Source organism: Eurosta solidaginis, unplaced genomic scaffold (genome assembly GCF_040869045.1).
Source record: "Eurosta solidaginis isolate ZX-2024a unplaced genomic scaffold, ASM4086904v1 ctg00001727.1, whole genome shotgun sequence".
NCBI classification, from domain to species: Eukaryota; Metazoa; Arthropoda; class Insecta; order Diptera; family Tephritidae; genus Eurosta; species Eurosta solidaginis.
In genome coordinates this window covers 13,449-77,999 of record NW_027137253.1, presented here as the reverse complement: position 1 = coordinate 77,999, position 64,551 = coordinate 13,449, and the positions used below count along the sequence as shown (strand labels likewise).

The following is a 64,551-nucleotide window of genomic DNA, read 5'->3' as shown; positions in this document are numbered from 1 at the left end:
GTGGTGTCAAAAAGGCAAGTGGTGAGAAAAAAGTGAAAAAAGCTGTTGCCACTAAGAAAACCGCCGAAAAAAAGAAAAGTGAGAAATCTAAGGCTAAAGACGCAAAAAAGACTGGCGCCGTTAAAGCCAAGCCAACCAAGTCGAAATCTGCCACCGCTAAGTCAAAGGCAACAAAAGCAAAAGCAACTGCTACCAAACCAAAAAAGGCTGCGACTAAAAAGCCAGCTGCAAAAAAGGCATCAGCTAAAAAATAAATATGCTGCGTTTTTTGTGATAATTTACAAGGACACAACATTCATTAAATGTTGAATTATCAATAAGCCCTTTTCAGGGCTACAAAATATACAAACAAAAAGATCAAAAATGTACGCAATACGTCTGACTACAGCGTTGCTTCGCCATAATAATTAACCGCTCTAGTGTCTGACACTGTAAGTCAGCCCTACCATGCTGACCAATTTTAAAATTGATATCTCTTTGTTAATTTATATTTTGTGGCCTTGAAAAGGGCCTTTTTGTTAACATTTTTTGATGTTTCAATTGCAAAACAAAATTAAAAATTTTCATCGACTTAGAAAAATTCATATCTCTTTGTTAATTTATATTTTGTGGCCCTGAAAAGGGCCTTTTTGTTAACATTTTTCACTTTTATACATATTTTCCTCAGTCGCACAAATTACTTGGAGCTTGTGTATTTGGTAACAGCCTTAGTACCCTCACTCACGGCATGCTTAGCCAATTCACCAGGCAACAATAGGCGTACGGCAGTTTGAATTTCGCGACTAGTAATTGTTGAACGTTTATTGTAATGAGCTAAACGTGATGCTTCAGCAGCAATACGTTCAAAAATGTCATTAACAAAACTGTTCATGATACTCATTGCTTTCGACGATATACCAGTATCAGGATGTACTTGTTTCAACACTTTATAAATGTAGATGGCATAACTTTCCTTCCTCTTACGCTTCTTCTTCTTGTCGTTTTTAGTAATATTCTTCTGAGCCTTACCGGCCTTCTTAGCTGCTTTACCACTAGTTTTAGGAGGCATATTTAATTTTCACAAAATCACTTCACTATCACTCACACTTTTTAATAATTTTCTAAGTGTCAAAATGCGCAGCTTTAAGTGTATTTTTTCCGACAAACCATTCAACCTGTTCGTAACGATTCGCTAAATATTGCCGGCATTAATTTGAAAACATGCGATTGGGGTTGCTCAATGTACAAACGAAAAAGTATATAAGCGCAGCACAAATTGCGTTTAGGAAATAAAGTGCCCAAGCTATTCAGCTAGTGTGTGTATTTGTGAAAAAGTGTATTAAGTGAAATATATAACAACAATGTCTGGCCGTGGTAAAGGTGGTAAAGTAAAGGGAAAGGCAAAGTCACGTTCAAACCGTGCTGGTCTTCAATTCCCTGTCGGTCGTATTCATCGTTTGTTACGTAAAGGCAATTATGCTGAACGTGTTGGTGCCGGTGCTCCAGTATATTTAGCTGCTGTTATGGAATATTTGGCAGCTGAAGTTCTTGAATTGGCTGGTAATGCTGCACGTGATAATAAAAAAACTAGAATTATTCCACGTCATTTACAATTGGCTATTCGTAACGATGAAGAATTGAATAAACTATTGTCTGGAGTTACCATAGCTCAAGGTGGTGTTTTACCAAATATTCAAGCTGTACTTTTGCCAAAGAAGACCGAAAAGAAAGCATAAGTGATGTAATCGCCGATTTACATATATTCTTAGACGCCAAATTTAAAACCGTCCTTTTCAGGACGACAAAATATATATACAAAGAGATTAATTATATTGTCATATATATGTATTTATCTATTTTAAAACCTATTAAAACACTTTTTGAAAGAAAAATTTAAAAGGTCATAAGTACACTTTTGGAAAATTTATTTTTTTAACGAAATCTGCGTTAACAACTACTTCAATTAATAAAATAGTGTTTGAAAATATTCATAAAAAAGTTGACTTACATCATTTTCCAGAAGAAAAAAAACTGAGCAACATTAAAAAAGTACAGCATGCAAGCTACTACATATTGTATGTATATATGTACATATGTATGTTTGTATGAGCATCTCGACAAAGGCGCAAAAAGTTGTGGCGTGTATTCATACGTACCAAAGGTACAAACACACAACCGTGCATACATACTAATGTATGTGTTTAGCAAATAAATGTGTATATACTCGTGAGTAGGTATACACACCATATTAAGGGTAAAACTACAGCTGCTACTATCAAAATACGAATTTTCATTAACAGTTGCTTCAGTTATTTTTGATCTTTTTTGTTTAAAAAAATTTGTGGTCCTGAAAAGGACCGTTTATAATATTTATTAAAATATGGAATTAAGCACGTTCACCACGTATACGTCTAGCCAATTGAATATCTTTTGGCATAATTGTGACACGTTTTGCATGAATGGCACACAAATTTGTATCTTCGAACAAACCAACTAAATATGCTTCACTTGCTTCTTGTAATGCCATAACAGCTGAACTCTGGAAACGTAAATCAGTTTTAAAATCTTGAGCAATTTCACGCACCAAACGTTGGAATGGCAATTTACGAATCAACAGTTCGGTACTCTTCTGATAACGACGAATTTCACGCAAAGCGACTGTACCTGGGCGATAACGATGTGGCTTCTTCACTCCACCAGTTGCCGGCGCACTTTTGCGAGCAGCTTTAGTGGCCAATTGTTTACGTGGCGCTTTACCACCAGTCGATTTACGGGCTGTTTGCTTTGTACGAGCCATTTCTCACTTTTATTTTTCACAATTCAAAATAAACACTGATCACTGAACACTTCACTTAATAAACCTAATTTTTATAAATGTGGAAATACATATAATAAAATACACAAAAACGTTTCATTTGTCCATTTTTTTTAGGGTTGCAATATTGTGCGAGTTAAAATGAGATAGAAATATTTATGCCACATAATGGTAGCTCACTCAATGTTGTGGATTTTTGTATAAATAGCAGCTACGTTCGGTAACCAAGCTATTAGTTGTGAAGTGAAGTGATCAAGTGAAATGTTCTTGTGAAAGCTAAAAAAAGTGCTAAATAGAAAAAATGACTGGTCGTGGCAAAGGTGGAAAAGGATTAGGTAAAGGTGGCGCCAAACGTCATCGCAAAGTTTTACGTGATAACATCCAAGGTATCACAAAGCCAGCTATTCGACGTTTAGCACGTCGTGGTGGCGTAAAACGTATATCTGGTTTAATATATGAAGAAACTCGTGGTGTTTTAAAAGTATTTTTGGAAAATGTTATCCGTGATGCAGTCACTTATACTGAACATGCTAAAAGGAAAACAGTTACGGCTATGGATGTTGTATATGCATTGAAGAGGCAGGGTCGTACATTGTATGGTTTCGGCGGTTAAATTCATTTTTACGGACATATTAACACAAAATAAATATACATTCAAACAAACGGTCCTTTTCAGGACCACAATATTTTTTAACAAAGATTTCAAAATTCCTCTAATACAATACATAACAGAAAGATATGTTATTAAGATGTACATGCATATGTAGTATGTATGAATGTTCGTTTAAACTAAGTAGCATACGTATGTATGCATAATGAAAACTCATGCAAATGAATATACCCCGACACAAGCCAAGCGATATAAATATGTCTATAATAGCAGGCTTATTTTCAAAAATGGCATAAGTTCATTTTTGTAAAAAATAAACTTAATCTGATTTTAGTAGCAAGAGTATCTGAATACACTAAACTATAAAGTATATAACAAAATTTACTTAAATCGACTTATATCATTTAAAAAAAAAGGACAAATTCACAGCTGCGAGTATACACATTAAAGTAGCCATACTTATACCAATTTAGGCAAACAAATTTTGCCAACGACCATACCACGCTGAATACATCGGTTCTCGTCCGATCACCGAAATTAAGCAGCGTCGGGCGCGGTTAGTACTTAGATGGGGGACCGCTTGGGAACACCGCGTGTTGTTGGCATATCCAAATTTTTCTTTTATTTTATGTATATATATGTACATAAATATTTTTTTTATTAAATTGCATTTAATTGAATAAATACTTGGAATACAATTTAATATTTCTATAGATTCAATGGAAAAATTTCATACGCGCGCATACATTTACGTGCATAATAATATTAGTTATAATTTTTTACCATATCAATTATTGATTTAAAGCTTATAAGCATTCATCATATAAATACAAAATGAATCTGCATAGTACAAATTCACACTCATCCACCTATTATAGTACTTAAAATGGACGCTGATGTCCGATTATGTTCAGATATGTATATTATAATCATATTGATAATTAATAAGCATTCAATGAGAATTTTTTTTATTTATTTTTGAATGTCATGAAATTTCATTTAATTATACATATAAGTTGTAGACGTCCAATATCAATAATCAATTCAGACTAAAATTCCAAACTTTAGATGCCTTTAAGTGAAGCCATATAGGGTTACTCTAGTGTTGCAATAGAAATATTTAAAAAATTTTTTAAAATAAAATAATGTTGTTAAAACTCAACGAAGATAAGTTTTTTGATTTCTAATTTAACATATTTTATATATCCGAATTAAAATTTTGATTAGTACAAATATATTTTAAGAAATTTCACTTAATTGAGAAAAAATTCGATTTTATCAGTGCAAACTTTTGATTAAAATGCCTGACACTCCGAAAATATGAAATTCATCAATTTAAATGAATTCGTATATTAAACTAACACATTTCAGTTATCTATTTTTACATGAATATTTGCAATAACTTTAATATGTGAATTTTAATTAATTTATTAAGATGAAAAGTTTATCAAATGTAAATGGTACGTAGCACTGAAATGAAAACATTTGTCATCCATCTTTTCGCTGCGCTTCTCAAATTTTAAACAGAGTATCGCATTCTATGCGCTTGTATAAAAAAGTATAAATAGTGAGTTTGTGCTTTGTGTGCTTAAATTGATAAATATTTTCAAGTGTTAATAAAAGTTTAAATAAAATAATTAAGTGAAAATGTCTGACACAATCGCTGTTGCAAATGTTAGCTCACCAGTAGCTGCTTCTGCTGCTGTTGCTGAGAAGAAAGTTGCTGCTAAAAAAGCAACTAAACCCAAAAAACCATGGGTTGCTCCCACTCATCCACCAACTCAACAAATGGTAGATGCATCGATTAAGAATTTGAAGGAACGTGGTGGCTCATCACTTTTGGCAATTAAGAAATATATTAGTGCAACATATAAATGTGACGCCCAAAAATTGACACCATTTATTAAGCGCTATTTGAAATCGGCTGTTACTAGTGGAAAATTGATTCAAACCAAAGGAAAGGGGGCATCTGGTTCATTTAAATTATCAGCTGCAGCCACTAAATCAGGTGATGGTAAGTCAAAATCGGTTGATAAATCAAAAGCCAAAAAAGATAGTGCAACATTAAAGAAAAAATCGTCGAGTGGTGTCAAAAAGGCAAGTGGTGAGAAAAAAGCTGTTGCCACTAAGAAAACCGCCGAAAAAAAGAAAAGTGAGAAATCTAAGGCTAAAGACGCAAAAAAGACTGGCGCCGTTAAAGCCAAGCCAACCAAGTCGAAATCTGCCACCGCTAAGTCAAAGGCAACAAAAGCAAAAGCAACTGCTACCAAACCAAAAAAGGCTGCGACTAAAAAGCCAGCTGCAAAAAAGGCATCAGCTAAAAAATAAATATGCTGCGTTTTTTGTGATAATTTACAAGGACACAACATTCATTAAATGTTGAATTATCAATAAGCCCTTTTCAGGGCTACAAAATATACAAACAAAAAGATCAAAAATGTACGCAATACGTCTGTGTACAGCGTTGCTTCGCCATAATAATTAACCGCTCTAGTGTCTGACACTGTAAGTCAGCCCTACCATGCTGACCAATTTTAAAATTGATGTTTCAATTGCAAAACAAAATTAAAAATTTTCATCGACTTAGAAAAATTCATATCTCTTTGTTAATTTATATTTTGTGACCCTGAAAAGCGCCTTTTTGTTAACATTTTTTGATGTTTCAATTGCAAAACAAAATTAAAAATTTTCATCGACTTAGAAAAATTCATATCTCTTTGTTAATTTATATTTTGTGGCCCTGAAAAGGGCCTTTTTGTTAACATTTTTCACTTTTATACATATTTTCCTCAGTCGCACAAATTACTTGGAGCTTGTGTATTTGGTAACAGCCTTAGTACCCTCACTCACGGCATGCTTAGCCAATTCACCAGGCAACAATAGGCGTACGGCAGTTTGAATTTCGCGACTAGTAATTGTTGAACGTTTATTGTAATGAGCTAAACGTGATGCTTCAGCAGCAATACGTTCAAAAATGTCATTAACAAAACTGTTCATGATACTCATTGCTTTCGACGATATACCAGTATCAGGATGTACTTGTTTCAACACTTTATAAATGTAGATGGCATAACTTTCCTTCCTCTTACGCTTCTTCTTCTTGTCGTTTTTAGTAATATTCTTCTGAGCCTTACCGGCCTTCTTAGCTGCTTTACCACTAGTTTTAGGAGGCATATTTAATTTTCACAAAATCACTTCACTATCACTCACACTTTTTAATAATTTTCCAAGTGTCAAAATGCGCACCTTTAAGTGTATTTTTTCCGACAAACCATTCAACCTGTTCGTAACGATTCGCTAAATATTGCCGGCATTAATTTGAAAACATGCGATTGGGGTTGCTCAATGTACAAACGAAAAAGTATATAAGCGCAGCACAAATTGCGTTTAGGAAATAAAGTGCCCAAGCTATTCAGCTAGTGTGTGTATTTGTGAAAAAGTGTATTAAGTGAAATATATAACAACAATGTCTGGCCGTGGTAAAGGTGGTAAAGTAAAGGGAAAGGCAAAGTCACGTTCAAACCGTGCTGGTCTTCAATTCCCTGTCGGTCGTATTCATCGTTTGTTACGTAAAGGCAATTATGCTGAACGTGTTGGTGCCGGTGCTCCAGTATATTTAGCTGCTGTTATGGAATATTTGGCAGCTGAAGTTCTTGAATTGGCTGGTAATGCTGCACGTGATAATAAAAAAACTAGAATTATTCCACGTCATTTACAATTGGCTATTCGTAACGATGAAGAATTGAATAAACTATTGTCTGGAGTTACCATAGCTCAAGGTGGTGTTTTACCAAATATTCAAGCTGTACTTTTGCCAAAGAAGACCGAAAAGAAAGCATAAGTGATGTAATCGCCGATTTACATATATTCTTAGACGCCAAATTTAAAACCGTCCTTTTCAGGACGACAAAATATATATACAAAGAGATTAATTATATTGTCATATATATGTATTTATCTATTTTAAAACCTATTAAAACACTTTTTGAAAGAAAAATTTAAAAGGTCATAAGTACACTTTTGGAAAATTTATTTTTTTAACGAAATCTGCGTTAACAACTACTTCAATTAATAAAATAGTGTTTGAAAATATTCATAAAAAAGTTGACTTACATCATTTTCCAGAAGAAAAAAAACTGAGCAACATTAAAAAAGTACAGCATGCAAGCTACTACATATTGTATGTATATATGTACATATGTATGTTTGTATGAGCATCTCGACAAAGGCGCAAAAAGTTGTGGCGTGTATTCATACGTACCAAAGGTACAAACACACAACCGTGCATACATACTAATGTATGTGTTTAGCAAATAAATGTGTATATACTCGTGAGTAGGTATACACACCATATTAAGGGTAAAACTACAGTTGCTACTATCAAAATACGAATTTTCATTTTATTATTTTAACAATTAACAGTTGCTTCAGTTATTTTTGATCTTTTTTGTTTAAAAAAATTTGTGGTCCTGAAAAGGACCGTTTATAATATTTATTAAAATATGGAATTAAGCACGTTCACCACGTATACGTCTAGCCAATTGAATATCTTTTGGCATAATTGTGACACGTTTTGCATGAATGGCACACAAATTTGTATCTTCGAACAAACCAACTAAATATGCTTCACTTGCTTCTTGTAATGCCATAACAGCTGAACTCTGGAAACGTAAATCAGTTTTAAAATCTTGAGCAATTTCACGCACTAAACGTTGGAATGGCAATTTACGAATCAACAGTTCGGTACTCTTCTGATAACGACGAATTTCACGCAAAGCGACTGTACCTGGGCGATAACGATGTGGCTTCTTCACTCCACCAGTTGCCGGCGCACTTTTGCGAGCAGCTTTAGTGGCCAATTGTTTACGTGGCGCTTTACCACCAGTCGATTTACGGGCTGTTTGCTTTGTACGAGCCATTTCCCACTTTTATTTTTCACAATTCAAAATAAACACTGATCACTGAACACTTCACTTAATAAACCTAATTTTTATAAATGTGGAAATACATATAATAAAATACACAAAAACGTTTCATTTGTCCATTTTTTTTAGGGTTGCAATATTGTGCGAGTTAAAATGAGATAGAAATATTTATGCCACATAATGGTAGCTCACTCAATGTTGTGGATTTTTGTATAAATAGCAGCTACGTTCGGTAACCAAGCTATTAGTTGTGAAGTGAAGTGATCAAGTGAAGTGTTCTTGTGAAAGCTAAAAAAAGTGCTAAATAGAAAAAATGACTGGTCGTGGCAAAGGTGGAAAAGGATTAGGTAAAGGTGGCGCCAAACGTCATCGCAAAGTTTTACGTGATAACATCCAAGGTATCACAAAGCCAGCTATTCGACGTTTAGCACGTCGTGGTGGCGTAAAACGTATATCTGGTTTAATATATGAAGAAACTCGTGGTGTTTTAAAAGTATTTTTGGAAAATGTTATCCGTGATGCAGTCACTTATACTGAACATGCTAAAAGGAAAACAGTTACGGCTATGGATGTTGTATATGCATTGAAGAGGCAGGGTCGTACATTGTATGGTTTCGGCGGTTAAATTCATTTTTACGGATATATTAACACAAAATAAATATACATTCAAACAAACGGTCCTTTTCAGGACCACAATATTTTTTAACAAAGATTTCAAAATTTCTCTAATACAATACATAACAGAAAGATATGTTATTAAGATGTACATGCATATGTAGTATGTATGAATGTTCGTTTAAACTAAGTAGCATACGTATGTATGCATAATGAAAACTCATGCAAATGAATATACCCCGACACAAGCCAAGCGATATAAATATGTCTATAATAGCAGGCTTATTTTCAAAAATGGCATAAGTTCATTTTTGTAAAAAATAAACTTAATCTGATTTTAGTAGCAAGAGTATCTGAATACACTAAACTATAAAGTATATAACAAAATTTACTTAAATCGACTTATATCATTTAAAAAAAAAGGACAAATTCACAGCTGCGAGTATACACATTAAAGTAGCCATACTTATACCAATTTAGGCAAACAAATTTTGCCAACGACCATACCACGCTGAATACATCGGTTCTCGTCCGATCACCGAAATTAAGCAGCGTCGGGCGCGGTTAGTACTTAGATGGGGGACCGCTTGGGAACACCGCGTGTTGTTGGCATATCCAACTTTTTCTTTTATTTTATGTATATATATGTACATAAATATTTTTTTTATTAAATTGCATTTAATTGAATAAATACTTGGAATACAATTTAATATTTCTATAGATTCAATGGAAAAATTTCATACGCGCGCATACATTTACGTGCATAATAATATTAGTTATAATTTTTTACCATATCAATTATTGATTTAAAGCTTATAAGCATTCATCATATAAATACAAAATGAATCTGCATAGTACAAATTCACACTCATCCACCTATTATAGTACTTAAAATGGACGCTGATGTCCGATTATGTTCAGATATGTATATTATAATCATATTGATAATTAATAAGCATTCAATGAGAATTTTTTTTATTTATTTTTGAATGTCATGAAATTTCATTTAATTATACATATAAGTTGTAGACGTCCAATATCAATAATCAATTCAGACTAAAATTCCAAACTTTAGATGCCTTTAAGTGAAGCCATATAGGGTTACTCTAGTGTTGCAATAGAAATATTTAAAAAATTTTTTAAAATAAAATAATGTTGTTAAAACTCAACGAAGATAAGTTTTTTGATTTCTAATTTAACATATTTTATATATCCGAATTAAAATTTTGATTAGTACAAATATATTTTAAGAAATTTCACTTAATTGGGAAAAAATTCGATTTTATCAGTGCAAACTTTTGATTAAAATGCCTGACACTCCGAAAATATGAAATTCATCAATTTAAATGAATTCGTATATTAAACTAACACATTTCAGTTATCTATTTTTACATGAATATTTGCAATAACTTTAATATGTGAATTTTAATTAATTTATTAAGATGAAAAGTTTATCAAATGTAAATGGTACGTAGCACTGAAATGAAAACATTTGTCATCCATCTTTTCGCTGCGCTTCTCAAATTTTAAACAGAGTATCGCATTCTATGCGCTTGTATAAAAAAGTATAAATAGTGAGTTTGTGCTTTGTGTGCTTAAATTGATAAATATTTTCAAGTGTTAATAAAAGTTTAAATAAAATAATTAAGTGAAAATGTCTGACACAATCGCTGTTGCAAATGTTAGCTCACCAGTAGCTGCTTCTGCTGCTGTTGCTGAGAAGAAAGTTGCTGCTAAAAAAGCAACTAAACCCAAAAAACCATCGGTTGCTCCCACTCATCCACCAACTCGACAAATGGTAGATGCATCGATTAAGAATTTGAAGGAACGTGGTGGCTCATCACTTTTGGCAATTAAGAAATATATTAGTGCAACATATAAATGTGACGCCCAAAAATTGGCACCATTTATTAAGCGCTATTTGAAATCGGCTGTTACTAGTGGAAAATTGATTCAAACCAAAGGAAAGGGGGCATCTGGTTCATTTAAATTATCAGCTGCAGCCACTAAATCAGGTGATGGTAAGTCAAAATCGGTTGATAAATCAAAAGCCAAAAAAGATAGTGCAACATTAAAGAAAAAATCGTCGAGTGGTGTCAAAAAGGCAAGTGGTGAGAAAAAAGTGAAAAAAGCTGTTGCCACTAAGAAAACCGCCGAAAAAAAGAAAAGTGAGAAATCTAAGGCTAAAGACGCAAAAAAGACTGGCGCCGTTAAAGCCAAGCCAACCAAGTCGAAATCTGCCACCGCTAAGTCAAAGGCAACAAAAGCAAAAGCAACTGCTACCAAACCAAAAAAGGCTGCGACTAAAAAGCCAGCTGCAAAAAAGGCATCAGCTAAAAAATAAATATGCTGCGTTTTTTGTGATAATTTACAAGGACACAACATTCATTAAATGTTGAATTATCAATAAGCCCTTTTCAGGGCTACAAAATATACAAACAAAAAGATCAAAAATGTACGCAATACGTCTGACTACAGCGTTGCTTCGCCATAATAATTAACCGCTCTAGTGTCTGACACTGTAAGTCAGCCCTACCATGCTGACCAATTTTAAAATTGATGTTTCAATTGCAAAACAAAATTAAAAATTTTCATCGACTTAGAAAAATTCATATCTCTTTGTTAATTTATATTTTGTGGCCCTGAAAAGGGCCTTTTTGTTAACATTTTTCACTTTTATACATATTTTCCTCAGTCGCACAAATTACTTGGAACTTGTGTATTTGGTAACAGCCTTAGTACCCTCACTCACGGCATGCTTAGCCAATTCACCAGGCAACAATAGGCGTACGGCAGTTTGAATTTCGCGACTAGTAATTGTTGAACGTTTATTGTAATGAGCTAAACGTGGTGCTTCAGCAGCAATACGTTCAAAAATGTCATTAACAAAACTGTTCATGATACTCATTGCTTTCGACGATATACCAGTATCAGGATGTACTTGTTTCAACACTTTATAAATGTAGATGGCATAACTTTCCTTCCTCTTACGCTTCTTCTTCTTGTCGTTTTTAGTAATATTCTTCTGAGCCTTACCGGGCTTCTTAGCTGCTTTACCACTAGTTTTAGGAGGCATATTTAATTTTCACAAAATCACTTCACTATCACTCACACTTTTTAATAATTTTCCAAGTGTCAAAATGCGCACCTTTAAGTGTATTTTTTCCGACAAACCATTCAACCTGTTCGTAACGATTCGCTAAATATTGCCGGCATTAATTTGAAAACATGCGATTGGGGTTGCTCAATGTACAAACGAAAAAGTATATAAGCGCAGCACAAATTGCGTTTAGGAAATAAAGTGCCCAAGCTATTCAGCTAGTGTGTGTATTTGTGAAAAAGTGTATTAAGTGAAATATATAACAACAATGTCTGGCCGTGGTAAAGGTGGTAAAGTAAAGGGAAAGGCAAAGTCACGTTCAAACCGTGCTGGTCTTCAATTCCCTGTCAGTCGTATTCATCGTTTGTTACGTAAAGGCAATTATGCTGAACGTGTTGGTGCCGGTGCTCCAGTATATTTAGCTGCTGTTATGGAATATTTGGCAGCTGAAGTTCTTGAATTGGCTGGTAATGCTGCACGTGATAATAAAAAAACTAGAATTATTCCACGTCATTTACAATTGGCTATTCGTAACGATGAAGAATTGAATAAACTATTGTCTGGAGTTACCATAGCTCAAGGTGGTGTTTTACCAAATATTCAAGCTGTACTTTTGCCAAAGAAGACCGAAAAGAAAGCATAAGTGATGTAATCGCCGATTTACATATATTCTTAGACGCCAAATTTAAAACCGTCCTTTTCAGGACGACAAAATATATATACAAAGAGATTAATTATATTGTCATATATATGTATTTATCTATTTTAAAACCTATTAAAACACTTTTTGAAAGAAAAATTTAAAAGGTCATAAGTACACTTTTGGAAAATTTATTTTTTTAACGAAATCTGCGTTAACAACTACTTCAATTAATAAAATAGTGTTTGAAAATATTCATAAAAAAGTTGACTTACATCATTTTCCAGAAGAAAAAAAACTGAGCAACATTAAAAAAGTACAGCATGCAAGCTACTACATATTGTATGTATATATGTACATATGTATGTTTGTATGAGCATCTCGACAAAGGCGCAAAAAGTTGTGGCGTGTATTCATACGTACCAAAGGTACAAACACACAACCGTGCATACATACTAATGTATGTGTTTAGCAAATAAATGTGTATATACTCGTGAGTAGGTATACACACCATATTAAGGGTAAAACTACAGCTGCTACTATCAAAATACGAATTTTCATTAACAGTTGCTTCAGTTATTTTTGATCTTTTTTGTTTAAAAAAATTTGTGGTCCTGAAAAGGACCGTTTATAATATTTATTAAAATATGGAATTAAGCACGTTCACCACGTATACGTCTAGCCAATTGAATATCTTTTGGCATAATTGTGACACGTTTTGCATGAATGGCACACAAATTTGTATCTTCGAACAAACCAACTAAATATGCTTCACTTGCTTCTTGTAATGCCATAACAGCTGAACTCTGGAAACGTAAATCAGTTTTAAAATCTTGAGCTATTTCACGCACTAAACGTTGGAATGGCAATTTACGAATCAACAGTTCGGTACTCTTCTGATAACGACGAATTTCACGCAAAGCGACTGTACCTGGGCGATAACGATGTGGCTTCTTCACTCCACCAGTTGCCGGCGCACTTTTGCGAGCAGCTTTAGTGGCCAATTGTTTACGTGGCGCTTTACCACCAGTCGATTTACGGGCTGTTTGCTTTGTACGAGCCATTTCCCACTTTTATTTTTCACAATTCAAAATAAACACTGATCACTGAACACTTCACTTAATAAACCTAATTTTTATAAATGTGGAAATACATATAATAAAATACACAAAAACGTTTCATTTGTCCATTTTTTTTAGGGTTGCAATATTGTGCGAGTTAAAATGAGATAGAAATATTTATGCCACATAATGGTAGCTCACTCAATGTTGTGGATTTTTGTATAAATAGCAGCTACGTTCGGTAACCAAGCTATTAGTTGTGAAGTGAAGTGATCAAGTGAAGTGTTCTTGTGAAAGCTAAAAAAAGTGCTAAATAGAAAAAATGACTGGTCGTGGCAAAGGTGGAAAAGGATTAGGTAAAGGTGGCGCCAAACGTCATCGCAAAGTTTTACGTGATAACATCCAAGGTATCACAAAGCCAGCTATTCGACGTTTAGCACGTCGTGGTGGCGTAAAACGTATATCTGGTTTAATATATGAAGAAACTCGTGGTGTTTTAAAAGTATTTTTGGAAAATGTTATCCGTGATGCAGTCACTTATACTGAACATGCTAAAAGGAAAACAGTTACGGCTATGGATGTTGTATATGCATTGAAGAGGCAGGGTCGTACATTGTATGGTTTCGGCGGTTAAATTCATTTTTACGGATATATTAACACAAAATAAATATACATTCAAACAAACGGTCCTTTTCAGGACCACGATATTTTTTAACAAAGATTTCAAAATTTCTCTAATACAATACATAACAGAAAGATATGTTATTAAGATGTACATGCATATGTAGTATGTATGAATGTTCGTTTAAACTAAGTAGCATACGTATGTATGCATAATGAAAACTCATGCAAATGAATATACCCCGACACAAGCCAAGCGATATAAATATGTCTATAATAGCAGGCTTATTTTCAAAAATGGCATAAGTTCATTTTTGTAAAAAATAAACTTAATCTGATTTTAGTAGCAAGAGTATCTGAATACACTAAACTATAAAGTATATAACAAAATTTACTTAAATCGACTTATATCATTTAAAAAAAAAGGACAAATTCACAGCTGCGAGTATACACATTAAAGTAGCCATACTTATACCAATTTAGGCAAACAAATTTTGCCAACGACCATACCACGCTGAATACATCGGTTCTCGTCCGATCACCGAAATTAAGCAGCGTCGGGCGCGGTTAGTACTTAGATGGGGGACCGCTTGGGAACACCGCGTGTTGTTGGCATATCCAACTTTTTCTTTTATTTTATGTATATATATGTACATAAATATTTTTTTTATTAAATTGCATTTAATTGAATAAATACTTGGAATACAATTTAATATTTCTATAGATTCAATGGAAAAATTTCATACGCGCGCATACATTTACGTGCATAATAATATTAGTTATAATTTTTTACCATATCAATTATTGATTTAAAGCTTATAAGCATTCATCATATAAATACAAAATGAATCTGCATAGTACAAATTCACACTCATCCACCTATTATAGTACTTAAAATGGACGCTGATGTCCGATTATGTTCAGATATGTATATTATAATCATATTGATAATTAATAAGCATTCAATGAGAATTTTTTTTATTTATTTTTGAATGTCATGAAATTTCATTTAATTATACATATAAGTTGTAGACGTCCAATATCAATAATCAATTCAGACTAAAATTCCAAACTTTAGATGCCTTTAAGTGAAGCCATATAGGGTTACTCTAGTGTTGCAATAGAAATATTTAAAAAATTTTTTAAAATAAAATAATGTTGTTAAAACTCAACGAAGATAAGTTTTTTGATTTCTAATTTAACATATTTTATATATCCGAATTAAAATTTTGATTAGTACAAATATATTTTAAGAAATTTCACTTAATTGGGAAAAAATTCGATTTTATCAGTGCAAACTTTTGATTAAAATGCCTGACACTCCGAAAATATGAAATTCATCAATTTAAATGAATTCGTATATTAAACTAACACATTTCAGTTATCTATTTTTACATGAATATTTGCAATAACTTTAATATGTGAATTTTAATTAATTTATTAAGATGAAAAGTTTATCAAATGTAAATGGTACGTAGCACTGAAATGAAAACATTTGTCATCCATCTTTTCGCTGCGCTTCTCAAATTTTAAACAGAGTATCGCATTCTATGCGCTTGTATAAAAAAGTATAAATAGTGAGTTTGTGCTTTGTGTGCTTAAATTGATAAATATTTTCAAGTGTTAATAAAAGTTTAAATAAAATAATTAAGTGAAAATGTCTGACACAATCGCTGTTGCAAATGTTAGCTCACCAGTAGCTGCTTCTGCTGCTGTTGCTGAGAAGAAAGTTGCTGCTAAAAAAGCAACTAAACCCAAAAAACCATCGGTTGCTCCCACTCATCCACCAACTCGACAAATGGTAGATGCATCGATTAAGAATTTGAAGGAACGTGGTGGCTCATCACTTTTGGCAATTAAGAAATATATTAGTGCAACATATAAATGTGACGCCCAAAAATTGGCACCATTTATTAAGCGCTATTTGAAATCGGCTGTTACTAGTGGAAAATTGATTCAAACCAAAGGAAAGGGGGCATCTGGTTCATTTAAATTATCAGCTGCAGCCACTAAATCAGGTGATGGTAAGTCAAAATCGGTTGATAAATCAAAAGCCAAAAAAGATAGTGCAACATTAAAGAAAAAATCGTCGAGTGGTGTCAAAAAGGCAAGTGGTGAGAAAAAAGTGAAAAAAGCTGTTGCCACTAAGAAAACCGCCGAAAAAAAGAAAAGTGAGAAATCTAAGGCTAAAGACGCAAAAAAGACTGGCGCCGTTAAAGCCAAGCCAACCAAGTCGAAATCTGCCACCGCTAAGTCAAAGGCAACAAAAGCAAAAGCAACTGCTACCAAACCAAAAAAGGCTGCGACTAAAAAGCCAGCTGCAAAAAAGGCATCAGCTAAAAAATAAATATGCTGCGTTTTTTGTGATAATTTACAAGGACACAACATTCATTAAATGTTGAATTATCAATAAGCCCTTTTCAGGGCTACAAAATATACAAACAAAAAGATCAAAAATGTACGCAATACGTCTGACTACAGCGTTGCTTCGCCATAATAATTAACCGCTCTAGTGTCTGACACTGTAAGTCAGCCCTACCATGCTGACCAATTTTAAAATTGATGTTTCAATTGCAAAACAAAATTAAAAATTTTCATCGACTTAGAAAAATTCATATCTCTTTGTTAATTTATATTTTGTGACCCTGAAAAGCGCCTTTTTGTTAACATTTTTTGATGTTTCAATTGCAAAACAAAATTAAAAATTTTCATCGACTTAGAAAAATTCATATCTCTTTGTTAATTTATATTTTGTGGCCCTGAAAAGGGCCTTTTTGTTAACATTTTTCACTTTTATACATATTTTCCTCAGTCGCACAAATTACTTGGAACTTGTGTATTTGGTAACAGCCTTAGTACCCTCACTCACGGCATGCTTAGCCAATTCACCAGGCAACAATAGGCGTACGGCAGTTTGAATTTCGCGACTAGTAATTGTTGAACGTTTATTGTAATGAGCTAAACGTGGTGCTTCAGCAGCAATACGTTCAAAAATGTCATTAACAAAACTGTTCATGATACTCATTGCTTTCGACGATATACCAGTATCAGGATGTACTTGTTTCAACACTTTATAAATGTAGATGGCATAACTTTCCTTCCTCTTACGCTTCTTCTTCTTGTCGTTTTTAGTAATATTCTTCTGAGCCTTACCGGGCTTCTTAGCTGCTTTACCACTAGTTTTAGGAGGCATATTTAATTTTCACAAAATCACTTCACTATCACTCACACTTTTTAATAATTTTCCAAGTGTCAAAATGCGCACCTTTAAGTGTATTTTTTCCGACAAACCATTCAACCTGTTCGTAACGATTCGCTAAATATTGCCGGCATTAATTTGAAAACATGCGATTGGGGTTGCTCAATGTACAAACGAAAAAGTATATAAGCGCAGCACAAATTGCGTTTAGGAAATAAAGTGCCCAAGCTATTCAGCTAGTGTGTGTATTTGTGAAAAAGTGTATTAAGTGAAATATATAACAACAATGTCTGGCCGTGGTAAAGGTGGTAAAGTAAAGGGAAAGGCAAAGTCACGTTCAAACCGTGCTGGTCTTCAATTCCCTGTCAGTCGTATTCATCGTTTGTTACGTAAAGGCAATTATGCTGAACGTGTTGGTGCCGGTGCTCCAGTATATTTAGCTGCTGTTATGGAATATTTGGCAGCTGAAGTTCTTGAATTGGCTGGTAATGCTGCACGTGATAATAAAAAAACTAGAATTATTCCACGTCATTTACAATTGGCTATTCGTAACGATGAAGAATTGAATAAACTATTGTCTGGAGTTACCATAGCTCAAGGTGGTGTTTTACCAAATATTCAAGCTGTACTTTTGCCAAAGAAGACCGAAAAGAAAGCATAAGTGATGTAATCGCCGATTTACATATATTCTTAGACGCCAAATTTAAAACCGTCCTTTTCAGGACGACAAAATATATATACAAAGAGATTAATTATATTGTCATATATATGTATTTATCTATTTTAAAACCTATTAAAACACTTTTTGAAAGAAAAATTTAAAAGGTCATAAGTACACTTTTGGAAAATTTATTTTTTTAACGAAATCTGCGTTAACAACTACTTCAATTAATAAAATAGTGTTTGAAAATATTCATAAAAAAGTTGACTTACATCATTTTCCAGAAGAAAAAAAACTGAGCAACATTAAAAAAGTACAGCATGCAAGCTACTACATATTGTATGTATATATGTACATATGTATGTTTGTATGAGCATCTCGACAAAGGCGCAAAAAGTTGTGGCGTGTATTCATACGTACCAAAGGTACAAACACACAACCGTGCATACATACTAATGTATGTGTTTAGCAAATAAATGTGTATATACTCGTGAGTAGGTATACACACCATATTAAGGGTAAAACTACAGCTGCTACTATCAAAATACGAATTTTCATTAACAGTTGCTTCAGTTATTTTTGATCTTTTTTGTTTAAAAAAATTTGTGGTCCTGAAAAGGACCGTTTATAATATTTATTAAAATATGGAATTAAGCACGTTCACCACGTATACGTCTAGCCAATTGAATATCTTTTGGCATAATTGTGACACGTTTTGCATGAATGGCACACAAATTTGTATCTTCGAACAAACCAACTAAATATGCTTCACTTGCTTCTTGTAATGCCATAACAGCTGAACTCTGGAAACGTAAATCAGTTTTAAAATCTTGAGCAATTTCACGCACCAAACGTTGGAATGGCAATTTACGAATCAACAGTTCGGTACTCTTCTGATAACGACGAATTTCACGCAAAGCGACTGTACCTGGGCGATAACGATGTGGCTTCTTCACTCCACCAGTTGCCGACGCACTTTTGCGAGCAGCTTTAGTGGCCAATTGTTTACGTGGCGCTTTACCACCAGTCGATTTACGGGCTGTTTGCTTTGTACGAGCCATTTCTCACTTTTATTTTTCACAATTCAAAATAAACACTGATCACTGAACACTTCACTTAATAAACCTAATTTTTTTTAAAGTCAAAAGTGTCAAAAACATTTTTTATTCATCATTAATTCATAAATACATTTGTTGATATCTTATATTCTATACATGTGTTTCTTAACGTATTAATACTTATCTAAGAGTGCTCATAGCTAAATCTAAGGTTTTATAACAGTATTGTTTTGGAATATTCTTTGAATATTAACTAAGTCTGTATTTATCCAGAAAAAGCTAAAAAAACTGGATTTTAATTTTATATTTATTTATATCTTAAAACTAACTTAAAGCTAACAAGAAAGGATAGACAGAAATATATTTACAAAAGACTTAGATCTAATGAGGTTACAAACATTTTTTATTTAAGTTGAAAATCATTTTGATTGATATTATATACATAGTTTGCAAGATTCAATGAATTTATTCTTCTGTGATAGAATAGTAATTTCTTATCTATAAACAGAACATTCTTTTCATATAATACTTTTATGTGAATTGGTGACATAAATCGTCCCTCAAAGGGGAATGTTATGGTGTTTTCTTTCAACAAATATTTATCAATTAGTTTATTCTTACAATTTTTTAAGTTATTTACGCACTTTAAAGCATTTTTCACCATAAATTGATCAATTCTTTCCAATTTACATTTTTCATACAGAGTTTTATTTGAAATATATCGTCTAAAATCCTGCCTGAATGGCCTACGACTGGTATTAGTACAAACTCTAAGGATTTGTCTTTCAAATTTACGTAATCTCTCCATTTGGCTTGAAGAGATTCCAAACCAAATAGGAAATGCGTAAGCTATAATTGGTCTTATTAATTGCTTGTAACAATTGATTTTGATTTTGCCGCTCAAATCCTTTGCTCTTTTTAAAAATGATATGTACATGAAAAATATCTTCTTGGCCTTTGCTAGAATAAAATCTACATGACGAATGAATTTGAAGGTTTCATCGATGATCACACCCAAATATTTAATACTTTTTTCGTATTTTACAGTTGTATTGCCAATGGTAATGGTTGGTATGTATTGACGTGCCGAGCGATATATTCTCTTTTTTAGCCCTTTGACTGCAGTACAAACACATTTGTTTGGATTAATCTTAAGTTTCCACATTTTAAAATAATCTGTCAATTTTCTTATATAGTCATTTATCTCCTCACTAGCATTTGCTAGATTGGCTTTCGATGACAATATAAGAATATCGTCAGCATAAACGATTACAGATAGACCCTCGTTGGGATCTGGTAAATCAGCCATGAATATGTTAAACAACACAGGACCTAACAGCGACCCCTGCGGTACTCCTGCCACTATATCTTTATCAATGGAGTTTTCATTTTTATTGTATACAAAAAAAGATCTTCCTGTTAGATAGTCATATATTATTCGGCAGATGTTTTTATTAAATCCGAACATTTTGTACATTTTAAAAACTACTCCTTCAATCCATGTTGTATCAAAAGCTTTTTCAAGGTCTAAACTAACTAAGATTGTCGCTTTTCTCTTTTCTAGGTTCGCAGTTACCGTGTCAGATAATATGGTTAGCGCTTGATTAGTGCCTAGTCCGCAACGAAAACCAAACTGGAAGTCCTTCAGCGTATCCTTATCAAGAATGTGTTCTTTAATTTTATCCAGTAGTAAACCTTCTATTAATTTACTAAGATTAGAAAGTAGTGAGATCGGCCTGTAACTTTTCAGATCGTTTGCACCACATTTTGGCTTTAGAATAGGAATCATTTTTGCACATTTCCATCTTGCAGGAAAGTAGCCAAGATTATAACAATGATTAAAAAGAATCGCCACAAATTTCCAAAATGACGGACAAGTTTTGCGTAATATGAAATTGGGTACTCCATCTTCCCCGCTACTCTTTTTGTTGTTTTTCCTCCATAATAGGAATTCAATTTCTTTATGTGAAATAAACTGTTTATAATCTTCTTTTAGCTCAGATATATCATTTTCGTTTATGGAAGATAAACCATCTGCAGAGAATGTGTCATTAAAATTAAAAAACGGAATGTATCCTCTAATTCCTTCAATTTCATTAACTACATATTCAGTGTGATTAGTAGAGCCCATATTAACATTTTGATGATGAATTTTTTCGAAACGATCAGCTAATTTATTAATTTTATCAAAATTAGTCTCTAATAAGCACCCGCCTTCATCAACTAGAGGAGGTAGGTCGCTATGTCGTTTAATACCACTAAGTTGCTTAACCCTTCTATATGTATGGTTATTCATTTTCATATTTTTAAATAGGTTTGCCCAATACTCATCTTCGTGAATCGTTAGCAACTCTGAAATTATCATGTCCATGTTTCTCCTGATGGCAATCAGGGTAGATTTGCGATGAGGCTCTACACACCTATATATTTGTCTCCTGATTTTTTTCCTTTCCCTAATAAATTGGAGAATATTATTCGGAAGATTGAGGTTGCATTTCTTTTTTAGTTCTACCATAGGGACATTCTTTTTTATAGCCTTCTCAAAAGTCTTTTCCAAATTTAGTATGCACTCGTCGATTTCTACCACGCTCACATTTCTATCAGCTGGCAGCGAATATTTTTCGAGTTCATCATCTAAAATCCTGTTTATATCTTTCAAATTAGCTCGATCCCAGCAGGGAACGGTTACGGGCGGAACTTTGAGCGGATCATTAGTTATAATTATCATTTCAACCGCATCATGGTCTGAATCATAATCTAAAGTTCTCAGCGAGTTGGAGAAATATTCATGAAATTTTATTGTAACGTAAGCGGATATAAGAAAGTAATCCAAAAAAGAGTTGCTCACAGGACGCGTGGGCAATTTTGTGGGTACAACTTGTAAAAGATGAGGACCATCTAACCAATTGGCTAATTCTCTGCCGCTAACATTTGTAAAAGAATCCCCCCAATTAGGATGCCTAGCATTAAGATCACATCCAAGAACTACTTGCTTAGCTGTTACAGCGTCTATTATGTTGCTTAGATCTTCGCTTATTAATTTGCAATTGGGAGGCTTATACATGGCTACAAAGGCCACTTTTTCACCACCTACTAATTCAATTTCTATCGCGATATTTTCTATGCTATTGCATATTGTATTTAACTTAGAATATTTATAGCACTCCTTTACACAGATAGCAGTGCCTCCTCCGTTATTCTCAGTACGATACTGAGCAACAAAATTATACCCATCAAATAGTATTTTGTGTCTGATATTGAGTTTATGCTCAGCTATCAGAAGCACATCTGGGTTGTGCCTTTTTAGGAATATGTTAAGAAAATGCCTCTTTTTTTTTGATACTAGAGAGTTTACGTTTATGAAAATGCATTTTAGGTGTCTAAACATCCAAACGCAATGTCAAAAATAGATTAAAAAGTGCTTGTGATTTTTCCTCATCACTGCTCATTGCTTTATAACTTTTGGAAAAGTTTTCTATTTTGGTTAGACACCCAAAAAAGTCTTTTCCTAGTAGTCTTTTACAATCTTCGTTGATAGCGTTAAATTTTACATCGAAACCAGATTCCCTAATAGAATTTGGCTGAGTAACGCCACTTAATTTTGCCGCATATGATACACTTTTGTTAATATATGATGCTGCAGCCGATCTTGCTGCTGGATTTTCTGCCTTTTCGATTTTCTTATTACCTTTAGTTCTTAGCCTGTTTATTATTTCTATCCTTTTCGGACATTTTTTATCATTGGCCGTATGGCCTTCTCCTAAACAATTTGCGCATTTGACTGGCAGTCCTACGCGCTTCACTACTTGTCCTGAAGATTTGTCGGTGTAAACGAAATTATCTGTATTCAGGTGTTTGGGAGGGACTTGGCAGTTTCCTGGCCCGTGCGACTCACTACATTTGACACACCTAAATGGCATGTTACAGTTACTTGCAACGTGTGAAAACCGTTGACAATTTTTGCATTGAATTGGTGAGTCATTTTTGAAACCCTCAAAGCTCACCTTGCAGTTTAAAATATATTGAATTTTTTTAAATTCGGCTACGTTAGAGTCCCTAGATATTTGGACTAACCAGTTGTATTTTAGCTTTTTTAAATTTATTATCTTTACACTTATATCCAAGTTATTTAGGTAGTCTAATACTTCACATTCTTCATATATGTGTGACAACTTTTTGATAATCATAGTGTAGGGTTTAACCTCATTTGGCGTAAATGTATAATAACAAATTTTACTGTCATTTAGATATTTTTTAATTATAATGTAATCTTCCATGGTTGATGGGCTAACATGGGTAACGTTTTTATTAATTATATTGAAACAAAAATTTTTGTGACCCAGTAGACCACTAAGCCTTGAGGCTATTTCTTTGATATTAATATTATAACATACATATATTGGAGGCTTGCTCCTTTTATTATGGTTTTTGATACTCACATTTGTTACTTTTCTTTCTTGGGTTACTGCAGACGCCATTAATTCCGCTGCCTCCCTTTCATTGTTCATGTTGTCAATTGTTCCCCTGTTCATGCTGTCCTCATCGTCTCCAATTCCATCAGTGTATTCAACCTCTGTATTATAATTTATGTCTGTCACCTCCTGATTCGATTGTACTTTAGGCACACTTGCACTTGCACTAGCCGTTTCATATGCTTTGAGCCGATTTTCCAGCTCGTTAATTTTATTTTCAAATTGTTTATTTAAAATCAAAAGTTTTTTGTTGTATTCAACAATTTTAGAAAAATCGGAACTAGAGTCCAAAGACCTATCGTCACACTCACGATTATTGCGTCGCCTTTTTTCCCGCCGACTCTTCTTCTTCCCATTTTGGGAAGGTTTAGTCGGACTGGATTGTTTTAAATATTGATTTATTGTCTTATCATCCCCTAGGGGAGCAAAAGAGTTATTAGTGTCCATTTCACTATAGCAAATTCAATTGCATACACTACACCTAGTAGCTATTGTCAGTAATCACTTGCTCTTTACTTTGTACGAGCCATTTCTCACTTTTATTTTTCACAATTCAAAATAAACACTGATCACTGAACACTTCACTTAATGATTTTGTTTTCCAACCTAATTTTTATAAATGTGGAAATACATATAATAAAATACACAAAAACGTTTCATTTGTCCATTTTTTTTAGGGTTGCAATATTGTGCGAGTTAAAATGAGATAGAAATATTTATGCCACATAATGGTAGCTCACTCAATGTTGTGGATTTTTGTATAAATAGCAGCTACGTTCGGTAACCAAGCTATTAGTTGTGAAGTGAAGTGATCAAGTGAAGTGTTCTTGTGAAAGCTAAAAAAAGTGCTAAATAGAAAAAATGACTGGTCGTGGCAAAGGTGGAAAAGGATTAGGTAAAGGTGGCGCCAAACGTCATCGCAAAGTTTTACGTGATAACATCCAAGGTATCACAAAGCCAGCTATTCGACGTTTAGCACGTCGTGGTGGCGTAAAACGTATATCTGGTTTAATATATGAAGAAACTCGTGGTGTTTTAAAAGTATTTTTGGAAAATGTTATCCGTGATGCAGTCACTTATACTGAACATGCTAAAAGGAAAACAGTTACGGCTATGGATGTTGTATATGCATTGAAGAGGCAGGGTCGTACATTGTATGGTTTCGGCGGTTAAATTCATTTTTACGGACATATTAACACAAAATAAATATACATTCAAACAAACGGTCCTTTTCAGGACCACAATATTTTTTAACAAAGATTTCAAAATTTCTCTAATACAATACATAACAGAAAGATATGTTATTAAGATGTACATGCATATGTAGTATGTATGAATGTTCGTTTAAACTAAGTAGCATACGTATGTATGCATAATGAAAACTCATGCAAATGAATATACCCCGACACAAGCCAAGCGATATAAATATGTCTATAATAGCAGGCTTATTTTCAAAAATGGCATAAGTTCATTTTTGTAAAAAAATAAACTTAATCTGATTTTAGTAGCAAGAGTATCTGAATACACTAAACTATAAAGTATATAACAAAATTTACTTAAATCGACTTATATCATTTAAAAAAAAAAAGGACAAATTCACAGCTGCGAGTATACACATTAAAGTAGCCATACTTATACCAATTTAGGCAAACAAATTTTGCCAACGACCATACCACGCTGAATACATCGGTTCTCGTCCGATCACCGAAATTAAGCAGCGTCGGGCGCGGTTAGTACTTAGATGGGGGACCGCTTGGGAACTCCGCGTGTTTTTGGCATATCCAACTTTTTCTTTTATTTTATGTATATATATGTACATAAATATTTTTTTTTATTAAATTGCATTTAATTGAATAAATACTTGGAATACAATTTAATATTTCTATAGATTCAATGGAAAAATTTCATACGCGCGCATACATTTACGTGCATAATAATATTAGTTATAATTTTTTACCATATCAATTATTGATTTAAAGCTTATAAGCATTCATCATATAAATACAAAATGAATCTGCATAGTACAAATTCATACTCATCCACCTATTATAGTACTTAAAATGGACGCTGATGTCCGATTATGTTCAGATATGTATATTATAATCATATTGATAATTAATAAGCATTCAATGAGAATTTTTTTTATTTTTTTTTGAATGTCATGAAATTTCATTTAATTATACATATAAGTTGTAGACGTCCAATATCAATAATCAATTCAGACTAAAATTCCAAACTTTAGATGCCTTTAAGTGAAGCCATATAGGGTTACTCTAGTGTTGCAATAGAAATATTTAAAAAATTTTTTAAAATAAAATAATGTTGTTAAAACTCAACGAAGATAAGTTTTTTGATTTCTAATTTAACATATTTTATATATCCGAATTAAAATTTTGATTAGTACAATTATATTTTAAGAAATTTCACTTAATTGAGAAAAAATTCGATTTTATCAGTGCAAACTTTTGATTAAAATGCCTGACACTCCGAAAATATGAAATTCATCAATTTAAATGAATTCGTATATTAAACTAACACATTTCAGTTATCTATTTTTACATGAATATTTGCAATAACTTTAATATGTGAATTTTAATTAATTTATTAAGATGAAAAGTTTATCAAATGTAAATGGTACGTAGCACTGAAATGAAAACATTTGTCATCCATCTTTTCGCTGCGCTTCTCAAATTTTAAACAGAGTATCGCATTCTATGCGCTTGTATAAAAAAGTATAAATAGTGAGTTTGTGCTTTGTGTGCTTAAATTGATAAATATTTTCAAGTGTTAATAAAAGTTTAAATAAAATAATTAAGTGAAAATGTCTGACACAATCGCTGTTGCAAATGTTAGCTCACCAGTAGCTGCTTCTGCTGCTGTTGCTGAGAAGAAAGTTGCTGCTAAAAAAGCAACTAAACCCAAAAAACCATCGGTTGCTCCCACTCATCCACCAACTCAACAAATGGTAGATGCATCGATTAAGAATTTGAAGGAACGTGGTGGCTCATCACTTTTGGCAATTAAGAAATATATTAGTGCAACATATAAATGTGACGCCCAAAAATTGGCACCATTTATTAAGCGCTATTTGAAATCGGCTGTTACTAGTGGAAAATTGATTCAAACCAAAGGAAAGGGGGCATCTGGTTCATTTAAATTATCAGCTGCAGCCACTAAATCAGGTGATGGTAAGTCAAAATCGGTTGATAAATCAAAAGCCAAAAAAGATAGTGCAACATTAAAGAAAAAATCGTCGAGTGGTGTCAAAAAGGCAAGTGGTGAGAAAAAAGTGAAAAAAGCTGTTGCCACTAAGAAAACCGCCGAAAAAAAGAAAAGTGAGAAATCTAAGGCTAAAGACGCAAAAAAGACTGGCGCCGTTAAAGCCAAGCCAACCAAGTCGAAATCTGCCACCGCTAAGTCAAAGGCAACAAAAGCAAAAGCAACTGCTACCAAACCAAAAAAGGCTGCGACTAAAAAGCCAGCTGCAAAAAAGGCATCAGCTAAAAAATAAATATGCTGCGTTTTTTGTGATAATTTACAAGGACACAACATTCATTAAATGTTGAATTATCAATAAGCCCTTTTCAGGGCTACAAAATATACAAACAAAAAGATCAAAAATGTACGCAATACGTCTGACTACAGCGTTGCTTCGCCATAATAATTAACCGCTCTAGTGTCTGACACTGTAAGTCAGCCCTACCATGCTGACCAATTTTAAAATTGATATCTCTTTGTTAATTTATATTTTGTGGCCTTGAAAAGGGCTTTTTGTTAACATTTTTTGATGTTTCAATTGCAAAACAAAATTAAAAATTTTCATCGACTTAGAAAAATTCATATCTCTTTGTTAATTTATATTTTGTGGCCCTGAAAAGGGCCTTTTTGTTAACATTTTTCACTTTTATACATATTTTCCTCAGTCGCACAAATTACTTGGAGCTTGTGTATTTGGTAACAGCCTTAGTACCCTCACTCACGGCATGCTTAGCCAATTCACCAGGCAACAATAGGCGTACGGCAGTTTGAATTTCGCGACTAGTAATTGTTGAACGTTTATTGTAATGAGCTAAACGTGATGCTTCAGCAGCAATACGTTCAAAAATGTCATTAACAAAACTGTTCATGATACTCATTGCTTTCGACGATATACCAGTATCAGGATGTACTTGTTTCAACACTTTATAAATGTAGATGGCATAACTTTCCTTCCTCTTACGCTTCTTCTTCTTGTCGTTTTTAGTAATATTCTTCTGAGCCTTACCGGCCTTCTTAGCTGCTTTACCACTAGTTTTAGGAGGCATATTTAATTTTCACAAAATCACTTCACTATCACTCACACTTTTTAATAATTTTCTAAGTGTCAAAATGCGCACCTTTAAGTGTATTTTTTCCGACAAACCATTCAACCTGTTCGTAACGATTCGCTAAATATTGCCGGCATTAATTTGAAAACATGCGATTGGGGTTGCTCAATGTACAAACGAAAAAGTATATAAGCGCAGCACAAATTGCGTTTAGGAAATAAAGTGCCCAAGCTATTCAGCTAGTGTGTGTGTATTTGTGAAAAAGTGTATTAAGTGAAATATATAACAACAATGTCTGGCCGTGGTAAAGGTGGTAAAGTAAAGGGAAAGGCAAAGTCACGTTCAAACCGTGCTGGTCTTCAATTCCCTGTCGGTCGTATTCATCGTTTGTTACGTAAAGGCAATTATGCTGAACGTGTTGGTGCCGGTGCTCCAGTATATTTAGCTGCTGTTATGGAATATTTGGCAGCTGAAGTTCTTGAATTGGCTGGTAATGCTGCACGTGATAATAAAAAAACTAGAATTATTCCACGTCATTTACAATTGGCTATTCGTAACGATGAAGAATTGAATAAACTATTGTCTGGAGTTACCATAGCTCAAGGTGGTGTTTTACCAAATATTCAAGCTGTACTTTTGCCAAAGAAGACCGAAAAGAAAGCATAAGTGATGTAATCGCCGATTTACATATATTCTTAGACGCCAAATTTAAAACCGTCCTTTTCAGGACGACAAAATATATATACAAAGAGATTAATTATATTGTCATATATATGTATTTATCTATTTTAAAACCTATTAAAACACTTTTTGAAAGAAAAATTTAAAAGGTCATAAGTACACTTTTGGAAAATTTATTTTTTTAACGAAATCTGCGTTAACAACTACTTCAATTAATAAAATAGTGTTTGAAAATATTCATAAAAAAGTTGACTTACATCATTTTCCAGAAGAAAAAAAACTGAGCAACATTAAAAAAGTACAGCATGCAAGCTACTACATATTGTATGTATATATGTACATATGTATGTTTGTATGAGCATCTCGACAAAGGCGCAAAAAGTTGTGGCGTGTATTCATACGTACCAAAGGTACAAACACACAACCGTGCATACATACTAATGTATGTGTTTAGCAAATAAATGTGTATATACTCGTGAGTAGGTATACACACCATATTAAGGGTAAAACTACAGCTGCTACTATCAAAATACGAATTTTCATTAACAGTTGCTTCAGTTATTTTTGATCTTTTTTGTTTAAAAAAATTTGTGGTCCTGAAAAGGACCGTTTATAATATTTATTAAAATATGGAATTAAGCACGTTCACCACGTATACGTCTAGCCAATTGAATATCTTTTGGCATAATTGTGACACGTTTTGCATGAATGGCACACAAATTTGTATCTTCGAACAAACCAACTAAATATGCTTCACTTGCTTCTTGTAATGCCATAACAGCTGAACTCTGGAAACGTAAATCAGTTTTAAAATCTTGAGCAATTTCACGCACCAAACGTTGGAATGGCAATTTACGAATCAACAGTTCGGTACTCTTCTGATAACGACGAATTTCACGCAAAGCGACTGTACCTGGGCGATAACGATGTGGCTTCTTCACTCCACCAGTTGCCGGCGCACTTTTGCGAGCAGCTTTAGTGGCCAATTGTTTACGTGGCGCTTTACCACCAGTCGATTTACGGGCTGTTTGCTTTGTACGAGCCATTTCTCACTTTTATTTTTCACAATTCAAAATAAACACTGATCACTGAACACTTCACTTAATGAAACCGCACCTAATTTTTATAAATGTGGAAATACATATAATAAAATACACAAAAACGTTTCAATTGTCCATTTTTTTTAGGGTTGCAATATTGTGCGAGTTAAAATGAGATAGAAATATTTATGCCACATAATGGTAGCTCACTCAATGTTGTGGATTTTTGTATAAATAGCAGCTACGTTCGGTAACCAAGCTATTAGTTGTGAAGTGAAGTGATCAAGTGAAGTGTTCTTGTGAAAGCTAAAAAAAGTGCTAAATAGAAAAAATGACTGGTCGTGGCAAAGGTGGAAAAGGATTAGGTAAAGGTGGCGCCAAACGTCATCGCAAAGTTTTACGTGATAACATCCAAGGTATCACAAAGCCAGCTATTCGACGTTTAGCACGTCGTGGTGGCGTAAAACGTATATCTGGTTTAATATATGAAGAAACTCGTGGTGTTTTAAAAGTATTTTTGGAAAATGTTATCCGTGATGCAGTCACTTATACTGAACATGCTAAAAGGAAAACAGTTACGGCTATGGATGTTGTATATGCATTGAAGAGGCAGGGTCGTACATTGTATGGTTTCGGCGGTTAAATTCATTTTTACGGACATATTAACACAAAATAAATATACATTCAAACAAACGGTCCTTTTCAGGACCACAATATTTTTTAACAAAGATTTCAAAATTTCTCTAATACAATACATAACAGAAAGATATGTTATTAAGATGTACATGCATATGTAGTATGTATGAATGTTCGTTTAAACTAAGTAGCATACGTATGTATGCATAATGAAAACTCATGCAAATGAATATACCCCGACACAAGCCAAGCGATATAAATATGTCTATAATAGCAGGCTTATTTTCAAAAATGGCATAAGTTCATTTTTGTAAAAAAATAAACTTAATCTGATTTTAGTAGCAAGAGTATCTGAATACACTAAACTATAAAGTATATAACAAAATTTACTTAAATCGACTTATATCATTTAAAAAAAAAAAGGACAAATTCACAGCTGCGAGTATACACATTAAAGTAGCCATACTTATACCAATTTAGGCAAACAAATTTTGCCAACGACCATACCACGCTGAATACATCGGTTCTCGTCCGATCACCGAAATTAAGCAGCGTCGGGCGCGGTTAGTACTTAGATGGGGGACCGCTTGGGAACTCCGCGTGTTTTTGGCATATCCAACTTTTTCTTTTATTTTATGTATATATATGTACATAAATATTTTTTTTTATTAAATTGCATTTAATTGAATAAATACTTGGAATACAATTTAATATTTCTATAGATTCAATGGAAAAATTTCATACGCGCGCATACATTTACGTGCATAATAATATTAGTTATAATTTTTTACCATATCAATTATTGATTTAAAGCTTATAAGCATTCATCATATAAATACAAAATGAATCTGCATAGTACAAATTCATACTCATCCACCTATTATAGTACTTAAAATGGACGCTGATGTCCGATTATGTTCAGATATGTATATTATAATCATATTGATAATTAATAAGCATTCAATGAGAATTTTTTTTATTTTTTTTTGAATGTCATGAAATTTCATTTAATTATACATATAAGTTGTAGACGTCCAATATAAATAATCAATTCAGACTAAAATTCCAAACTTTAGATGCCTTTAAGTGAAGCCATATAGGGTTACTCTAGTGTTGCAATAGAAATATTTAAAAAATTTTTTAAAATAAAATAATGTTGTTAAAACTCAACGAAGATAAGTTTTTTGATTTCTAATTTAACATATTTTATATATCCGAATTAAAATTTTGATTAGTACAATTATATTTTAAGAAATTTCACTTAATTGAGAAAAAATTCGATTTTATCAGTGCAAACTTTTGATTAAAATGCCTGACACTCCGAAAATATGAAATTCATCAATTTAAATGAATTCGTATATTAAACTAACACATTTCAGTTATCTATTTTTACATGAATATTTGCAATAACTTTAATATGTGAATTTTAATTAATTTATTAAGATGAAAAGTTTATCAAATGTAAATGGTACGTAGCACTGAAATGAAAACATTTGTCATCCATCTTTTCGCTGCGCTTCTCAAATTTTAAACAGAGTATCGCATTCTATGCGCTTGTATAAAAAAGTATAAATAGTGAGTTTGTGCTTTGTGTGCTTAAATTGATAAATATTTTCAAGTGTTAATAAAAGTTTAAATAAAATAATTAAGTGAAAATGTCTGACACAATCGCTGTTGCAAATGTTAGCTCACCAGTAGCTGCTTCTGCTGCTGTTGCTGAGAAGAAAGTTGCTGCTAAAAAAGCAACTAAACCCAAAAAACCATCGGTTGCTCCCACTCATCCACCAACTCAACAAATGGTAGATGCATCGATTAAGAATTTGAAGGAACGTGGTGGCTCATCACTTTTGGCAATTAAGAAATATATTAGTGCAACATATAAATGTGACGCCCAAAAATTGGCACCATTTATTAAGCGCTATTTGAAATCGGCTGTTACTAGTGGAAAATTGATTCAAACCAAAGGAAAGGGGGCATCTGGTTCATTTAAATTATCAGCTGCAGCCACTAAATCAGGTGATGGTAAGTCAAAATCGGTTGATAAATCAAAAGCCAAAAAAGATAGTGCAACATTAAAGAAAAAATCGTCGAGTGGTGTCAAAAAGGCAAGTGGTGAGAAAAAAGTGAAAAAAGCTGTTGCCACTAAGAAAACCGCCGAAAAAAAGAAAAGTGAGAAATCTAAGGCTAAAGACGCAAAAAAGACTGGCGCCGTTAAAGCCAAGCCAACCAAGTCGAAATCTGCCACCGCTAAGTCAAAGGCAACAAAAGCAAAAGCAACTGCTACCAAACCAAAAAAGGCTGCGACTAAAAAGCCAGCTGCAAAAAAGGCATCAGCTAAAAAATAAATATGCTGCGTTTTTTGTGATAATTTACAAGGACACAACATTCATTAAATGTTGAATTATCAATAAGCCCTTTTCAGGGCTACAAAATATACAAACAAAAAGATCAAAAATGTACGCAATACGTCTGACTACAGCGTTGCTTCGCCATAATAATTAACCGCTCTAGTGTCTGACACTGTAAGTCAGCCCTACCATGCTGACCAATTTTAAAATTGATGTTTCAATTGCAAAACAAAATTAAAAATTTTCATCGACTTAGAAAAATTCATATCTCTTTGTTAATTTATATTTTGTGACCCTGAAAAGCGCCTTTTTGTTAACATTTTTTGATGTTTCAATTGCAAAACAAAATTAAAAATTTTCATCGACTTAGAAAAATTCATCTCTTTGTTAATTTATATTTTGTGGCCCTGAAAAGGGCCTTTTTGTTAACATTTTTCACTTTTATACATATTTTCCTCAGTCGCACAAATTACTTGGAGCTTGTGTATTTGGTAACAGCCTTAGTACCCTCACTCACGGCATGCTTAGCCAATTCACCAGGCAACAATAGGCGTACGGCAGTTTGAATTTCGCGACTAGTAATTGTTGAACGTTTATTGTAATGAGCTAAACGTGATGCTTCAGCAGCAATACGTTCAAAAATGTCATTAACAAAACTGTTCATGATACTCATTGCTTTCGACGATATACCAGTATCAGGATGTACTTGTTTCAACACTTTATAAATGTAGATGGCATAACTTTCCTTCCTCTTACGCTTCTTCTTCTTGTCGTTTTTAGTAATATTCTTCTGAGCCTTACCGGCCTTCTTAGCTGCTTTACCACTAGTTTTAGGAGGCATATTTAATTTTCACAAAATCACTTCACTATCACTCACACTTTTTAATGATTTTCTAAGTGTCAAAATGCGCACCTTTAAGTGTATTTTTTCCGACAAACCATTCAACCTGTTCGTAACGATTCGCTAAATATTGCCGGCATTAATTTGAAAACATGCGATTGGGGTTGCTCAATGTACAAACGAAAAAGTATATAAGCGCAGCACAAATTGCGTTTAGGAAATAAAGTGCCCAAGCTATTCAGCTAGTGTGTGTGTATTTGTGAAAAAGTGTATTAAGTGAAATATATAACAACAATGTCTGGCCGTGGTAAAGGTGGTAAAGTAAAGGGAAAGGCAAAGTCACGTTCAAACCGTGCTGGTCTTCAATTCCCTGTCGGTCGTATTCATCGTTTGTTACGTAAAGGCAATTATGCTGAACGTGTTGGTGCCGGTGCTCCAGTATATTTAGCTGCTGTTATGGAATATTTGGCAGCTGAAGTTCTTGAATTGGCTGGTAATGCTGCACGTGATAATAAAAAAACTAGAATTATTCCACGTCATTTACAATTGGCTATTCGTAACGATGAAGAATTGAATAAACTATTGTCTGGAGTTACCATAGCTCAAGGTGGTGTTTTACCAAATATTCAAGCTGTACTTTTGCCAAAGAAGACCGAAAAGAAAGCATAAGTGATGTAATCGCCGATTTACATATATTCTTAGACGCCAAATTTAAAACCGTCCTTTTCAGGACGACAAAATATATATACAAAGAGATTAATTATATTGTCATATATATGTATTTATCTATTTTAAAACCTATTAAAACACTTTTTGAAAGAAAAATTTAAAAGGTCATAAGTACACTTTTGGAAAATTTATTTTTTTAACGAAATCTGCGTTAACAACTACTTCAATTAATAAAATAGTGTTTGAAAATATTCATAAAAAAGTTGACTTACATCATTTTCCAGAAGAAAAAAAACTGAGCAACATTAAAAAAGTACAGCATGCAAGCTACTACATATTGTATGTATATATGTACATATGTATGTTTGTATGAGCATCTCGACAAAGGCGCAAAAAGTTGTGGCGTGTATTCATACGTACCAAAGGTACAAACACACAACCGTGCATACATACTAATGTATGTGTTTAGCAAATAAATGTGTATATACTCGTGAGTAGGTATACACACCATATTAAGGGTAAAACTACAGCTGCTACTATCAAAATACGAATTTTCATTAACAGTTGCTTCAGTTATTTTTGATCTTTTTTGTTTAAAAAAATTTGTGGTCCTGAAAAGGACCGTTTATAATATTTATTAAAATATGGAATTAAGCACGTTCACCACGTATACGTCTAGCCAATTGAATATCTTTTGGCATAATTGTGACACGTTTTGCATGAATGGCACACAAATTTGTATCTTCGAACAAACCAACTAAATATGCTTCACTTGCTTCTTGTAATGCCATAACAGCTGAACTCTGGAAACGTAAATCAGTTTTAAAATCTTGAGCAATTTCACGCACCAAACGTTGGAATGGCAATTTACGAATCAACAGTTCGGTACTCTTCTGATAACGACGAATTTCACGCAAAGCGACTGTACCTGGGCGATAACGATGTGGCTTCTTCACTCCACCAGTTGCCGGCGCACTTTTGCGAGCAGCTTTAGTGGCCAATTGTTTACGTGGCGCTTTACCACCAGTCGATTTACGGGCTGTTTGCTTTGTACGAGCCATTTCTCACTTTTATTTTTCACAATTCAAAATAAACACTGATCACTGAACACTTCACTTAATGAAACCGCACCTAATTTTTATAAATGTGGAAATACATATAATAAAATACACAAAAACGTTTCATTTGTCCATTTTTTTTAGGGTTGCAATATTGTGCGAGTTAAAATGAGATAGAAATATTTATGCCACATAATGGTAGCTCACTCAATGTTGTGGATTTTTGTATAAATAGCAGCTACGTTCGGTAACCAAGCTATTAGTTGTGAAGTGAAGTGATCAAGTGAAGTGTTCTTGTGAAAGCTAAAAAAAGTGCTAAATAGAAAAAATGACTGGTCGTGGCAAAGGTGGAAAAGGATTAGGTAAAGGTGGCGCCAAACGTCATCGCAAAGTTTTACGTGATAACATCCAAGGTATCACAAAGCCAGCTATTCGACGTTTAGCACGTCGTGGTGGCGTAAAACGTATATCTGGTTTAATATATGAAGAAACTCGTGGTGTTTTAAAAGTATTTTTGGAAAATGTTATCCGTGATGCAGTCACTTATACTGAACATGCTAAAAGGAAAACAGTTACGGCTATGGATGTTGTATATGCATTGAAGAGGCAGGGTCGTACATTGTATGGTTTCGGCGGTTAAATTCATTTTTACGGACATATTAACACAAAATAAATATACATTCAAACAAACGGTCCTTTTCAGGACCACAATATTTTTTAACAAAGATTTCAAAATTTCTCTAATACAATACATAACAGAAAGATATGTTATTAAGATGTACATGCATATGTAGTATGTATGAATGTTCGTTTAAACTAAGTAGCATACGTATGTATGCATAATGAAAACTCATGCAAATGAATATACCCCGACACAAGCCAAGCGATATAAATATGTCTATAATAGCAGGCTTATTTTCAAAAATGGCATAAGTTCATTTTTGTAAAAAAATAAACTTAATCTGATTTTAGTAGCAAGAGTATCTGAATACACTAAACTATAAAGTATATAACAAAATTTACTTAAATCGACTTATATCATTTAAAAAAAAAAAGGACAAATTCACAGCTGCGAGTATACACATTAAAGTAGCCATACTTATACCAATTTAGGCAAACAAATTTTGCCAACGACCATACCACGCTGAATACATCGGTTCTCGTCCGATCACCGAAATTAAGCAGCGTCGGGCGCGGTTAGTACTTAGATGGGGGACCGCTTGGGAACTCCGCGTGTTTTTGGCATATCCAACTTTTTCTTTTATTTTATGTATATATATGTACATAAATATTTTTTTTTATTAAATTGCATTTAATTGAATAAATACTTGGAATACAATTTAATATTTCTATAGATTCAATGGAAAAATTTCATACGCGCGCATACATTTACGTGCATAATAATATTAGTTATAATTTTTTACCATATCAATTATTGATTTAAAGCTTATAAGCATTCATCATATAAATACAAAATGAATCTGCATAGTACAAATTCATACTCATCCACCTATTATAGTACTTAAAATGGACGCTGATGTCCGATTATGTTCAGATATGTATATTATAATCATATTGATAATTAATAAGCATTCAATGAGAATTTTTTTTATTTTTTTTTGAATGTCATGAAATTTCATTTAATTATACATATAAGTTGTAGACGTCCAATATAAATAATCAATTCAGACTAAAATTCCAAACTTTAGATGCCTTTAAGTGAAGCCATATAGGGTTACTCTAGTGTTGCAATAGAAATATTTAAAAAATTTTTTAAAATAAAATAATGTTGTTAAAACTCAACGAAGATAAGTTTTTTGATTTCTAATTTAACATATTTTATATATCCGAATTAAAATTTTGATTAGTACAATTATATTTTAAGAAATTTCACTTAATTGAGAAAAAATTCGATTTTATCAGTGCAAACTTTTGATTAAAATGCCTGACACTCCGAAAATATGAAATTCATCAATTTAAATGAATTCGTATATTAAACTAACACATTTCAGTTATCTATTTTTACATGAATATTTGCAATAACTTTAATATGTGAATTTTAATTAATTTATTAAGATGAAAAGTTTATCAAATGTAAATGGTACGTAGCACTGAAATGAAAACATTTGTCATCCATCTTTTCGCTGCGCTTCTCAAATTTTAAACAGAGTATCGCATTCTATGCGCTTGTATAAAAAAGTATAAATAGTGAGTTTGTGCTTTGTGTGCTTAAATTGATAAATATTTTCAAGTGTTAATAAAAGTTTAAATAAAATAATTAAGTGAAAATGTCTGACACAATCGCTGTTGCAAATGTTAGCTCACCAGTAGCTGCTTCTGCTGCTGTTGCTGAGAAGAAAGTTGCTGCTAAAAAAGCAACTAAACCCAAAAAACCATCGGTTGCTCCCACTCATCCACCAACTCAACAAATGGTAGATGCATCGATTAAGAATTTGAAGGAACGTGGTGGCTCATCACTTTTGGCAATTAAGAAATATATTAGTGCAACATATAAATGTGACGCCCAAAAATTGGCACCATTTATTAAGCGCTATTTGAAATCGGCTGTTACTAGTGGAAAATTGATTCAAACCAAAGGAAAGGGGGCATCTGGTTCATTTAAATTATCAGCTGCAGCCACTAAATCAGGTGATGGTAAGTCAAAATCGGTTGATAAATCAAAAGCCAAAAAAGATAGTGCAACATTAAAGAAAAAATCGTCGAGTGGTGTCAAAAAGGCAAGTGGTGAGAAAAAAGTGAAAAAAGCTGTTGCCACTAAGAAAACCGCCGAAAAAAAGAAAAGTGAGAAATCTAAGGCTAAAGACGCAAAAAAGACTGGCGCCGTTAAAGCCAAGCCAACCAAGTCGAAATCTGCCACCGCTAAGTCAAAGGCAACAAAAGCAAAAGCAACTGCTACCAAACCAAAAAAGGCTGCGACTAAAAAGCCAGCTGCAAAAAAGGCATCAGCTAAAAAATAAATATGCTGCGTTTTTTGTGATAATTTACAAGGACACAACATTCATTAAATGTTGAATTATCAATAAGCCCTTTTCAGGGCTACAAAATATACAAACAAAAAGATCAAAAATGTACGCAATACGTCTGACTACAGCGTTGCTTCGCCATAATAATTAACCGCTCTAGTGTCTGACACTGTAAGTCAGCCCTACCATGCTGACCAATTTTAAAATTGATGTTTCAATTGCAAAACAAAATTAAAAATTTTCATCGACTTAGAAAAATTCATATCTCTTTGTTAATTTATATTTTGTGACCCTGAAAAGCGCCTTTTTGTTAACATTTTTTGATGTTTCAATTGCAAAACAAAATTAAAAATTTTCATCGACTTAGAAAAATTCATCTCTTTGTTAATTTATATTTTGTGGCCCTGAAAAGGGCCTTTTTGTTAACATTTTTCACTTTTATACATATTTTCCTCAGTCGCACAAATTACTTGGAGCTTGTGTATTTGGTAACAGCCTTAGTACCCTCACTCACGGCATGCTTAGCCAATTCACCAGGCAACAATAGGCGTACGGCAGTTTGAATTTCGCGACTAGTAATTGTTCAACGTTTATTGTAATGAGCTAAACGTGATGCTTCAGCAGCAATACGTTCAAAAATGTCATTAACAAAACTGTTCATGATACTCATTGCTTTCGACGATATACCAGTATCAGGATGTACTTGTTTCAACACTTTATAAATGTAGATGGCATAACTTTCCTTCCTCTTACGCTTCTTCTTCTTGTCGTTTTTAGTAATATTCTTCTGAGCCTTACCGGCCTTCTTAGCTGCTTTACCACTAGTTTTAGGAGGCATATTTAATTTTCACAAAATCACTTCACTATCACTCACACTTTTTAATAATTTTCTAAGTGTCAAAATGCGCACCTTTAAGTGTATTTTTTCCGACAAACCATTCAACCTGTTCGTAACGATTCGCTAAATATTGCCGGCATTTATTTGAAAACATGCGATTGGGGTTGCTCAATGTACAAACGAAAAAGTATATAAGCGCAGCACAAATTGCGTTTAGGAAATAAAGTGCCCAAGCTATTCAGCTAGTGTGTGTATTTGTGAAAAAGTGTATTAAGTGAAATATATAACAACAATGTCTGGCCGTGGTAAAGGTGGTAAAGTAAAGGGAAAGGCAAAGTCACGTTCAAACCGTGCTGGTCTTCAATTCCCTGTCGGTCGTATTCATCGTTTGTTACGTAAAGGCAATTATGCTGAACGTGTTGGTGCCGGTGCTCCAGTATATTTAGCTGCTGTTATGGAATATTTGGCAGCTGAAGTTCTTGAATTGGCTGGTAATGCTGCACGTGATAATAAAAAAACTAGAATTATTCCACGTCATTTACAATTGGCTATTCGTAACGATGAAGAATTGAATAAACTATTGTCTGGAGTTACCATAGCTCAAGGTGGTGTTTTACCAAATATTCAAGCTGTACTTTTGCCAAAGAAGACCGAAAAGAAAGCATAAGTGATGTAATCGCCGATTTACATATATTCTTAGACGCCAAATTTAAAACCGTCCTTTTCAGGACGACAAAATATATATACAAAGAGATTAATTATATTGTCATATATATGTATTTATCTATTTTAAAACCTATTAAAACACTTTTTGAAAGAAAAATTTAAAAGGTCATAAGTACACTTTTGGAAAATTTATTTTTTTAACGAAATCTGCGTTAACAACTACTTCAATTAATAAAATAGTGTTTGAAAATATTCATAAAAAAGTTGACTTACATCATTTTCCAGAAGAAAAAAAACTGAGCAACATTAAAAAAGTACAGCATGCAAGCTACTACATATTGTATGTATATATGTACATATGTATGTTTGTATGAGCATCTCGACAAAGGCGCAAAAAGTTGTGGCGTGTATTCATACGTACCAAAGGTACAAACACACAACCGTGCATACATACTAATGTATGTGTTTAGCAAATAAATGTGTATATACTCGTGAAGAGGTATACACACCATATTAAGGGTAAAACTACAGCTGCTACTATCAAAATACGAATTTTCATTTTATTATTTTAACAATTAACAGTTGCTTCAGTTATTTTTGATCTTTTTTGTTTAAAAAAATTTGTGGTCCTGAAAAGGACCGTTTATAATATTTATTAAAATATGGAATTAAGCACGTTCACCACGTATACGTCTAGCCAATTGAATATCTTTTGGCATAATTGTGACACGTTTTGCATGAATGGCACACAAATTTGTATCTTCGAACAAACCAACTAAATATGCTTCACTTGCTTCTTGTAATGCCATAACAGCTGAACTCTGGAAACGTAAATCAGTTTTAAAATCTTGAGCAATTTCACGCACCAAACGTTGGAATGGCAATTTACGAATCAACAGTTCGGTACTCTTCTGATAACGACGAATTTCACGCAAAGCGACTGTACCTGGGCGATAACGATGTGGCTTCTTCACTCCACCAGTTGCCGGCGCACTTTTGCGAGCAGCTTTAGTGGCCAATTGTTTACGTGGCGCTTTACCACCAGTCGATTTACGGGCTGTTTGCTTTGTACGAGCCATTTCTCACTTTTATTTTTCACAATTCAAAATAAACACTGATCACTGAACACTTCACTTAATAAACCTAATTTTTATAAATGTGGAAATACATATAATAAAATACACAAAAACGTTTCATTTGTCCATTTTTTTTAGGGTTGCAATATTGTGCGAGTTAAAATGAGATAGAAATATTTATGCCACATAATGGTAGCTCACTCAATGTTGTGGATTTTTGTATAAATAGCAGCTACGTTCGGTAACCAAGCTATTAGTTGTGAAGTGAAGTGATCAAGTGAAGTGTTCTTGTGAAAGCTAAAAAAAGTGCTAAATAGAAAAAATGACTGGTCGTGGCAAAGGTGGAAAAGGATTAGGTAAAGGTGGCGCCAAACGTCATCGCAAAGTTTTACGTGATAACATCCAAGGTATCACAAAGCCAGCTATTCGACGTTTAGCACGTCGTGGTGGCGTAAAACGTATATCTGGTTTAATATATGAAGAAACTCGTGGTGTTTTAAAAGTATTTTTGGAAAATGTTATCCGTGATGCAGTCACTTATACTGAACATGCTAAAAGGAAAACAGTTACGGCTATGGATGTTGTATATGCATTGAAGAGGCAGGGTCGTACATTGTATGGTTTCGGCGGTTAAATTCATTTTTACGGACATATTAACACAAAATAAATATACATTCAAACAAACGGTCCTTTTCAGGACCACAATATTTTTTAACAAAGATTTCAAAATTTCTCTAATACAATACATAACAGAAAGATATGTTATTAAGATGTACATGCATATGTAGTATGTATGAATGTTCGTTTAAACTAAGTAGCATACGTATGTATGCATAATGAAAACTCATGCAAATGAATATACCCCGACACAAGCCAAGCGATATAAATATGTCTATAATAGCAGGCTTATTTTCAAAAATGGCATAAGTTCATTTTTGTAAAAAAATAAACTTAATCTGATTTTAGTAGCAAGAGTATCTGAATACACTAAACTATAAAGTATATAACAAAATTTACTTAAATCGACTTATATCATTTAAAAAAAAAAAGGACAAATTCACAGCTGCGAGTATACACATTAAAGTAGCCATACTTATACCAATTTAGGCAAACAAATTTTGCCAACGACCATACCACGCTGAATACATCGGTTCTCGTCCGATCACCGAAATTAAGCAGCGTCGGGCGCGGTTAGTACTTAGATGGGGGACCGCTTGGGAACTCCGCGTGTTTTTGGCATATCCAACTTTTTCTTTTATTTTATGTATATATATGTACATAAATATTTTTTTTTATTAAATTGCATTTAATTGAATAAATACTTGGAATACAATTTAATATTTCTATAGATTCAATGGAAAAATTTCATACGCGCGCATACATTTACGTGCATAATAATATTAGTTATAATTTTTTACCATATCAATTATTGATTTAAAGCTTATAAGCATTCATCATATAAATACAAAATGAATCTGCATAGTACAAATTCATACTCATCCACCTATTATAGTACTTAAAATGGACGCTGATGTCCGATTATGTTCAGATATGTATATTATAATCATATTGATAATTAATAAGCATTCAATGAGAATTTTTTTTATTTTTTTTTGAATGTCATGAAATTTCATTTAATTATACATATAAGTTGTAGACGTCCAATATCAATAATCAATTCAGACTAAAATTCCAAACTTTAGATGCCTTTAAGTGAAGCCATATAGGGTTACTCTAGTGTTGCAATAGAAATATTTAAAAAATTTTTTAAAATAAAATAATGTTGTTAAAACTCAACGAAGATAAGTTTTTTGATTTCTAATTTAACATATTTTATATATCCGAATTAAAATTTTGATTAGTACAATTATATTTTAAGAAATTTCACTTAATTGAGAAAAAATTCGATTTTATCAGTGCAAACTTTTGATTAAAATGCCTGACACTCCGAAAATATGAAATTCATCAATTTAAATGAATTCGTATATTAAACTAACACATTTCAGTTATCTATTTTTACATGAATATTTGCAATAACTTTAATATGTGAATTTTAATTAATTTATTAAGATGAAAAGTTTATCAAATGTAAATGGTACGTAGCACTGAAATGAAAACATTTGTCATCCATCTTTTCGCTGCGCTTCTCAAATTTTAAACAGAGTATCGCATTCTATGCGCTTGTATAAAAAAGTATAAATAGTGAGTTTGTGCTTTGTGTGCTTAAATTGATAAATATTTTCAAGTGTTAATAAAAGTTTAAATAAAATAATTAAGTGAAAATGTCTGACACAATCGCTGTTGCAAATGTTAGCTCACCAGTAGCTGCTTCTGCTGCTGTTGCTGAGAAGAAAGTTGCTGCTAAAAAAGCAACTAAACCCAAAAAACCATCGGTTGCTCCCACTCATCCACCAACTCAACAAATGGTAGATGCATCGATTAAGAATTTGAAGGAACGTGGTGGCTCATCACTTTTGGCAATTAAGAAATATATTAGTGCAACATATAAATGTGACGCCCAAAAATTGGCACCATTTATTAAGCGCTATTTGAAATCGGCTGTTACTAGTGGAAAATTGATTCAAACCAAAGGAAAGGGGGCATCTGGTTCATTTAAATTATCAGCTGCAGCCACTAAATCAGGTGATGGTAAGTCAAAATCGGTTGATAAATCAAAAGCCAAAAAAGATAGTGCAACATTAAAGAAAAAATCGTCGAGTGGTGTCAAAAAGGCAAGTGGTGAGAAAAAAGTGAAAAAAGCTGTTGCCACTAAGAAAACCGCCGAAAAAAAGAAAAGTGAGAAATCTAAGGCTAAAGACGCAAAAAAGACTGGCGCCGTTAAAGCCAAGCCAACCAAGTCGAAATCTGCCACCGCTAAGTCAAAGGCAACAAAAGCAAAAGCAACTGCTACCAAACCAAAAAAGGCTGCGACTAAAAAGCCAGCTGCAAAAAAGGCATCAGCTAAAAAATAAATATGCTGCGTTTTTTGTGATAATTTACAAGGACACAACATTCATTAAATGTTGAATTATCAATAAGCCCTTTTCAGGGCTACAAAATATACAAATAGAGTTGTGCTTTTTCGTTCATTTCAGAGATTCGAATCTTTCGTTCTTTTTCTGATGAACGAACAAGTTGTTCTTTTTGTTCATCTGTTCTTTTTTTTCAAGCAAATTTGATCAATGCTGCTCGCACCCGCGAAAAAAGCCAACAAGTATAGATGGGGGTGTGTATGCAGCAATGCTTTGTGTAGGTATATTTAAATGAGTAATGAATAAATAAGGTAATATATGTATATATTCAAGTTTAATAGATGTAATGATTAGTTTCTTATAAAACATGTTTTTCATAAATAGTCCATACATATATTTTTGTAGCAGTGTCACACAAAGATGACCACACATATCTTTAGTGTAAGTGTCATCATCGACATTCGTGCTCACTGTGAATTTCTGTGAATGTATGTATGAATTTACAATGTTCGCGAACGAGAAGAGAGAAAGAATAACATTAGATAAAACGAACTAAAAGAACAAATGAACTAAAAGAACAAAAAGAACAGAAATCGAAGATCTAGTTCACTTGTTCAGTTGAGAGACCCGGTCAATTGAACAAGTTCAGAACGAAATGACCCAACTCTATATACAAACAAAAAGATCAAAAATGTACGCAATACGTCTGACTACAGCGTTGCTTCGCCATAATAATTAACCGCTCTAGTGTCTGACACTGTAAGTCAGCCCTACCATGCTGACCAATTTTAAAATTGATATCTCTTTGTTAATTTATATTTTGTGGCCTTGAAAAGGGCTTTTTGTTAACATTTTTTGATGTTTCAATTGCAAAACAAAATTAAAAATTTTCATCGACTTAGAAAAATTCATATCTCTTTGTTAATTTATATTTTGTGGCCCTGAAAAGGGCCTTTTTGTTAACATTTTTCACTTTTATACATATTTTCCTCAGTCGCACAAATTACTTGGAGCTTGTGTATTTGGTAACAGCCTTAGTACCCTCACTCACGGCATGCTTAGCCAATTCACCAGGCAACAATAGGCGTACGGCAGTTTGAATTTCGCGACTAGTAATTGTTGAACGTTTATTGTAATGAGCTAAACGTGATGCTTCAGCAGCAATACGTTCAAAAATGTCATTAACAAAACTGTTCATGATACTCATTGCTTTCGACGATATACCAGTATCAGGATGTACTTGTTTCAACACTTTATAAATGTAGATGGCATAACTTTCCTTCCTCTTACGCTTCTTCTTCTTGTCGTTTTTAGTAATATTCTTCTGAGCCTTACCGGCCTTCTTAGCTGCTTTACCACTAGTTTTAGGAGGCATATTTAATTTTCACAAAATCACTTCACTATCACTCACACTTTTTAATAATTTTCTAAGTGTCAAAATGCGCACCTTTAAGTGTATTTTTTCCGACAAACCATTCAACCTGTTCGTAACGATTCGCTAAATATTGCCGGCATTAATTTGAAAACATGCGATTGGGGTTGCTCAATGTACAAACGAAAAAGTATATAAGCGCAGCACAAATTGCGTTTAGGAAATAAAGTGCCCAAGCTATTCAGCTAGTGTGTGTGTATTTGTGAAAAAGTGTATTAAGTGAAATATATAACAACAATGTCTGGCCGTGGTAAAGGTGGTAAAGTAAAGGGAAAGGCAAAGTCACGTTCAAACCGTGCTGGTCTTCAATTCCCTGTCGGTCGTATTCATCGTTTGTTACGTAAAGGCAATTATGCTGAACGTGTTGGTGCCGGTGCTCCAGTATATTTAGCTGCTGTTATGGAATATTTGGCAGCTGAAGTTCTTGAATTGGCTGGTAATGCTGCACGTGATAATAAAAAAACTAGAATTATTCCACGTCATTTACAATTGGCTATTCGTAACGATGAAGAATTGAATAAACTATTGTCTGGAGTTACCATAGCTCAAGGTGGTGTTTTACCAAATATTCAAGCTGTACTTTTGCCAAAGAAGACCGAAAAGAAAGCATAAGTGATGTAATCGCCGATTTACATATATTCTTAGACGCCAAATTTAAAACCGTCCTTTTCAGGACGACAAAATATATATACAAAGAGATTAATTATATTGTCATATATATGTATTTATCTATTTTAAAACCTATTAAAACACTTTTTGAAAGAAAAATTTAAAAGGTCATAAGTACACTTTTGGAAAATTTATTTTTTTAACGAAATCTGCGTTAACAACTACTTCAATTAATAAAATAGTGTTTGAAAATATTCATAAAAAAGTTGACTTACATCATTTTCCAGAAGAAAAAAAACTGAGCAACATTAAAAAAGTACAGCATGCAAGCTACTACATATTGTATGTATATATGTACATATGTATGTTTGTATGAGCATCTCGACAAAGGCGCAAAAAGTTGTGGCGTGTATTCATACGTACCAAAGGTACAAACACACAACCGTGCATACATACTAATGTATGTGTTTAGCAAATAAATGTGTATATACTCGTGAGTAGGTATACACACCATATTAAGGGTAAAACTACAGCTGCTACTATCAAAATACGAATTTTCATTAACAGTTGCTTCAGTTATTTTTGATCTTTTTTGTTTAAAAAAATTTGTGGTCCTGAAAAGGACCGTTTATAATATTTATTAAAATATGGAATTAAGCACGTTCACCACGTATACGTCTAGCCAATTGAATATCTTTTGGCATAATTGTGACACGTTTTGCATGAATGGCACACAAATTTGTATCTTCGAACAAACCAACTAAATATGCTTCACTTGCTTCTTGTAATGCCATAACAGCTGAACTCTGGAAACGTAAATCAGTTTTAAAATCTTGAGCAATTTCACGCACCAAACGTTGGAATGGCAATTTACGAATCAACAGTTCGGTACTCTTCTGATAACGACGAATTTCACGCAAAGCGACTGTACCTGGGCGATAACGATGTGGCTTCTTCACTCCACCAGTTGCCGGCGCACTTTTGCGAGCAGCTTTAGTGGCCAATTGTTTACGTGGCGCTTTACCACCAGTCGATTTACGGGCTGTTTGCTTTGTACGAGCCATTTCTCACTTTTATTTTTCACAATTCAAAATAAACACTGATCACTGAACACTTCACTTAATGAAACCGCACCTAATTTTTATAAATGTGGAAATACATATAATAAAATACACAAAAACGTTTCATTTGTCCATTTTTTTTAGGGTTGCAATATTGTGCGAGTTAAAATGAGATAGAAATATTTATGCCACATAATGGTAGCTCACTCAATGTTGTGGATTTTTGTATAAATAGCAGCTACGTTCGGTAACCAAGCTATTAGTTGTGAAGTGAAGTGATCAAGTGAAGTGTTCTTGTGAAAGCTAAAAAAAGTGCTAAATAGAAAAAATGACTGGTCGTGGCAAAGGTGGAAAAGGATTAGGTAAAGGTGGCGCCAAACGTCATCGCAAAGTTTTACGTGATAACATCCAAGGTATCACAAAGCCAGCTATTCGACGTTTAGCACGTCGTGGTGGCGTAAAACGTATATCTGGTTTAATATATGAAGAAACTCGTGGTGTTTTAAAAGTATTTTTGGAAAATGTTATCCGTGATGCAGTCACTTATACTGAACATGCTAAAAGGAAAACAGTTACGGCTATGGATGTTGTATATGCATTGAAGAGGCAGGGTCGTACATTGTATGGTTTCGGCGGTTAAATTCATTTTTACGTACATATTAACACAAAATAAATATACATTCAAACAAACGGTCCTTTTCAGGACCACAATATTTTTTAACAAAGATTTCAAAATTTCTCTAATACAATACATAACAGAAAGATATGTTATTAAGATGTACATGCATATGTAGTATGTATGAATGTTCGTTTAAACTAAGTAGCGTACGTATGTATGCATAATGAAAACTCATGCAAATGAATATACCCCGACACAAGCCAAGCGATATAAATATGTCTATAATAGCAGGCTTATTTTCAAAAATGGCATAAGTTCATTTTTGTAAAAAAATAAACTTAATCTGATTTTAGTAGCAAGAGTATCTGAATACACTAAACTATAAAGTATATAACAAAATTTACTTAAATCGACTTATATCATTTAAAAAAAAAAAGGACAAATTCACAGCTGCGAGTATACACATTAAAGTAGCCATACTTATACCAATTTAGGCAAACAAATTTTGCCAACGACCATACCACGCTGAATACATCGGTTCTCGTCCGATCACCGAAATTAAGCAGCGTCGGGCGCGGTTAGTACTTAGATGGGGGACCGCTTGGGAACTCCGCGTGTTTTTGGCATATCCAACTTTTTCTTTTATTTTATGTATATATATGTACATAAATATTTTTTTTTATTAAATTGCATTTAATTGAATAAATACTTGGAATACAATTTAATATTTCTATAGATTCAATGGAAAAATTTCATACGCGCGCATACATTTACGTGCATAATAATATTAGTTATAATTTTTTACCATATCAATTATTGATTTAAAGCTTATAAGCATTCATCATATAAATACAAAATGAATCTGCATAGTACAAATTCATACTCATCCACCTATTATAGTACTTAAAATGGACGCTGATGTCCGATTATGTTCAGATATGTATATTATAATCATATTGATAATTAATAAGCATTCAATGAGAATTTTTTTTATTTTTTTTTGAATGTCATGAAATTTCATTTAATTATACATATAAGTTGTAGACGTCCAATATAAATAATCAATTCAGACTAAAATTCCAAACTTTAGATGCCTTTAAGTGAAGCCATATAGGGTTACTCTAGTGTTGCAATAGAAATATTTAAAAAATTTTTTAAAATAAAATAATGTTGTTAAAACTCAACGAAGATAAGTTTTTTGATTTCTAATTTAACATATTTTATATATCCGAATTAAAATTTTGATTAGTACAATTATATTTTAAGAAATTTCACTTAATTGAGAAAAAATTCGATTTTATCAGTGCAAACTTTTGATTAAAATGCCTGACACTCCGAAAATATGAAATTCATCAATTTAAATGAATTCGTATATTAAACTAACACATTTCAGTTATCTATTTTTACATGAATATTTGCAATAACTTTAATATGTGAATTTTAATTAATTTATTAAGATGAAAAGTTTATCAAATGTAAATGGTACGTAGCACTGAAATGAAAACATTTGTCATCCATCTTTTCGCTGCGCTTCTCAAATTTTAAACAGAGTATCGCATTCTATGCGCTTGTATAAAAAAGTATAAATAGTGAGTTTGTGCTTTGTGTGCTTAAATTGATAAATATTTTCAAGTGTTAATAAAAGTTTAAATAAAATAATTAAGTGAAAATGTCTGACACAATCGCTGTTGCAAATGTTAGCTCACCAGTAGCTGCTTCTGCTGCTGTTGCTGAGAAGAAAGTTGCTGCTAAAAAAGCAACTAAACCCAAAAAACCATCGGTTGCTCCCACTCATCCACCAACTCAACAAATGGTAGATGCATCGATTAAGAATTTGAAGGAACGTGGTGGCTCATCACTTTTGGCAATTAAGAAATATATTAGTGCAACATATAAATGTGACGCCCAAAAATTGGCACCATTTATTAAGCGCTATTTGAAATCGGCTGTTACTAGTGGAAAATTGATTCAAACCAAAGGAAAGGGGGCATCTGGTTCATTTAAATTATCAGCTGCAGCCACTAAATCAGGTGATGGTAAGTCAAAATCGGTTGATAAATCAAAAGCCAAAAAAGATAGTGCAACATTAAAGAAAAAATCGTCGAGTGGTGTCAAAAAGGCAAGTGGTGAGAAAAAAGTGAAAAAAGCTGTTGCCACTAAGAAAACCGCCGAAAAAAAGAAAAGTGAGAAATCTAAGGCTAAAGACGCAAAAAAGACTGGCGCCGTTAAAGCCAAGCCAACCAAGTCGAAATCTGCCACCGCTAAGTCAAAGGCAACAAAAGCAAAAGCAACTGCTACCAAACCAAAAAAGGCTGCGACTAAAAAGCCAGCTGCAAAAAAGGCATCAGCTAAAAAATAAATATGCTGCGTTTTTTGTGATAATTTACAAGGACACAACATTCATTAAATGTTGAATTATCAATAAGCCCTTTTCAGGGCTACAAAATATACAAACAAAAAGATCAAAAATGTACGCAATACGTCTGACTACAGCGTTGCTTCGCCATAATAATTAACCGCTCTAGTGTCTGACACTGTAAGTCAGCCCTACCATGCTGACCAATTTTAAAATTGATGTTTCAATTGCAAAACAAAATTAAAAATTTTCATCGACTTAGAAAAATTCATATCTCTTTGTTAATTTATATTTTGTGACCCTGAAAAGCGCCTTTTTGTTAACATTTTTTGATGTTTCAATTGCAAAACAAAATTAAAAATTTTCATCGACTTAGAAAAATTCATCTCTTTGTTAATTTATATTTTGTGGCCCTGAAAAGGGCCTTTTTGTTAACATTTTTCACTTTTATACATATTTTCCTCAGTCGCACAAATTACTTGGAGCTTGTGTATTTGGTAACAGCCTTAGTACCCTCACTCACGGCATGCTTAGCCAATTCACCAGGCAACAATAGGCGTACGGCAGTTTGAATTTCGCGACTAGTAATTGTTGAACGTTTATTGTAATGAGCTAAACGTGATGCTTCAGCAGCAATACGTTCAAAAATGTCATTAACAAAACTGTTCATGATACTCATTGCTTTCGACGATATACCAGTATCAGGATGTACTTGTTTCAACACTTTATAAATGTAGATGGCATAACTTTCCTTCCTCTTACGCTTCTTCTTCTTGTCGTTTTTAGTAATATTCTTCTGAGCCTTACCGGCCTTCTTAGCTGCTTTACCACTAGTTTTAGGAGGCATATTTAATTTTCACAAAATCACTTCACTATCACTCACACTTTTTAATAATTTTCTAAGTGTCAAAATGCGCACCTTTAAGTGTATTTTTTCCGACAAACCATTCAACCTGTTCGTAACGATTCGCTAAATATTGCCGGCATTTATTTGAAAACATGCGATTGGGGTTGCTCAATGTACAAACGAAAAAGTATATAAGCGCAGCACAAATTGCGTTTAGGAAATAAAGTGCCCAAGCTATTCAGCTAGTGTGTGTATTTGTGAAAAAGTGTATTAAGTGAAATATATAACAACAATGTCTGGCCGTGGTAAAGGTGGTAAAGTAAAGGGAAAGGCAAAGTCACGTTCAAACCGTGCTGGTCTTCAATTCCCTGTCGGTCGTATTCATCGTTTGTTACGTAAAGGCAATTATGCTGAACGTGTTGGTGCCGGTGCTCCAGTATATTTAGCTGCTGTTATGGAATATTTGGCAGCTGAAGTTCTTGAATTGGCTGGTAATGCTGCACGTGATAATAAAAAAACTAGAATTATTCCACGTCATTTACAATTGGCTATTCGTAACGATGAAGAATTGAATAAACTATTGTCTGGAGTTACCATAGCTCAAGGTGGTGTTTTACCAAATATTCAAGCTGTACTTTTGCCAAAGAAGACCGAAAAGAAAGCATAAGTGATGTAATCGCCGATTTACATATATTCTTAGACGCCAAATTTAAAACCGTCCTTTTCAGGACGACAAAATATATATACAAAGAGATTAATTATATTGTCATATATATGTATTTATCTATTTTAAAACCTATTAAAACACTTTTTGAAAGAAAAATTTAAAAGGTCATAAGTACACTTTTGGAAAATTTATTTTTTTAACGAAATCTGCGTTAACAACTACTTCAATTAATAAAATAGTGTTTGAAAATATTCATAAAAAAGTTGACTTACATCATTTTCCAGAAGAAAAAAAACTGAGCAACATTAAAAAAGTACAGCATGCAAGCTACTACATATTGTATGTATATATGTACATATGTATGTTTGTATGAGCATCTCGACAAAGGCGCAAAAAGTTGTGGCGTGTATTCATACGTACCAAAGGTACAAACACACAACCGTGCATACATACTAATGTATGTGTTTAGCAAATAAATGTGTATATACTCGTGAGTAGGTATACACACCATATTAAGGGTAAAACTACAGTTGCTACTATCAAAATACGAATTTTCATTTTATTATTTTAACAATTAACAGTTGCTTCAGTTATTTTTGATCTTTTTTGTTTAAAAAAATTTGTGGTCCTGAAAAGGACCGTTTATAATATTTATTAAAATATGGAATTAAGCACGTTCACCACGTATACGTCTAGCCAATTGAATATCTTTTGGCATAATTGTGACACGTTTTGCATGAATGGCACACAAATTTGTATCTTCGAACAAACCAACTAAATATGCTTCACTTGCTTCTTGTAATGCCATAACAGCTGAACTCTGGAAACGTAAATCAGTTTTAAAATCTTGAGCAATTTCACGCACTAAACGTTGGAATGGCAATTTACGAATCAACAGTTCGGTACTCTTCTGATAACGACGAATTTCACGCAAAGCGACTGTACCTGGGCGATAACGATGTGGCTTCTTCACTCCACCAGTTGCCGGCGCACTTTTGCGAGCAGCTTTAGTGGCCAATTGTTTACGTGGCGCTTTACCACCAGTCGATTTACGGGCTGTTTGCTTTGTACGAGCCATTTCTCACTTTTATTTTTCACAATTCAAAATAAACACTGATCACTGAACACTTCACTTAATGAAACCGCACCTAATTTTTATAAATGTGGAAATACATATAATAAAATACACAAAAACGTTTCATTTGTCCATTTTTTTTAGGGTTGCAATATTGTGCGAGTTAAAATGAGATAGAAATATTTATGCCACATAATGGTAGCTCACTCAATGTTGTGGATTTTTGTATAAATAGCAGCTACGTTCGGTAACCAAGCTATTAGTTGTGAAGTGAAGTGATCAAGTGAAGTGTTCTTGTGAAAGCTAAAAAAAGTGCTAAATAGAAAAAATGACTGGTCGTGGCAAAGGTGGAAAAGGATTAGGTAAAGGTGGCGCCAAACGTCATCGCAAAGTTTTACGTGATAACATCCAAGGTATCACAAAGCCAGCTATTCGACGTTTAGCACGTCGTGGTGGCGTAAAACGTATATCTGGTTTAATATATGAAGAAACTCGTGGTGTTTTAAAAGTATTTTTGGAAAATGTTATCCGTGATGCAGTCACTTATACTGAACATGCTAAAAGGAAAACAGTTACGGCTATGGATGTTGTATATGCATTGAAGAGGCAGGGTCGTACATTGTATGGTTTCGGCGGTTAAATTCATTTTTACGGACATATTAACACAAAATAAATATACATTCAAACAAACGGTCCTTTTCAGGACCACAATATTTTTTAACAAAGATTTCAAAATTTCTCTAATACAATACATAACAGAAAGATATGTTATTAAGATGTACATGCATATGTAGTATGTATGAATGTTCGTTTAAACTAAGTAGCATACGTATGTATGCATAATGAAAACTCATGCAAATGAATATACCCCGACACAAGCCAAGCGATATAAATATGTCTATAATAGCAGGCTTATTTTCAAAAATGGCATAAGTTCATTTTTGTAAAAAAATAAACTTAATCTGATTTTAGTAGCAAGAGTATCTGAATACACTAAACTATAAAGTATATAACAAAATTTACTTAAATCGACTTATATCATTTAAAAAAAAAAAGGACAAATTCACAGCTGCGAGTATACACATTAAAGTAGCCATACTTATACCAATTTAGGCAAACAAATTTTGCCAACGACCATACCACGCTGAATACATCGGTTCTCGTCCGATCACCGAAATTAAGCAGCGTCGGGCGCGGTTAGTACTTAGATGGGGGACCGCTTGGGAACTCCGCGTGTTTTTGGCATATCCAACTTTTTCTTTTATTTTATGTATATATATGTACATAAATATTTTTTTTTATTAAATTGCATTTAATTGAATAAATACTTGGAATACAATTTAATATTTCTATAGATTCAATGGAAAAATTTCATACGCGCGCATACATTTACGTGCATAATAATATTAGTTATAATTTTTTACCATATCAATTATTGATTTAAAGCTTATAAGCATTCATCATATAAATACAAAATGAATCTGCATAGTACAAATTCATACTCATCCACCTATTATAGTACTTAAAATGGACGCTGATGTCCGATTATGTTCAGATATGTATATTATAATCATATTGATAATTAATAAGCATTCAATGAGAATTTTTTTTATTTTTTTTTGAATGTCATGAAATTTCATTTAATTATACATATAAGTTGTAGACGTCCAATATAAATAATCAATTCAGACTAAAATTCCAAACTTTAGATGCCTTTAAGTGAAGCCATATAGGGTTACTCTAGTGTTGCAATAGAAATATTTAAAAAATTTTTTAAAATAAAATAATGTTGTTAAAACTCAACGAAGATAAGTTTTTTGATTTCTAATTTAACATATTTTATATATCCGAATTAAAATTTTGATTAGTACAATTATATTTTAAGAAATTTCACTTAATTGAGAAAAAATTCGATTTTATCAGTGCAAACTTTTGATTAAAATGCCTGACACTCCGAAAATATGAAATTCATCAATTTAAATGAATTCGTATATTAAACTAACACATTTCAGTTATCTATTTTTACATGAATATTTGCAATAACTTTAATATGTGAATTTTAATTAATTTATTAAGATGAAAAGTTTATCAAATGTAAATGGTACGTAGCACTGAAATGAAAACATTTGTCATCCATCTTTTCGCTGCGCTTCTCAAATTTTAAACAGAGTATCGCATTCTATGCGCTTGTATAAAAAAGTATAAATAGTGAGTTTGTGCTTTGTGTGCTTAAATTGATAAATATTTTCAAGTGTTAATAAAAGTTTAAATAAAATAATTAAGTGAAAATGTCTGACACAATCGCTGTTGCAAATGTTAGCTCACCAGTAGCTGCTTCTGCTGCTGTTGCTGAGAAGAAAGTTGCTGCTAAAAAAGCAACTAAACCCAAAAAACCATCGGTTGCTCCCACTCATCCACCAACTCAACAAATGGTAGATGCATCGATTAAGAATTTGAAGGAACGTGGTGGCTCATCACTTTTGGCAATTAAGAAATATATTAGTGCAACATATAAATGTGACGCCCAAAAATTGGCACCATTTATTAAGCGCTATTTGAAATCGGCTGTTACTAGTGGAAAATTGATTCAAACCAAAGGAAAGGGGGCATCTGGTTCATTTAAATTATCAGCTGCAGCCACTAAATCAGGTGATGGTAAGTCAAAATCGGTTGATAAATCAAAAGCCAAAAAAGATAGTGCAACATTAAAGAAAAAATCGTCGAGTGGTGTCAAAAAGGCAAGTGGTGAGAAAAAAGTGAAAAAAGCTGTTGCCACTAAGAAAACCGCCGAAAAAAAGAAAAGTGAGAAATCTAAGGCTAAAGACGCAAAAAAGACTGGCGCCGTTAAAGCCAAGCCAACCAAGTCGAAATCTGCCACCGCTAAGTCAAAGGCAACAAAAGCAAAAGCAACTGCTACCAAACCAAAAAAGGCTGCGACTAAAAAGCCAGCTGCAAAAAAGGCATCAGCTAAAAAATAAATATGCTGCGTTTTTTGTGATAATTTACAAGGACACAACATTCATTAAATGTTGAATTATCAATAAGCCCTTTTCAGGGCTACAAAATATACAAACAAAAAGATCAAAAATGTACGCAATACGTCTGACTACAGCGTTGCTTCGCCATAATAATTAACCGCTCTAGTGTCTGACACTGTAAGTCAGCCCTACCATGCTGACCAATTTTAAAATTGATGTTTCAATTGCAAAACAAAATTAAAAATTTTCATCGACTTAGAAAAATTCATATCTCTTTGTTAATTTATATTTTGTGACCCTGAAAAGCGCCTTTTTGTTAACATTTTTTGATGTTTCAATTGCAAAACAAAATTAAAAATTTTCATCGACTTAGAAAAATTCATCTCTTTGTTAATTTATATTTTGTGGCCCTGAAAAGGGCCTTTTTGTTAACATTTTTCACTTTTATACATATTTTCCTCAGTCGCACAAATTACTTGGAGCTTGTGTATTTGGTAACAGCCTTAGTACCCTCACTCACGGCATGCTTAGCCAATTCACCAGGCAACAATAGGCGTACGGCAGTTTGAATTTCGCGACTAGTAATTGTTCAACGTTTATTGTAATGAGCTAAACGTGATGCTTCAGCAGCAATACGTTCAAAAATGTCATTAACAAAACTGTTCATGATACTCATTGCTTTCGACGATATACCAGTATCAGGATGTACTTGTTTCAACACTTTATAAATGTAGATGGCATAACTTTCCTTCCTCTTACGCTTCTTCTTCTTGTCGTTTTTAGTAATATTCTTCTGAGCCTTACCGGCCTTCTTAGCTGCTTTACCACTAGTTTTAGGAGGCATATTTAATTTTCACAAAATCACTTCACTATCACTCACACTTTTTAATAATTTTCTAAGTGTCAAAATGCGCACCTTTAAGTGTATTTTTTCCGACAAACCATTCAACCTGTTCGTAACGATTCGCTAAATATTGCCGGCATTTATTTGAAAACATGCGATTGGGGTTGCTCAATGTACAAACGAAAAAGTATATAAGCGCAGCACAAATTGCGTTTAGGAAATAAAGTGCCCAAGCTATTCAGCTAGTGTGTGTATTTGTGAAAAAGTGTATTAAGTGAAATATATAACAACAATGTCTGGCCGTGGTAAAGGTGGTAAAGTAAAGGGAAAGGCAAAGTCACGTTCAAACCGTGCTGGTCTTCAATTCCCTGTCGGTCGTATTCATCGTTTGTTACGTAAAGGCAATTATGCTGAACGTGTTGGTGCCGGTGCTCCAGTATATTTAGCTGCTGTTATGGAATATTTGGCAGCTGAAGTTCTTGAATTGGCTGGTAATGCTGCACGTGATAATAAAAAAACTAGAATTATTCCACGTCATTTACAATTGGCTATTCGTAACGATGAAGAATTGAATAAACTATTGTCTGGAGTTACCATAGCTCAAGGTGGTGTTTTACCAAATATTCAAGCTGTACTTTTGCCAAAGAAGACCGAAAAGAAAGCATAAGTGATGTAATCGCCGATTTACATATATTCTTAGACGCCAAATTTAAAACCGTCCTTTTCAGGACGACAAAATATATATACAAAGAGATTAATTATATTGTCATATATATGTATTTATCTATTTTAAAACCTATTAAAACACTTTTTGAAAGAAAAATTTAAAAGGTCATAAGTACACTTTTGGAAAATTTATTTTTTTAACGAAATCTGCGTTAACAACTACTTCAATTAATAAAATAGTGTTTGAAAATATTCATAAAAAAGTTGACTTACATCATTTTCCAGAAGAAAAAAAACTGAGCAACATTAAAAAAGTACAGCATGCAAGCTACTACATATTGTATGTATATATGTACATATGTATGTTTGTATGAGCATCTCGACAAAGGCGCAAAAAGTTGTGGCGTGTATTCATACGTACCAAAGGTACAAACACACAACCGTGCATACATACTAATGTATGTGTTTAGCAAATAAATGTGTATATACTCGTGAAGAGGTATACACACCATATTAAGGGTAAAACTACAGCTGCTACTATCAAAATACGAATTTTCATTTTATTATTTTAACAATTAACAGTTGCTTCAGTTATTTTTGATCTTTTTTGTTTAAAAAAATTTGTGGTCCTGAAAAGGACCGTTTATAATATTTATTAAAATATGGAATTAAGCACGTTCACCACGTATACGTCTAGCCAATTGAATATCTTTTGGCATAATTGTGACACGTTTTGCATGAATGGCACACAAATTTGTATCTTCGAACAAACCAACTAAATATGCTTCACTTGCTTCTTGTAATGCCATAACAGCTGAACTCTGGAAACGTAAATCAGTTTTAAAATCTTGAGCAATTTCACGCACCAAACGTTGGAATGGCAATTTACGAATCAACAGTTCGGTACTCTTCTGATAACGACGAATTTCACGCAAAGCGACTGTACCTGGGCGATAACGATGTGGCTTCTTCACTCCACCAGTTGCCGGCGCACTTTTGCGAGCAGCTTTAGTGGCCAATTGTTTACGTGGCGCTTTACCACCAGTCGATTTACGGGCTGTTTGCTTTGTACGAGCCATTTCTCACTTTTATTTTTCACAATTCAAAATAAACACTGATCACTGAACACTTCACTTAATAAACCTAATTTTTATAAATGTGGAAATACATATAATAAAATACACAAAAACGTTTCATTTGTCCATTTTTTTTAGGGTTGCAATATTGTGCGAGTTAAAATGAGATAGAAATATTTATGCCACATAATGGTAGCTCACTCAATGTTGTGGATTTTTGTATAAATAGCAGCTACGTTCGGTAACCAAGCTATTAGTTGTGAAGTGAAGTGATCAAGTGAAGTGTTCTTGTGAAAGCTAAAAAAAGTGCTAAATAGAAAAAATGACTGGTCGTGGCAAAGGTGGAAAAGGATTAGGTAAAGGTGGCGCCAAACGTCATCGCAAAGTTTTACGTGATAACATCCAAGGTATCACAAAGCCAGCTATTCGACGTTTAGCACGTCGTGGTGGCGTAAAACGTATATCTGGTTTAATATATGAAGAAACTCGTGGTGTTTTAAAAGTATTTTTGGAAAATGTTATCCGTGATGCAGTCACTTATACTGAACATGCTAAAAGGAAAACAGTTACGGCTATGGATGTTGTATATGCATTGAAGAGGCAGGGTCGTACATTGTATGGTTTCGGCGGTTAAATTCATTTTTACGGACATATTAACACAAAATAAATATACATTCAAACAAACGGTCCTTTTCAGGACCACAATATTTTTTAACAAAGATTTCAAAATTCCTCTAATACAATACATAACAGAAAGATATGTTATTAAGATGTACATGCATATGTAGTATGTATGAATGTTCGTTTAAACTAAGTAGCATACGTATGTATGCATAATGAAAACTCATGCAAATGAATATACCCCGACACAAGCCAAGCGATATAAATATGTCTATAATAGCAGGCTTATTTTCAAAAATGGCATAAGTTCATTTTTGTAAAAAATAAACTTAATCTGATTTTAGTAGCAAGAGTATCTGAATACACTAAACTATAAAGTATATAACAAAATTTACTTAAATCGACTTATATCATTTAAAAAAAAAGGACAAATTCACAGCTGCGAGTATACACATTAAAGTAGCCATACTTATACCAATTTAGGCAAACAAATTTTGCCAACGACCATACCACGCTGAATACATCGGTTCTCGTCCGATCACCGAAATTAAGCAGCGTCGGGCGCGGTTAGTACTTAGATGGGGGACCGCTTGGGAACACCGCGTGTTGTTGGCATATCCAACTTTTTCTTTTATTTTATGTATATATATGTACATAAATATTTTTTTTATTAAATTGCATTTAATTGAATAAATACTTGGAATACAATTTAATATTTCTATAGATTCAATGGAAAAATTTCATACGCGCGCATACATTTACGTGCATAATAATATTAGTTATAATTTTTTACCATATCAATTATTGATTTAAAGCTTATAAGCATTCATCATATAAATACAAAATGAATCTGCATAGTACAAATTCACACTCATCCACCTATTATAGTACTTAAAATGGACGCTGATGTCCGATTATGTTCAGATATGTATATTATAATCATATTGATAATTAATAAGCATTCAATGAGAATTTTTTTTATTTATTTTTGAATGTCATGAAATTTCATTTAATTATACATATAAGTTGTAGACGTCCAATATCAATAATCAATTCAGACTAAAATTCCAAACTTTAGATGCCTTTAAGTGAAGCCATATAGGGTTACTCTAGTGTTGCAATAGAAATATTTAAAAAAATTTTTAAAATAAAATAATGTTGTTAAAACTCAACGAAGATAAGTTTTTTGATTTCTAATTTAACATATTTTATATATCCGAATTAAAATTTTGATTAGTACAAATATATTTTAAGAAATTTCACTTAATTGAGAAAAAATTCGATTTTATCAGTGCAAACTTTTGATTAAAATGCCTGACACTCCGAAAATATGAAATTCATCAATTTAAATGAATTCGTATATTAAACTAACACATTTCAGTTATCTATTTTTACATGAATATTTGCAATAACTTTAATATGTGAATTTTAATTAATTTATTAAGATGAAAAGTTTATCAAATGTAAATGGTACGTAGCACTGAAATGAAAACATTTGTCATCCATCTTTTCGCTGCGCTTCTCAAATTTTAAACAGAGTATCGCATTCTATTCGCTTGTATAAAAAAGTATAAATAGTGAGTTTGTGCTTTGTGTGCTTAAATTGATAAATATTTTCAAGTGTTAATAAAAGTTTAAATAAAATAATTAAGTGAAAATGTCTGACACAATCGCTGTTGCAAATGTTAGCTCACCAGTAGCTGCTTCTGCTGCTGTTGCTGAGAAGAAAGTTGCTGCTAAAAAAGCAACTAAACCCAAAAAACCATCGGTTGCTCCCACTCATCCACCAACTCAACAAATGGTAGATGCATCGATTAAGAATTTGAAGGAACGTGGTGGCTCATCACTTTTGGCAATTAAGAAATATATTAGTGCAACATATAAATGTGACGCCCAAAAATTGGCACCATTTATTAAGCGCTATTTGAAATCGGCTGTTACTAGTGGAAAATTGATTCAAACCAAAGGAAAGGGGGCATCTGGTTCATTTAAATTATCAGCTGCAGCCACTAAATCAGGTGATGGTAAGTCAAAATCGGTTGATAAATCAAAAGCCAAAAAAGATAGTGCAACATTAAAGAAAAAATCGTCGAGTGGTGTCAAAAAGGCAAGTGGTGAGAAAAAAGTGAAAAAAGCTGTTGCCACTAAGAAAACCGCCGAAAAAAAGAAAAGTGAGAAATCTAAGGCTAAAGACGCAAAAAAGACTGGCGCCGTTAAAGCCAAGCCAACCAAGTCGAAATCTGCCACCGCTAAGTCAAAGGCAACAAAAGCAAAAGCAACTGCTACCAAACCAAAAAAGGCTGCGACTAAAAAGCCAGCTGCAAAAAAGGCATCAGCTAAAAAATAAATATGCTGCGTTTTTTGTGATAATTTACAAGGACACAACATTCATTAAATGTTGAATTATCAATAAGCCCTTTTCAGGGCTACAAAATATACAAACAAAAAGATCAAAAATGTACGCAATACGTCTGACTACAGCGTTGCTTCGCCATAATAATTAACCGCTCTAGTGTCTGACACTGTAAGTCAGCCCTACCATGCTGACCAATTTTAAAATTGATGTTTCAATTGCAAAACAAAATTAAAAATTTTCATCGACTTAGAAAAATTCATATCTCTTTGTTAATTTATATTTTGTGACCCTGAAAAGCGCCTTTTTGTTAACATTTTTTGATGTTTCAATTGCAAAACAAAATTAAAAATTTTCATCGACTTAGAAAAATTCATCTCTTTGTTAATTTATATTTTGTGGCCCTGAAAAGGGCCTTTTTGTTAACATTTTTCACTTTTATACATATTTTCCTCAGTCGCACAAATTACTTGGAGCTTGTGTATTTGGTAACAGCCTTAGTACCCTCACTCACGGCATGCTTAGCCAATTCACCAGGCAACAATAGGCGTACGGCAGTTTGAATTTCGCGACTAGTAATTGTTGAACGTTTATTGTAATGAGCTAAACGTGATGCTTCAGCAGCAATACGTTCAAAAATGTCATTAACAAAACTGTTCATGATACTCATTGCTTTCGACGATATACCAGTATCAGGATGTACTTGTTTCAACACTTTATAAATGTAGATGGCATAACTTTCCTTCCTCTTACGCTTCTTCTTCTTGTCGTTTTTAGTAATATTCTTCTGAGCCTTACCGGCCTTCTTAGCTGCTTTACCACTAGTTTTAGGAGGCATATTTAATTTTCACAAAATCACTTCACTATCACTCACACTTTTTAATAATTTTCTAAGTGTCAAAATGCGCACCTTTAAGTGTATTTTTTCCGACAAACCATTCAACCTGTTCGTAACGATTCGCTAAATATTGCCGGCATTTATTTGAAAACATGCGATTGGGGTTGCTCAATGTACAAACGAAAAAGTATATAAGCGCAGCACAAATTGCGTTTAGGAAATAAAGTGCCCAAGCTATTCAGCTAGTGTGTGTATTTGTGAAAAAGTGTATTAAGTGAAATATATAACAACAATGTCTGGCCGTGGTAAAGGTGGTAAAGTAAAGGGAAAGGCAAAGTCACGTTCAAACCGTGCTGGTCTTCAATTCCCTGTCGGTCGTATTCATCGTTTGTTACGTAAAGGCAATTATGCTGAACGTGTTGGTGCCGGTGCTCCAGTATATTTAGCTGCTGTTATGGAATATTTGGCAGCTGAAGTTCTTGAATTGGCTGGTAATGCTGCACGTGATAATAAAAAAACTAGAATTATTCCACGTCATTTACAATTGGCTATTCGTAACGATGAAGAATTGAATAAACTATTGTCTGGAGTTACCATAGCTCAAGGTGGTGTTTTACCAAATATTCAAGCTGTACTTTTGCCAAAGAAGACCGAAAAGAAAGCATAAGTGATGTAATCGCCGATTTACATATATTCTTAGACGCCAAATTTAAAACCGTCCTTTTCAGGACGACAAAATATATATACAAAGAGATTAATTATATTGTCATATATATGTATTTATCTATTTTAAAACCTATTAAAACACTTTTTGAAAGAAAAATTTAAAAGGTCATAAGTACACTTTTGGAAAATTTATTTTTTTAACGAAATCTGCGTTAACAACTACTTCAATTAATAAAATAGTGTTTGAAAATATTCATAAAAAAGTTGACTTACATCATTTTCCAGAAGAAAAAAAACTGAGCAACATTAAAAAAGTACAGCATGCAAGCTACTACATATTGTATGTATATATGTACATATGTATGTTTGTATGAGCATCTCGACAAAGGCGCAAAAAGTTGTGGCGTGTATTCATACGTACCAAAGGTACAAACACACAACCGTGCATACATACTAATGTATGTGTTTAGCAAATAAATGTGTATATACTCGTGAGTAGGTATACACACCATATTAAGGGTAAAACTACAGTTGCTACTATCAAAATACGAATTTTCATTTTATTATTTTAACAATTAACAGTTGCTTCAGTTATTTTTGATCTTTTTTGTTTAAAAAAATTTGTGGTCCTGAAAAGGACCGTTTATAATATTTATTAAAATATGGAATTAAGCACGTTCACCACGTATACGTCTAGCCAATTGAATATCTTTTGGCATAATTGTGACACGTTTTGCATGAATGGCACACAAATTTGTATCTTCGAACAAACCAACTAAATATGCTTCACTTGCTTCTTGTAATGCCATAACAGCTGAACTCTGGAAACGTAAATCAGTTTTAAAATCTTGAGCAATTTCACGCACTAAACGTTGGAATGGCAATTTACGAATCAACAGTTCGGTACTCTTCTGATAACGACGAATTTCACGCAAAGCGACTGTACCTGGGCGATAACGATGTGGCTTCTTCACTCCACCAGTTGCCGGCGCACTTTTGCGAGCAGCTTTAGTGGCCAATTGTTTACGTGGCGCTTTACCACCAGTCGATTTACGGGCTGTTTGCTTTGTACGAGCCATTTCTCACTTTTATTTTTCACAATTCAAAATAAACACTGATCACTGAACACTTCACTTAATGAAACCGCACCTAATTTTTATAAATGTGGAAATACATATAATAAAATACACAAAAACGTTTCATTTGTCCATTTTTTTTAGGGTTGCAATATTGTGCGAGTTAAAATGAGATAGAAATATTTATGCCACATAATGGTAGCTCACTCAATGTTGTGGATTTTTGTATAAATAGCAGCTACGTTCGGTAACCAAGCTATTAGTTGTGAAGTGAAGTGATCAAGTGAAGTGTTCTTGTGAAAGCTAAAAAAAGTGCTAAATAGAAAAAATGACTGGTCGTGGCAAAGGTGGAAAAGGATTAGGTAAAGGTGGCGCCAAACGTCATCGCAAAGTTTTACGTGATAACATCCAAGGTATCACAAAGCCAGCTATTCGACGTTTAGCACGTCGTGGTGGCGTAAAACGTATATCTGGTTTAATATATGAAGAAACTCGTGGTGTTTTAAAAGTATTTTTGGAAAATGTTATCCGTGATGCAGTCACTTATACTGAACATGCTAAAAGGAAAACAGTTACGGCTATGGATGTTGTATATGCATTGAAGAGGCAGGGTCGTACATTGTATGGTTTCGGCGGTTAAATTCATTTTTACGGACATATTAACACAAAATAAATATACATTCAAACAAACGGTCCTTTTCAGGACCACAATATTTTTTAACAAAGATTTCAAAATTTCTCTAATACAATACATAACAGAAAGATATGTTATTAAGATGTACATGCATATGTAGTATGTATGAATGTTCGTTTAAACTAAGTAGCATACGTATGTATGCATAATGAAAACTCATGCAAATGAATATACCCCGACACAAGCCAAGCGATATAAATA

The 64,551-nt window shown here is 33.1% G+C and overlaps 10 non-coding genes across 10 annotated transcripts; all 10 read left to right on the top strand.

Moving 5' to 3' along the window:
• Positions 1–3,890: 3,890 nt before the first annotated feature.
• LOC137236299 (5S ribosomal RNA) lies at positions 3,891–4,009 on the top strand. Its single transcript, XR_010948349.1, has one exon. It is a non-coding gene; the product is annotated as a 5S ribosomal RNA (ribosomal RNA).
• Positions 4,010–9,437: 5,428 nt separating this feature from the next.
• Positions 9,438–9,556, top strand: LOC137236310 (5S ribosomal RNA). The gene has a single exon (XR_010948360.1). It is a non-coding gene; the product is annotated as a 5S ribosomal RNA (ribosomal RNA).
• Positions 9,557–14,862: 5,306 nt separating this feature from the next.
• Positions 14,863–14,981, top strand: LOC137236309 (5S ribosomal RNA). The gene has a single exon (XR_010948359.1). It is a non-coding gene; the product is annotated as a 5S ribosomal RNA (ribosomal RNA).
• A 10,434-nt stretch (positions 14,982–25,415) lies between these two features.
• On the top strand, positions 25,416–25,534 carry LOC137236306 (5S ribosomal RNA). Its single transcript, XR_010948356.1, has one exon. It is a non-coding gene; the product is annotated as a 5S ribosomal RNA (ribosomal RNA).
• A 5,379-nt stretch (positions 25,535–30,913) lies between these two features.
• LOC137236305 (5S ribosomal RNA) lies at positions 30,914–31,032 on the top strand. The gene has a single exon (XR_010948355.1). It is a non-coding gene; the product is annotated as a 5S ribosomal RNA (ribosomal RNA).
• A 5,430-nt stretch (positions 31,033–36,462) lies between these two features.
• On the top strand, positions 36,463–36,581 carry LOC137236304 (5S ribosomal RNA). The gene has a single exon (XR_010948354.1). It is a non-coding gene; the product is annotated as a 5S ribosomal RNA (ribosomal RNA).
• A 5,439-nt stretch (positions 36,582–42,020) lies between these two features.
• Positions 42,021–42,139, top strand: LOC137236303 (5S ribosomal RNA). Its single transcript, XR_010948353.1, has one exon. It is a non-coding gene; the product is annotated as a 5S ribosomal RNA (ribosomal RNA).
• Positions 42,140–48,100: 5,961 nt separating this feature from the next.
• Positions 48,101–48,219, top strand: LOC137236302 (5S ribosomal RNA). Its single transcript, XR_010948352.1, has one exon. It is a non-coding gene; the product is annotated as a 5S ribosomal RNA (ribosomal RNA).
• Positions 48,220–53,664: 5,445 nt separating this feature from the next.
• On the top strand, positions 53,665–53,783 carry LOC137236301 (5S ribosomal RNA). The gene has a single exon (XR_010948351.1). It is a non-coding gene; the product is annotated as a 5S ribosomal RNA (ribosomal RNA).
• Positions 53,784–59,219: 5,436 nt separating this feature from the next.
• On the top strand, positions 59,220–59,338 carry LOC137236308 (5S ribosomal RNA). Its single transcript, XR_010948358.1, has one exon. It is a non-coding gene; the product is annotated as a 5S ribosomal RNA (ribosomal RNA).
• Positions 59,339–64,551: the final 5,213 nt, after the last annotated feature.